Here is a 72,089-nt window from a genome sequence, read left to right on the forward strand (position 1 = left end):
CAAATGTGTACACTCATGAACCATCACCATGATCAAGACAGAACATTTCCATCAGCCCTGAATGTTCCCTTGTGCCCTTTTATAGTCAACCCTCCCCCCATTCCTGGCCTAGGCAAGCAGCAATCTGCTTTCTGTCACTCTAGATTAGTTTCAGTTTTCTAGAATTTCATATAAACAAGATGGTACAGTATGTAAATTTTTGTATCTGGCTTCTATCACTCACCATATTGTTTTTGAAATTCATCAATGCTGTTGGGTGTTACTTTTATTGTGAGTCAAATTTCACTGTGTGGCTACATATTTTGTTTATATATTCACCTGTTGATAGACACTGGAGGTTGTTTTCCATTTTGGAGGTATTATGAAAAAAGCTGCTGTGAACATTCATGTGCAAATTTTGTGTAGATGTATGTTTTAATTTCTCTTAGTTGGCAATGATGTGAATGCCAAAGGCATTTAGCAGGGTCTCATATGCAACTGTGAACAAGATAGAAATATGTGAACCAAGTGCAAGAATTTTATATATAAATGATATGTATATATGATATGTAATAACACACACACACTATATATATATAATATCATAATAAAGTAACTTTGTTTGTGGCTGTACTCAGAGGGTGCTAATTAATGGATCAATGCCAACCTGATAAGAGGTTTCTGGTGATATGTTACAGCCTCTGTCCTCAGTATTCGTCTTAATTTAAAATTTTTAAAAATTAACAGATAAGATTGTATATATTTCTTGGGTACAACAGGATGTTTTAAAATATATGCACATTGTGGCAATGGCTAAGTCCAGCTAATTAACATGTGCATTACCTCACATAGTTGTCATTTTTGTGGTGAGAACACTTAAAACTACTCTCAGCATTTTTCAAGAATACAATACACTGTTATTAACTATAGTCATCATGATGTACGATACATCTCATGAACTTATTCTTCTTATTTAACTGAAATTTTTTAAAACAGTGAGGAAGGCTTTATTCAGGACTTTTTTTAAAATTTTTTAATTTTTAATTTTTGGGGGTACATAGTAGGTGTATGTATTTACTCGGTACATGAAATGTTTTGATACAGACATGCAATGTGTAATAATAACATCATGGAGAATGGGGTATCCATTCCCTCAAGCATTTATGCTTTGAGTTACAAACAATCCAATTACACTCTTCAAGTTATTTTAAAATGCACAATGAAGTTATTGACTGTAGTCACCCATTGTGCTATCGAATAGTAGGTCTTATTCTTACTGTTTTTTGTACCCATTAATCATCCCACCTCCCCTCAGCCCACCCAGTACCCTTCCCAGCCACTGGTAACTGTCCTTCTACTTTCCATGTCCATGAGTTCAACTGATTTGATTTTTAGATCCCACAAATAAGTGAGAATATGCGATGTTTGTCTTTCTGTGCCTGGCTTATTTCACTTAACATAATGATCTCCATTAACTTAAATTTTGTAATTGTTGACCAACATCTCCCAAATCCTCTTCCCCATCACCTCCCCAGACCCTGGTAACCACTTTTCTACTTTCTGCTTCTGGGAGTTTCACTTTTTAGATTCCACATATGAGTGAGATTATGCGGTATTTGTCTTTCTGTGACTGGCTTATTTCATTTAACATACGGTCCTCCAGGTTCATCCATGTTGTTGAGAATGACAGGATTTCCTTCTTTTAAAAGGCTGAATGGTATTTCATTTTGTATATATACACTACATTTTCTTTATCCATTCATTCGTTGATGAATCCTTATTTGATTCCATATCTTGGCTATTGTGAATAGTGCTGCAATAAACACGGGAGTGCAGGCATTTCTTTGAAATACTGATTTCATTTCCTTGGCATTCATTTCCTTCAATTCCTGAGGTAGGACTGCTGGATCTCCAGGCAGGTCAAAAGAACTGGATCCAGTAGTTCCAGTAGCTGGAACTACTGCTGGTAGTTCTATTTTTAATTTTTTGAGGAATCTCTATACTGTTTTCCACAAAGATTGTACTAATTTACATTCCCATCAATAGTGTGCAAGGGTTTCCTTTTCTCCACATCCCCATCAAATCTTGTGGTCTTTCGTCTTTTTGATAATTTTGTCTTTTGATTCCACAACAGGTGTGAGGTGACATCTCTCACTGTGGTTTTAATTTGCATTTCTCTGATGATTAATGACATTGAGCATTTTTTATGTAACTGTTGGTTATTTGTATGTTTTCTTTTGAAAAATGTCTGTTCAGATCCTTTGCCCATTTTTTAATTGTGTTATTTGTTTTCTTGCTATTGAGTTGTTTGAGCTCCTTATATATCTTGGATATTAACCACGTATCAGATGTATGGCTGGCAAATGTTTTCTCCCATTCTGTAGGTTGTCTCTTCATTCTGTTGATAATTTCCTTTGCACAGAAGCTTGTTAGTTTGATGTAATCCCATTTGTCTATTTTTACTTTTGTTGTTTGTACTTTTGGGGTCATATCCAAAAAATCATTGCCAAGACCAATATAGAGCTTTTCCTCAACTTCTAATAGTTTTATAGTTACAGGTTTTACATATAAGACTTTAATCTATTCTGAGTTGATTTTTGTATATGGTGTGAGACAAGGGTCCAATTTTATTCTCCTGCATATGGATATCCAGTTTTCCCAAAGCCATTTATTGAAGAGACTGTCCTTTCCCCATCGTGTGTTCTTGGCATCTTTGTTGAAATTCACCTGGCTTTTTAGTGTTCTTGTATTTCATATGCTTATCATGTCAGTAGGACCAAGATAATAAAATTTGTATATTCTGTGAAGCTGGAAGTGTTAGCTAATCATTAGCAGATTCAGGATCCAGAAAAAGTTTAAATGATTAATGCTTTTAACTACTAAAATTAAATTCAACAAGGATAAATGGGAAGCATTGGGTGTAAGTATGAAGAAACAACTGACCAAGTTCAGGATGAAGGAAATATGACTTAGAACCATATGTGTAAAAAACTTGATATTTTTTCAGTGAGTAATAGCTTCAATGTTAGTTGACAGTCATACCACCAAAGAAACCATGCTTATTTGGGACTGCATTAATAAATGTTATATATATATATGAAAAAAGTAATATTTCTTCTCTACCCAGTTTTTGTTGAAGTGTATGTAGAGTACTGAGTGGAATTCTAAAACAACATAAACTGAACTACCTACAAATAAAAGAGGCCAAGATGGTGGTTATTCAGGACTGTGTTATATGAAGACAGGTTGAAAGAACTGAAGATATTTTTTTTGGTATAAAGAACTTATGGTGTTGGGGGGGTATGGTTATAACTGTCTTCAGAAATATGAAGAACTATCCCACATAAAAGAAATTAGACTTATTGTAGACTCTGAGGGCTAGAATCATGGTTTGAGAGAAGCTACCAGAAGACAGAAGAGATAACACTCCAACTACTAGAGTGGTCTAAAGGTAAATATGTTTTCCTCAGGAGACACTGAATTTTTGGTTATTAGAGGTGTGCAAATATGGATCCACTGACCTGGAACGTTACCTCACCAGTATAATGAGTGTAATGATACCAGTATACGTAGACTGAGGATAATGTGGGTGAACATACCTCTATTAAAGTAGTTGTACCATTTCACTAGGCTTATTGATTGACATGTCTATCTTAATTAGCTAAAGAATGCCTTAAAATCAAGGACTACATCAATTCATCTTTTTTTTCTGTAACATCAACCATGGTATCTGGCTCATGAAGGCATTTTTCATAAATGTTTTTGAATGACTAGAGATAACAGATATAAGAGTACTTTAGAAATAAATACAGCACAACCCTAATACAATATACTATTAATTGTTAATATTAATAATTTCTTCCTAAACGGCCTGTCAATTCAGGTTGCCTATATTCATAATTATAACAAAAATTTATACATGCCATATGGTTTTACTGGTGAGTTCTTTCTTTCTAGTAAGAAACATATAATTTTCATGCCATATGAACTGTTCAAGAACAGAATAAAACTTCCCATTCACTTTTATCGTCAAACTTATTTTATGAAGTTAGCATTAAAGTGATACTAAAACCTGACAAAAAACTCAAAAACAAAAATTATGGTCTAATCTCAGTATGAATATAATGCAATAAAATAATATAGTATCAAATCAAATTTAATAGAATATTAAAAGAATAACTCACCAAGTGGCATCATCCCAGGGATATAAGAATAATATAATATTAGCAAATATATTAATATAATGTATCATATCAGGATGACAAATAAGAAAAACCACATGATTACTGTAATAGATGCTGAAAGGAAGTTGATAATTCAATAGCCATCTCTATAAACCTATAAATAGCCATCTTTATAAAACTATAAGTAGTTTTATAAAAGGAAAGAAAAACTGGCATAGTAATAATAACAGTATTAATCTCAAAATGGTAGTAAATAGACAATTAATTGTGATACACCAAAATAATTATTATTTAACATTGTTTTAGAAGTTCTGGAAAACCAAAACTCAAACAAAACTCCCAAACAACAAAAACAGAAGGGCTGGAATAGAAACAGATATGAAAGAAAGGAAGAAAAGAATCAACAAAAATTGTTAAAATTAATGAGATTTCAGAGTAGTGGCTGCGTAAAAAAAAGTACAAAAATAAGTAGATTTACTCTATAACAGAAATAACCAGATAGAACAGATTACGGATCAAAAGAACCAATTTGAAATAGGAACAAGAACATAAATACTAACATAATCTTAATAAGAAAAGTTTAGAGATCTGCGTGAGATGGAAAACAAGAGACCAATAAATTGAGAGACCATGATATGTTCATTCTTCCCTAATATTTAAATTTTATGTAATTACAATATATACATTGGAATTATTTTTTGTAACTTGATACAATGATTCTAAAGTTCATATGGAATAGTAAATAGATGAAAATAGATAAGAAAATATTGGGATAAAAAAGAATTAGGGTACTGTTACTTCGACAGATGTTAACAAAGCTGCAATAATTAAAACATTGTGATCCATTAGAAAAGGAGATATATAACAATGGAGACAATAACTCACTAAATAAAAATTGGGGCCGGGCGCGGTGGCTCACGCCTGTAATCCCAGCACTTTGGGAGGCCGAGACGGGTGGATCATGAGGTCAGGAGATCGAGACCATCCTGGCTAACAAGGTGAAACCCCGTCTCTACTAAAAATACAAAAAATTAGCCGGGCGCGGTGGCGGGCGCCTGTAGTCCCAGCTACTCGGGAGGCTGAGGCAGGAGAATGGCGTGAACCCGGGAAGCGGAGCTTGCAGTGAGCCGAGATTGCGCCACTGCAGTCCGCAGTCCGGCCTGGGCGACAGAGCGAGACTCCGTCTCAAAAAAAAAAAAAAAAAAAAAAAAAAAAAAAAATTGGCCAACAGGGACTGCAATTGGGGGAGTGAGGAAATCAGTTTCATGTCATACTTTACTGGATTAAAAAGAATGTAATGCAGAAATACAAATCATAAGACACTAGAAGAAAAGATAGGTGAATATTTACCTGGTCTCAGGGTAGGAAAATACTTTCAAAGCTCAAATGTAACAGAAATAATCTCAATGAGAGAAAAGTTAGATTTGACTTCATAAGGCATTTAAACTGTTGTGTGTCAAAAATTATGAGAAATGGAAAGGACAAATGGCAAGATGGGAATTTTTTCCACAAATATAATAAAGACCTGCCAGTAATTTTTAAATACAATAGCAAGAAATACCACAAGAACCAGTAAGTTGTGTGAATAGTTGTTTACAAATAGGAAAGATAAATGCTCAACAAATAGGTGAAAAAAAATTTACTCTCACTGGAAATCAAGATAATGAAAATGGAACTGACAAGTGCAATTTCTCTTATAGATTTAACAAGTTTCTAAAAGGATGAAAATACTCATTGCTAGCAGGGGTGTGGTGGATGACAGTATTGCATTCTCTTGGTATGAGTGTGAATTGGTACAGCCTTTCTGGAAAGCAAGATACATTAAAACCTTAAAATGTTATTGTCCTTTCCAAAAGGGATTCCTCTTCTGTAAAGAATCTAAGAAGCAGATAAAGAGTTAGATATAGAGCTATTGACTTCAACATCTGTTATAGGAGTAAAGAAAGGAAGCAATACAAATGTTCGATAACAAGGGAAGGGTTAAAGCGAATTTTGGTAATCCACATGTCAGGACCATTATCTAGCTTTTAAAATGGATTTATAAAGTTTTTTAATGACATGGGGAAATGCTTATAATGTTAAAAGCAAGATGCAAAATTGTACACACTCATATATATGCATGTACATATGCATGCACATATACACACAGTATTTTCTCAAACATCTTAAAAATATGTTGACAATTAGGCAAAAGGAGATGCCCACAGTGTCAATTCTGCATGGTGGAATTATGGAGAATGTGACTGTAATCTTTATACTTTTCCATATTTTCCAAAATCCTTATGAGTTTCTCTTATTACCAGAAAAAATAATTTCCAAATAAAAATTATTCTTAAAGTGACGACCCAAAAAAGCTGTCAAAAAGGAAAAGAGATAATCATAATGTATCAAGGTTTCTTCAGACCTTCTGATAGGTTCATTTTGAACATGTTGCATCTAAGATGCCAGTAGAAAGCTTGGAAGGACACCCAGTTGGCAAATGGACAGACTGGTCTAGAACTTAGAGGTACAATATGGGTTGTAAGTGCAGAGACATCAGCATATATATGTTAGCTAAAGTCACTAGTGCTACAACTTCAGCTAGTTTAGCCCCTCTGATTCCCAGTTTCCTCCTCAATAAAATAGGAATGATAATGGTACCTTGAGGGCTGTTGTAGGGATTAAATGAGCTAATATCGGTAAAACACTTGACCTAGTACATAAATGTTAGCTATTGTCATTGTTAATTTTATTACCGTTGATGAGAGTAACCCAGGGATAATGATTAAGTTGAGGAGAGAACAGGGGTTGTTGTAACATTCTATGCACATCAGCCCAACTTCCAGTCATTGGTGTGTGACTCTTTGCCTGAGGGCAGGCTAGATGTATCAGGTAATTAATGTAGCTCTATTCCACTTCCAGGAGCAGCCTTTGACCAATGACTAATGGATTGGTGGATAAATACTTCAGCTCTCTTGATCCACAAGCAAGATAATTCTGAGGCTTGTGTTCTGCAGTGGGACTATGCTCCAGTTGCCCACAGTGGTAACTGGCATGATATCACACCTTTTATTGGCTGCCTTCCCTTCCCAATCTTACTTCCCCATCCTCCTACTGGGATCATCTTTCCAGCAAATAATTTGCATGTAAATCTTTGTCCCAGGGCCTGCTTCTGGGAGAACCAAAATTAAGACAGCCAAGGATGAAACCTGTTCTGTAATAACATTCAAGGGATGGTTGGCAAAAGAGAAGCCCATGACGGAACTAGAGAAGGAATAGAGAGAGGTAGCAAAAAGCTGTGGTCTAAAAACCCAAAGTAAAGGACAGTTTCCTGAATGAGGTAGGAGGAAACAACATCAAATGCTATGGAGATGAGATGCAAAAAGAACTGGAAAGTGTCCATCTGAGTTGGCATCTATGAGGTGCTAGGTGACCTCTGCCAGCAGATTTTTGGTTTAGTGGTAGAAGATGCCAGATGGTAGTGGGTTGAGGAAGTGAATGGGAGGTAAAATCGTGGAGGCAGCAAATACTCATTTAGGAAGTCTGGCTGTGAAGGGAATGAGAGAGAGAAAAAGAGACAGAGAGAGGGAGAAAGGAAGAGAGAGATGGTGGGGGGAGAGGGAGAGAGGGAGAAAGAGAGAGAGAGAGAAGGGAGAAAGAGACTTGGCTAGTTTGATGATGAGAGAAAAATAACCAGTTGAAACGTGATTGAAAAACCATATCCTTCTTGGTATAATGCTTCAACCACTACCATATTCCAAGAGTTTCCCAATATTCTCATCTTCATCAACGCCCTTTTATTGAACACCTGCTGTCTGCGAAGCACTGCTAAAGTATTGAGAAAACAAAGTATAAGACACTTCCTGATCTCAAGGAGCTTATACTCTAGTAGGGGAGGTGAGGCATGAAAAGGTTATTAGAAATATAAGATGGGATATAATGATGATAAAATGAGAGGTACCATTAATGAGTACTTTAGTGATTACAAGATTTAAAAAATTTATGTAGCCATCATTTCACTGTGTATATGTGTATCAAAACATCATGTTGTATATCTTAAATATATACAATAAAAATAAATAAAATAAGTACTTTAGCAGTTCAAAGGCAGGATGGGACAGGTCGGGAAAGCTCATGGGTTCGGAGTGTAGGAGTACTGAGACATAGGTGCAGACTATGTCCAGCTCAAAGACTTAGAGAGATAGAGGGGAAGTCATGAGCCCAGATGATTTGGCAGACAAACTCACTTGGGGAGAAGGGTTCAAAGGGAGGAATTTAAGAGAGAGGTAGAAGTTGGTAGCAAACAGGTCTGGAAGGGGTTTGAATGCTGAACTAAATTTAAAAGCTTGGATTTCATTTAGCAGGCAAAAAGGAGCCATTTGGAGTTTGTGAACAGAGTGCAAAGCAGTATCTTGGAGAAAGTAATTTGAAAAGGGTGTGCAGCATGGTTTGGAAAAGAAGAAAACAAAGGCAGGAGGGCTAGCTGAAGAGGGAGGAGAATGAAGCATGGACTAGGCTAGGGGAGGATGAAAAGAAAGGACAGAGGAAGGGACTTTTTGATATTATGTATATTAAGTTTGTCTCATTTCATCTTTCAGATTATAACCTACTTGTGCTATGCCTTGGTCATAACTGGAGCCTGTATCACGCCTCAAAAAAGTTCTACTACGTAACTGTTACTGAATGATTAAGTGAATGAAGTAACAGATGAATACATGAATGCACATCAAATGAATGGGCATTACCAAAGATGAGCCACCAAGTGGATCTTGGAGGAAAAAGAACTTTTAATCAAAGGATTAAAAGTTTCTAAGTGTGGTTGATTAGGGAAGATCATAGCATTGTTGATTGAACTGCCTGGCACCTAATAAGTACTCAGTGAGTGTAATCTTACATATGTATGCTAGTGAAAAGAGACAAATCTGGAAGGCACCAAAAGCCCACTTCACCCTTTTGGTAGTTTAGCAGAGAGCTAGCCCAGCAGGTCTGTGTTAACTCAACAGGTGCCAGTTACTAAGTTCCAGAAGCTCTTTCTTTCTAACTGGGCCACTTCCTCAAACATCAACCTTTTATTGTTACATAGTTCCTAAGAATCCCTTATTCCCCATTTTCTACAAATATGTCGGGTATAATGGGAGATAACATCTCTCTCTTGGAACCCTGTGTGTCTAGCCCAGCCATGCCTGGCTTAAGTACACCTCTCTTTGAGAGTGACGGATTGTGTGCACTCTCTACTTCTCTCGTGTAAGTTTTCCCCTCCAGAAAACCTTATTATGTATTTTACATCATGTGGTCTTAGTGTGTGAGGGACTGAAATATTCAACATATATCATAGTTAACACAACACACTTACAGTTGAGAATTTAGAGGGGGGATGTTATGAGGGAAATTTTAATTTTAGATGTGATCCAGAGAGCTATCATCTGTAAAAATGAACATCAATTTGATAGATATTATAAAATGCTATCTAAATAATTTGTAGACACTTAAATCTTTTTAATAGAAATTCCACAAAACTTTTTTAATGGAAAATACTCATTAAACATGAACTTCAGATCAAATCAACTGATACCTCTTTATTGAGTGCAAGCTCGTGATTGGCACTGTTTCGTAGCTAATAAATGCAGAAGGAATGACAGAACTAAAAAGTATCAATTTACACATTCTAATGAAATAGTAGACCTAAAAAAACCCAAAAATCAGTAGATATTAAAATCATTAGGTCTGAGGTTACCAATATTGGCTGCTCATTGGAATCAGCTGGGGGTTTTAAAAAATGCTAATGCCCATATCTTACCCCAGTGATTCTGATTTAAGTGATAAATGTGGCCATGGTGCTGTGATTTTTTAAAATCTGCACAGGTGATTCTAATGTGTAGTCAAGGTTAGTGAAAGGTCAGTGAAGTCCATAATGGAGGAATTAAGCTAAATTCAATCTTAGAATCTTCACAAGTGGGCAATCAGAAATTACACATCTCACAAAGGGATGAAATTGGATGCTCCAGCATCACCTAGGAAGTCTTCTTTCCTAAAAAACATTGAACCTACATCTAATCAAGTGTCTAAGTATAGCCAGTAATTTATATGAAGTAGCCTGATAGAAATAATAAATAACATAATGCAATACACAAACCACTGTTGTATAGAAATTATACAGGAGATAAAGGAACGATTTATATGACACTGAAAGGAAGCAATCAGCCAAATCTCAAATGTGAGACAAGGCCAAAAAACCTGGTTTCTCCGTTAATGACATATTAAATAAATGAAAGGAAGGTGGGGGCTGTTAAAGAATAAAAGAGCCTTAAGAAACACAATAACCAAATGCAATGTGTAGGTCTTGTTGGATCCTATGCCAGATATCTTCTTTTTTCTCCTCTAGGTTTTCTCTCTACACTTCTCCCTAGTCTGAGAAGCTGACCAGTATGGACTGTGCCTTCAGGCTTTCTTGCCCTCTGGCTTTTGGTTGAATTTGGCCAATGGGAAGCCCCAGCAGGAAATCAGAAAGAGAGGCGAGAGAGGATTCTCTGAGTATTGATTCCCCTGGCTTCCTCCCTGTGTGATCACTTTGGCTGGCTGGATACCTCAATGGAAAGACACTGTTCTTCTGGAGGAGGCCTTCTCTGTAGACTCTTTCCTTCCAGTTTCAGCAACCTTGATCTGCTCCTTCTGACTCCTTCACATCTAGGGGTGGTAACAGCTCTGTTGTCACTAGCCAAGTGTCACTGCACTATTCTCTGTGATTCCCCCACATCCCACCCATGCTTTTGTAAATAGTCTCTTTATACATAAACGCTCCTCGAATTATTCTGAGAATACTGTTTCCTGCTGAGTCATCGGACCAAATTATTTCTCCTTTGAGACAATGGAGAAATTTTGAACATGAAGTAAACATTATAAGCTATTAAGGAGTTATTGTTGATTTTATCGGGTGCGATAATGGTGTAATTGTTATATAAAAATAATCCTTACCAGTTAGAGATACACACTTAAGTATTTATTGGAATGACATGTCTAGGAATTATTTAAAAAAAATAGTGCATTTAAGAGCTGGGTGCCAGGTGAGAAATAACAGAAAAGTAGGGGAATAGATTATCAAATATTACCAAGATTATCAAATATTATCAAGATTATAGAAACGTTGATAGTTAAAGCAGAGTGATGGGTATAGGAGGGTTCATTACACTATTTTCTCAATTGTGTGCAAGATGGAAAATTTCTATAATAAAATGTTAGAACAACCAATCTCTTATTTTTTTTTCTTAGATGAGATTTAGTTTGCAATTTTTCATGAGAGAGATAGGTACACAAGATCTGAATTTACCGCAAATAAAAATTTTAAGGGTGTGTTTAAAGTGTGGCAATGTATATATCTTTCTACATGCTATTCTTTCTTGCAGAGAAAAATTGATGAGGAAAGTGCATAAGTAAACTGGATGTAACTTTTTTCTCTTTAGATATTCAGGTGGTCACTCAATTAACTCAATCAATCTGCCTGTGGGCACCTGCTGAGGGAGGGTGGAGACAGTCTGGGGCGAGGAAGAGAGGGGCCATGAAAGGTTAAATGTGCTAGGCCTAGAGTTTCTGTCGTCTGCATCTTTTGCGCTATTCAGAGTCAGTCTGCACCCTCAATGAGTGAACTGTTATTGCTTAGAGCTTTCTTTTTGTATTTTTTTTTTTAGTTTTTGGTAATAAATCCTAATAATGGAGCAAATTATGCATGAAATTGTCCATTATTTATAATTACTTCAGGAGATTTAGTTGCTCCTGGGGCAGTTTAGGAAGCAAACATTACAATTCCTTCTGCAATAAATTTTGCCTAACCAAAGGAAGTATGGTACTGGATTGGTTCTGCTTCAGTAGCATTTTTGCTTCTCAAACACCATAGATAAGAGAATTTTGTAGATATTCGAGAAGAATGAAAGAATACAAATTGAAAGACATACATATCTTGCCACCAAAATAGTCTTCCTTTTATTTGAAGCAAGTAGCTTACAAAAATAAGGAAAATCTGTGTGCAAAGAATTCAACTGCGTGCTCAAAAATAAAATCAAAATAAAAGTCAAAGTGTAATGCCTGTTGGATTAATAAAGTTTCTTTGTTTTCTTATAATAATACAAGTTGGCAGAGCTCCACCTACATTAAAGTATTTCCTGGCATAACATTCTTCATTTTGGTTCCCCTTCCCCCACCCCACTTTGGTAAGCTTGTCTTACTGACATTTCTGTTAATTGATGGCTGCTAGACATAACCACAAGGCAGACAGATTAGGAAAGAAAAGTTGAAGATTGTTTATAAAACGGGAAAATCCTGCCTTTTAAGTTGTAGTATTAGCCCAGGAATCTCAATTCACCAAGATAAAAATTGAAGGTACTGCAGTTATGATACAAGTCGTAGTAAATGGTGACAATAGGATCAATATTGGGGAAAACAATTAAGTTGATTCAAGGGTATTGTAAAGCATTCTTACTCTCCTAGAATGAATCTAAAAGAAAGCCTATCTTTAAGTTATTCCTGTACTAAATATCATTTTCAAATGTTGACTAGAAAGTGAGACTTGGTAATATGGACTTTTGCATTTGGTGAAGTTAGTAGCATAAAAGTTAAGAGCAGAGACTTTGGAGTTAGCTTGCTTGGATTAAAAATGTGACTTCCATGACTCAATAACTATATTATTGTTGGTGAGTTACTAGAGCTCTCTGAAATGCTGACTAAACTTCTTCATCTGAAAAACAGGGATGATAATAGGGTTTCTGGGAGAATTCAACAAAATAAATAACTTAGACCATCATTTGACACATGATGTGTTAAAAATATAAACTATGAGGTGATGATGACATGACTTCTGATCCTCATGAAGGTACACAATACAAAAAGAGTTCGAACAAATTGTTTTAAAGAAATGCCTACTTAGTTGTTTGTTGTTCAGAGGTTAAAACTATTGTTTTGTTTGTGGAACAAGTTGAGAAATAGGTTAAGTAGCCAACAAACCAACAGAACAAAAGAGACCAATCAGAACTGTCAATATGTTAAAACTAACAACAGTTCTGAAGGCTGATCTCATGAGAAGATCTGTTTCTCTCTCTAAAAGAAAATGGTCGATAGCACTGATTTTGAAGTTTTTTGGCATCAAGACTTGTGGAATCTCATCTGTTCAGTTAGTCATTAATTGGGACCAGCAGCTAATTTGAAATTGAGGTTTAATACCAAACATGATGGACATTCAGGCTGAATCTGAATCAGGAATGAAGTCATCAATCACAGTGACTTTGAATGTCCTGCTGTCATTATTAAACTCGAAAGAGGATTAACATTGAGTCAAATTACACTAAGATATAAATGTCAACACCAAATGCATCCTGATTCACATTAATTTTCCAGCTCTACATTCACTCTGCCTTTCCACATTGGGACCAAGCCATGATTCATAGGCAGCCCACTGATGAGTCATCTTCTGCTTATGTTTGGATGGGTCAGAATGCCCTGAGTGGGTTGATGAGGAGGAGGCAGAGAGGCCAAGGCTGTGACATAGCACAAGCCCAGGGGCTAGGATCTAAGTCCCAGGACCCAGGAGAGGGACCTGCCACACAATGTCTCTGGTTCTCAGAGGACTGAACTTCCAATGGACTCAACTCTCCCTGAATGAGGCTTCCATGATGACTACAGAATGTATCAGAGTCCTTGGGCAGAGAAAAATACAACTTCAGACCTAGAGGAATAGTCTTCTCCTCCCTAGATGGTCCTGGTTCTTGATATTGCAGACAGAGAATTACAGAACAAAGAGCACCCAAGACACCATAGCTGAAAGTCCCAACTAGGTGATAAACCCCACCTGGTGCTAAAAACCATCCAAACAAGCACTCAAACTAATATACAGGTCCTCTGATAATGATTCCAGTTGTTGCCTCAGATCCCAGCTTGAAATTCCACCTTTCATCTTCCTTTCCCCTTGATCTCCTCATTATCATACTCTAGTCCATCCTACCTCTGCCCAGTGGCCCTGTTCTCTACAGTGATCTCCCTTTCTGCCTATTTTAATGGTGAACACCCCCAAGTTCTACTGCTAGCTCATCATCTGACTCTATACCAGGCCAACCTCTCTCTAACATCTATTCATATTGAGAGGCTCTTGGCTGATGAGAATTTGCCATTCCTCCTTGGGTCATACACCTAGGTTAAACCAGTCACCTTCATAGAAAATTGAGACAAGAGGAACATCCTGAACCTCTACTGAATCAGGCAAGAGAGAGTGCTTGCTATACTGGATTCAGGATTCAAATAAAGATCAAGATATTACAATACCTGGCTTTAAGAAACTGAACTCTGAAAAGAGAAAGTTTTTACAGCCTCTAGTTTGAATGGTCTTTGCAGTCATGGTTCAAGTTTTTCAGTTTCTAAAGGCCATGTACAAATGTCTGGGACTTTCGGGACTTCTTCATATTCCATCCCCTGTACCAGCACCCAGTAGAGCATCCAGCCCACAACAGGTAGTTGGTAAATTATTTTTTTGATGCAACATAAATAATCTATCCTTGAGAAAATAGTTGTATAATATCTTTTCCGTTATAGAAACTAGACCAGCCATGAATTATATGTATTTACAGATCACTGGCCCAGAAAAGCTCAGGTCAATAACTTGTTGCAGTATTATGAGAGTTAACTACTGCTGCATCACAAACCACCTCAAATGTTGGTGGTTTAAAACAGCAATGACTTATTATTGCTCACAAGTCTATGGTTGGCTGGGATGGGCTGATCTAGGCTGGGCTCTGCTGGGGAGGCTCAGCTTCATGGGTTGCACCCCAGGCATGTTCCTAGAAGATGGCAGAGCCACAGGATGGCAAGAAGAAGCAGGCAAACTTCACACTGGCACCCTGACACTTTTGACCACATTCGTTTGACCAAAGGAAGTGACACAACTTAGCTCAAAGACAAGGAGTGGCAAAATACACTCTGCCTTTATGGAGGAAACTCCAAAGTCACATAACAAAGGGTGTAATACAGGGAGGGGTGAAAAATTCAAGCTGATCATGCACTTTATCACAAATACAATTTCTGAGAATGTGGGCAATTTGATTATAGAGGAGGGCTTTGTTGATGTTAAAATAATGAGCTCTGGATGACATTGGTTGCAAGGTACTCACTTCCTCCAAATGCTTACTCATTTGGTTCTTACTACTTCTAGGAGGGTCACAGTGGTTGAAACTAAAATTAGCTGTGTTCAAGTAAATGTGACTCATAAGAGAGCAATGAGGAAGCTGGTTTCATATGGCATTCCCTCCCTTCCCACCCTCACACACTAGGTAATACAAAAGAAAGTAGCTTACTTGTCCAGAGATGGGTTTATCTTGAAATCCCTAACTTCATGCAAGTTCCAACCAGTAAATTAACTGCAGTGGCTTTTCTATAGATAATTTGTTTAATCAGAAACCCAGGATAATAAAAATCTTTGAAGTATTTTTAATGATCTTTTCCTAGTTGAACTAAGTCAGTGTCCCTCATGGTCACCCAAATTAACAATACAAGTTTATGTTTCTTGGTATTGAATCTACAATTCTGATATACAAGAATCTTTACTGAAGCACGCAACAAAATGCAGAGAAAGCTCTCTCCACAGAGTTTTTGTGGTTGGTATTTTCAATTTCATAAGAAGATAAAATGTGAAGCAAACTCTAATTAAAGTATCTTCAGAAACATATTGTTTTGGCTTTGGCAATTATATAGCTACCTTGCTTCTGATGGCAATTAGAATTTTATATATACCAAAAAAAAAAAAAAACAATTTTCTCCCAGTGCTCTAATTTGAAAGCTCTGTGCTCCATGTGAAACAAGCAAAAGGTGGTCTATGTTGATTAATTAGGGGTTAGGATATTCAGAAATACTACAAAGAAAATTATCAGGGTGACTTTTCTGTAAGAAGCAAGTTTATAAACCTCTTGCCTAATTTGTACACACAACAGAAAAAGCACTTTAGCTCCACTGTACCCGTGTTCTTCCCTTGAGAAGGATGCTTCTGCAATAGCACGCAAATTTCAGGTAATAGTAAAAGATCATCAGAATCATCCTTTAGCAGAAAAACAAGCCAAAATACCCACCCACTCAGTTTCTCCCAGAGCGCTTTACTTCAGGAAGATAAACATGACTGCAATAAGAAATTGATGCAATAAAGAACGTACTTATGTTACATTTACAGCCATATCCAGGGAGACAGCTAATGGCACTCTAAAAATGGTCATTTTGTCAGAGCTTTAGTGTCGATTATTGATTACACACAGGAAACAGTGGCTTCAAATACCCAGTGACAGCACAAACAGCACCTGGTTAGGTCCTGTGCACGAACATGGTACACAGATGACATTTGGTACACAGATATACTTGGTTTATTTGATTAAAACTCCTGGTATCAGCAGGGAGAATTGTAACTAATCAGCTCTTTATTTTTTTAGTTCAATATCTAAAAATCGATTTCCATGAGTGTATCCATAAGGGATGAAGAAAACACTGATCAAAATTCACAAGAGGTCTTATACAGCCTGGTGGAGATACAGAAAGAATGCTGGGCTGAGTCAGAGCACAGCTGGTAACAATAGCTAGCATTTAATTAATACATCTCATGGTGCCTGGTACTGTGCCAGGTGTTCTGTGAGCATTAATCTATTTCATCCTTTGAACAGCCCTATAATGTGGATGCTGTTGTCATCCCCATCTTGCAGATGGGGCTGAGAGAGATGTTTAGAAATTGGTTCAGTCTCACAGCTAGCAGATGGCAATACCAGCATCCACCTTCAGACCCAACCCTTCTCCATTGCACCGCAGGGTCAAAATGTGCTGGACTCGAGTTTCCCTGTTTTGCTAACTTGAAGTGCATCCTCGAACAAATCCCTTTCCTTCTGTGGGCCTCTGTATTTTCATACAAAATTGAAGTAGTTGGACTAAATCAGTGGTTTGCAACCTTGGCTGAAAACTAAGATCACTTGGAGTGCTTTTATAAGGCAATTTGCTGAGTATTTACTCTATGCCAAGCATCTCATTCGATTCTCTCAATAGTACTGAGATCTCTTTGAGGAAATGAAGAACACCTGATCTCATGGAGGAAAAATTGAGGTTCGAGAAGTTTGGTAACTTGCCTAGCTTATATAGTTCATAGTCTTCAATTCAGACACACAGGCCAGTTACACAGTTCAGGTCTCCGGCATTTCTGAGAGCCATTCCTGGGCTTTGGGTCCTGGGATGAATTATTCTCATCCTTTAGTGACTTGAGACTGCTCTCCCTGTCTCCAGGCTCATCCCTTTCTAATCTGTCGTTCCCATTGTTTCCTCAACGCTTCTCCTAAACTTGCATCTTACTCCCACCCTGAAATCTGACATTGTGTCTTCAGGGCTTTCTGGATGTTTTGACCTCCTTGATGCAGTGCACGAGACACTTCATGATCTGGTTAGTTCTCCAGTCTCATTTTCTGCCAGTGCCTCCCCCACCACTCCTCCCCCGGCTGCACTTTGTTCAGGCAAAGTGTGTCATATAGTTTCTTACATCTGTGTCTTCACATATGTGGCCGTTTCTTCCCAGAATGCCCCCCCGCAACACCCCATTTAATTCTTGCTCCTCCTAAGCTCAGCTGAAACACCTACTCTTTCTTCAAACTGCTCTAGCCACGATGGGGACTCTCAGGCCCTCTTTGTTTCCCCAGTACCCAGGGCCCTTCTTTAAGATAGTCGGTTTGAAGCGCCACTTTCTTCTGAAGCATTTTCTAACCCTCTGATTTATAACTGACGGTTTTCTCTGAAGTGAACTGGAGAAGAGGGGATGGACTGGAGAGGGAGCAGGATGGGGCGATTTTCTCAGGGTTCACTCCACCTCTGCGTCCCTCCCTCTGGTCCGAGTTCTATTATCTCACCCCTAGAGTATTACAATAATTGCATCCTGACTGCTCCCTTCCCTTCTACCCAACAGACTCTTCCCGACACGCAGGGCACAGTGATCCTTTTATATATAAGGCAGATCATGTGACTCCTCTCCTCAAAACCCTGTGATTCACGTCTCAGGCCGAGTCAAAATCCAGGTGCTAACAAGGGCCTATAAGGCTCCCCATCAGTGCTTCTTAAACTTTCACGTGCATATGAATCACCTGGGGATCTGATTAAAACTCAGACTATGATCCAGTAGCTCTGGGGCAGGGCTGGAGAGTCTGCATTTCTAAGCAGCCAGCAGGTGAGGCTGAAGCTGCTGATCCTAGGACTCCACTCTGAGTAGTAACCTCTCCGTGATCTGGTTTCCCGTTATCTCTCTGATCTCCTTTCTATTCTTCTCCTTGCTCTCTCTACTTCAGCCCCACTGACTTCCCTGCTGCTGTTCAAAGAACACACCAGAAATGTTCCCTTGCCTTAGGGCCTGTACAACAGCTATTCCTTTTGCATGGAATGCCCTTACTCCGGATAGCCACTTGGCTAACTCTGTTGCTTTCTTCACATCTTTCCTCAAATCTCACCTTTCCAATGAGGTCCACCCTGAACACCTAATTTAATATTGCGATCTTCCCCCTGCTGTCCCCAACCCTTCGTCCTGCACTCCTGAAATTCTTTAGCTCCTGTTTTTTTTTTAATACCTCTAATCACCTTTTCACATATTATATAAACTTATATTCATTCTATTGTTATCTGGCTCCTCCTTAATTCCAGAAAGCCTGTTCCTCACGAAGCCCCTGTTTGTGTGTTATGTCCATTGTTGTTTCCCAAGAGTCTAGAACAGTTGCCAACAAATACCATTTGAATTTTGAATTTGAATGCAGTGGGTGAGTGAGAAGAAGAAATGAAGATAATGTGGTGCAACTCAGTGTTTCTATACCACTGAGTACATTTTCCCCGAGTGCATTTTGCGTGGTGCTTGGCATATTGATGTGAGGCATTGCTTTGTACATTCCAAAGGCTTTTTCTTGGTCAAGATGCAGCAAAGCGCCTCATGCTCGAGACATTTCATGTTTTCCTTACTTTATTTCCAGATGACTCAAATTAAAATGTTATTTTCTTCATTCAAACTTGCCATTATCTTCAGAGATAAATTTCAGGAAAGAAATAAATAGTATTTGTAATTACTGCCTTGTATCTTACCTATGACTCAGCTGGGTAAGTGCCTCTTCCGTACTTCATTGTCTTCAAATTTAGTAAAGCAATTAGCTATGTCTTTTATGATGGCAGAAGTTGATTCCCTTTTAATTCTATCAGTCATTTTATCCTCCTTCCCCCTTCATTTTTCTCAATCCTCCTACATTACGAAGCTTTAACTAGGCATTGTTTAACTGACATTATAGTCAGTATTTTTTATATAACTAAGAAGATTATATCATGGGATAATGACACAAACTAACTTCATTGATTTAGCTCTTGAATTGATCTCGGGTACCGTGCACACAGATCAATAAGTTGCCTTGACTTTTTTTGAATTGGATCTGATAATTATCCATCCTCCAAAAAAAAATCTCTTAAATATTACATTGAACCATAGGAAATTCCTATTTTTATGAGTCAAAATGGTTGAACATTGGCAATTTTCTATGATTCAACCTAAATATAATCAGGAGGCTTTCTACCCACCTCCCTTCAGAGAACAACCAATTCCTCAAAAAAGAAGCAAGCCTTGTAGGTTGCAGAACAAAAAGCTTGCTAGAAAATAGGGCACTTAGGCTTGATGAAGGGAGATCACTCTTGCTGTTCACATGAAGTCTCCATCCTGATAGCTGGGCTCTTTGAGCAAGCTCTGGGCTGGGAAGACTGGCTGACACACTGGATAGGTAAGGCCGTGGGGGCCTTCTGGTGACCATTCACACTGGATGGAAATACTCCCATTCTCTTAAGCCCCCTCAGAGAAATCCATGCATACATCCTTTCCCTGAACCTTGTCACCAATCTTCCAATTTTGTTTCCTTCAGACCACGTTTCCCACTTAGATCTTTAACTGCTGCTAAGGAATTTTTTTTTTTTTCTAAAAGCTTTTTATTTTATTTTATTTTTTTGACAGGGTCTCACTCTGTTGCCCAGGCTGGTGTTCAGTGGTGTGATCAGGGCTTACTGCAGCCTCAACTTCCTGGGCTCAAGTGACCCTCCTGCTTCAGCCCTCCAAGCAGCTGGGACCACAGGTGTGTGCCACCATGCCTGGCTAGCTTTTTTTGAATTTTAGTAGAAATGAGGCCTCACTATGTTGCTCACGCTGGTCTTGAACTTTTGAGCTCAAGTGATCCTCCTGCCTGGGTTTCCCGAAGTGCTGAGATTACTGGCATGAGTCACCACGCCCAGCCTGCCAAGGAATTTGTGTAGATGCTGACGTTGGGCAATCTCTTTTTCCAGACAAAGCAGATAAAGAGATGTGCTGCTTGACATTCTATTATGAGAGGATTTCCCTTCTTCACCATCCTTTTGGGCCAGGCTTGAGTGAGGCTATGTTCTGGTTCTCTACCACTGTGTAACAAACCACCCCCAAACACAGTGGTGTAAAACAACTATTTCATTATGCTAATGGATTCAGTGGGTCAGGAATTCAGGTGGGGGACAGAAGAGATGGTACCACGATGTCGGAGGCCTCAACTGAAACACTCAAAGCCTGGGTTTTGGCTCCATGGCCGGGGTCTGGAATCATTTGGGGGCATCTTCACTTACATGTCTGGTGGTTGCTGCTGGCTATCAGTGGGGCCTCGTCTGGGCTATTAGCTAGAATGTCAACACATAGTCTTTCTGTGCACCTGGGTTTCCTCACAGCATGGTGGCTGGGTTTTAAGAACAAGCAACTTAAGAGAATCAGGTGGAAGCATACCACCTTAATGACCTAGCCTCAGAAGTCACAGAGCATCATTTCTGCCATGGTAACAAGTCTGCCTATATTCAAGGGAAGGAAATATAGGTCCCCGCCTCTCGATGGGAGGAGTGTCAAAGGCATGCCAGGAAAGGAATATGTGCGATAGGCATTATTGTTGCAGCTTATGAATGTTAGCTGTTATTAGGCAGTTCCAGCCCATCTTGTTGAATGCAAATTAATTTTCACTTATTAAGCTTTTTAATAAGTACCATGGGGTGGTTTTTGCAACCTTTTATGTGCTATTAAGCAGTTTTGCTCATTTTTCAGAATTGAGGCAATGTTTGTCCTCTTATTTTTAAAATTTCTAATTCATTGAGGACATGTGTGTAGAGGTATCAGCTATTGGCTGGAAAAGTGGCCTTCCATGGAAGAAAACTGAGGTTTATTTTTCAGTGAATTCAAACTACAACTAGCTATATTGATTACTGATAGCCCAAAGCCCATGACAATCATAATATGAGTATTAATATTTAGATCCAGTTTTTCTGCCTGTCTTAATATCTGGAAAGAGATTTCTGTGTCCTGTCCAGCAGCAAGGCAGGCATCAGCTCAAGCTGTCTTCAGGCCGACAATGTAAGGCATCCTAAGCTTGTCCTTGCATTCACATTGTGGTTGCACGTGCTTTGTATTATAGCTTCAGTCCTGACGGCAAACACTGTATGAATGCTGGCCAAGTAATGCCAAATATGGCTAAGAGAATTTTAAATGTAAAATAAATGTTTATGCAAAGATAATAAAAACATGTTAACTAAATTAAATGAACAATGATGGTTGAAAATTTATTTTTAAAAGGACAAAAAGGAAAATGAGAAGGTAGGCAAAATTACTTTTATAAATGTGTTTAAAATTGTATGCAATTATCCTAGGTTGCAAAGAAATTATAAAAACATGGATTGGATATTGTAAATATTAATTCTTATGCTAATTTGCTTTAGACAATTCATTTAGAGCTAAAGACAAATGTAACAAGGCATTTGAAAACCAACATAGCAGGAATAAGTGGATAAGAATGAACTATAAATAAAAATGTAGTGTGTGTGTGAGGACTCAAACTTCTGGAGATAAAATTGATAAATATGTTTTAAAACACTTAAAGGATTGAAACTCACCCCATGCTGTAATCTCTGTAAAGAAAGACACCATGTTTGTCTCATTCAACATTCGATTTCCATTCTATTAATAGTTCTTTAATTATTTAATGGTATATCAAATTACCAGCCAAACTTGGAATATTCAGCTTAATTTTTACTCAATTTGTTGCTTTAACTAATTGTGTTCAACCCAAACATTTTCAACCAACTTATTTTCTGTTAATCTGAAGCCATGCTAGGCAAAGCACTATTATAAATAAAACAAACTGTGAGATACAATTCCTGGCTTCATTTTTTTGGGTAATTTATTTGAGGACAAAATGTGTAAGAAATTTCTTAAGATTTAAATAATAGGTCAACACAACAGAAGATCAGTTGCAAGGCTTTGTGTGAATAATTACTGAATTGACTGTAAATTTCCATTTCTTATAATGTGGTGTATTAGGTAATGTTAACCACTCTGTAAAAAATGAAGACCTAATGGATAAAACATGATGAATACCTTTTTAAAAATACAAACTGAGATAACGAGAAACTAAGGGAATTTCCTCCAAGAATGAAAAATGAAGGGGAAAACTGAAAAAGCAGAACTATAAGGGTGGAGTTAAAGCTCTTGTTGCTCAGGATTGGGGGGTGGGGGGTGGTGGGTTTGGCTGGTCTCTGTGACTAAGGGCGTTAGGTTTCAATTACCAAATGGGGACAAGCACCTGTACTTCAGGCAAGAACAAAGCCAGAAAGTTATGACTGCATACAGTCACTATGAAAAGGTGGAACAGAAGCAAAATCTATCCACTGCCAGGGAGATAACCCCTCTGTTCTCCAGGGCTTCAACCTGAAAAGTTGAGACCTTGGTTCTGCTCTCAGTCGAATTTGTGGTTCAAATATATACTCCTTTTATTGTCCAGTAAAATACAACCTGTGAGATGAACATAAAACGTGGTCCCCTTCCAGTGATTCCCCCGGTAGAAGTAAATTGCAGTCTTGTCTAGAAAGCCACATCCTCAACTCAGACCACAAGGGATTCATGTAGATAAAGCCCTACTAAAGATGAGTTCACCATTTTTTTAAAAAGCACGAGGATACATGCCACCACAAGTGAGAGGCAGCCAACACAACCAGCCCCTGGATGAGACCCTCATATCCTTTAGATGATGAGATTAAATATGTACTGTGAAATATGACTGAACATATTTTAAAAAGGAAAATGTGATAAAATATCAAGGTACTACCAAAAAAAGACCAGGCAGGCTTGAAAAAGAATCAATTGATTTGCCTTGAAATGAAAAAATGTAGTCATTTAAATACAAACTCAGTGGACAGATTAAACCACAGATCAGACAGAGCCAAAAAGTGAATTACTGAAATGGAAGATAGAGCTGAAGAATTTACCCAGAATGCAACACATTCTAGGAGTGTGGGAGCAATCACTTCAGATTGGCACAATTGGAGAAAGCATTGTGAAGGAGATGAAATCTTAGCAGAATTTTAAAAGATGTGTAAAATCGGGTAAAAGAAAGCATTTCAGAGGAGTAGCATGACATGGCATGAGCCAAATTTCAAAGGCTAAATTCAAGGCTTGTTTAGGTCACAGTGAGTTGACCACTTTGGCTGAAATGGAGAGTTTGTATAGCGAAGTAGAGAGATTAAGCCTGATTAAGAAGGTTAAGGCCTAAGCCTAAAGCCACATGAAATGTTGTAATAATCACATAAAATTACTTTGTTTAAAAATAAAGCAGACATACAATGTCTACTATGCTGACATTGTAGTCTTTTTCACACACACCACTCCAGCTTGGCTGGCCTTGCTCTACCAAGTATGTGCTGTGTATGCCTACTTACAATGAAGGGGTCATACCCCCTATTACTCTCTACACAGAGGTACATTTCAAAAGCTTTCAGGTTAAAGTTGATTAAAAAGAGAAACAAAGTTTGTGGAACCTGTAGTTCTGCCAAGTTGGGAATGATGCTAAAAGCAGTTTATAACTTTTAGTTGTTGAAAAAGCCTATATATTATCTTCTCTTAAACTAATTTCCAAAGGTGTAGGTTTGGTTATCTCTAATTCCTTTCAAAAGGGGGGTGGTAAAATGAATCCCAGCACTGGAAATTTAATAAGCCCTCAGAGGAGAAAACAGATTTCAGATTCCCCAGCAAGAGATTAACTCAATTCCAGGTGAATTATCTCGTTCACCTTCTTCATGTGGCTTCCACCTATATATATATATATATATATATATATATATATATATATATATATATATATAAAATGCAACACCCAACCCTCCAACAGGGAGAAGGACAGCCTTACCTTAGGTGATAAAGGTGTCAATGAAAATTTACTCACACAATTTCTGAGCAAACAGATTTGCATAAAGCTGCCCATATGCAGCATTAGCAGGATGAAATAAAATATCAGGAAATAATGTAACAATATTGCAGCTAAATTAAGTAGGTAGATATATAGATAAATCAATAATAGAAAGTAGGTAGGTGGAAACAAAGGAACACAGCAAAAATAAATAAATAATTAAATAGCAGAAGCCCCTCCAAATCTGGAAGAATAAGGAGATTCTTTATATGTACTACAAGTTATAAAAGACTCCACTAAGAATTCAAGAATACAAGTAGTAAATGACATGTGAGAGGTAAAGGGAGATTGTAGAGATAAAGGCCTACCTTTACATTAAAAAATTAATTAGGGATAGCAAGAAGCAGAATATTTAGAGCTGAAAATAGGCATGGAGAATATTTAAGCTATCTCAGTATGTGCAGAGGGGACAAAATAAATAGAAGACAAGATAATAGAAATAGAAGACAGAAAATATAATGCAGTACTAGGCAATTGTGTTCCTGAATGCAGAAGAATAGAATGCAGGAAATATTCTCTGAAATGAAGGTAAAAGGACATATTAAGATCAAAGTGGGGTATCATTTGTATCAGGGAAAGAAAGATACAGAACAACTGACATTCAATACTGAAATTCAGGTTGAAAGAACAAATTTCAATTATGCAGGTAATTTAAAAAATCAGGAAAAGTTTCAGAAAAACTCTTGGTCTAAATTGCTTTTATTGTGACTGTGTCATGAGCCCACCCCTGGATCAGTTATTGTCACCATGGAAATGGGCTATTACTCTTATTGGCTAGGCTGTGTCACCTGGAGCCAGGGGTGTATTTAGCCTCACATAAATCAGTGAGAGTAGAAGAGGGATGAAAAAATGCCAGATCTTGTGACCAAAAAGAGGGAATGGATTCTGTGAAGACCAGAAGAGCATCTGTTTTATACACTATATTATTTCCCCAATTAAAGTGTAAATTTCTTGAGAATAAGAACTCTGTATTACACTTCTTTCTACCTTATGCAATGACTACCTCAGTTCCTTTTTATTATGTAGGTATAGGTATTAAATTAATAAATAAAAATATTTAATTTGACTTGACACAAATTCCTTTATTTGTGAAATGAGGAAGTTGGAATACTTGAACTCCAAGATCCCTCCTCATTTAAGAAAGTTCTATGAAAGATTTCCTAAGAACATATTATATATGGGGCCTCACATTAAGCATTTTTTGTGTACTCTTGCAGTAAAACATTTGAACATTTGTTTATAGCTATAGCTCATGATAGATGTTTTTAACTTCAGAAACTTCAAAAGTTTTACAAAGTCATATTAGATGAGTGTATTCTCATATGTCTTCTTCAAGTTGATGATTCACAATATAAACAGTTGTCCTTATTGTGCATAGGCCTTTTCCTAAAATGCATACTTTTGATTGAGTATGTTTACCTCTTACTGCTTTTAAGCCTCTAAACAAGAAATGAGAGTTTTATCTTCATCTACTCTCCTCCCACTTTTGTCTACTTCAAAATTCGGTATCTTGATTAATTACCATCTCCCATTTTGCTTAGCCGGAAACTCTACCAACTTCCTTCCTTATCTTCTTCCTATCTAATTGCCCACCAAATCCTATTAATTCTACCGTCAGATGTATTTTAGGTCTCTCTTCACTTTAAATTTCTGCTCCCATCCTTACTGCCATGGTTGAATTCCTGTAGTTACTTACTACATATTCCTTCTATTGTATTTGCCATACAAATACGCCATGGTAAGAGAACAAGCTTGGGCTAGGTTGCCTGGTTCAAAGTCTGGCTCCAGCACTTAACTCCGTGTGACTCTGGAGGGAGTTATATAACCTCTCTGAGCCTCAGCTTCCTCTGTAAAACAAGGCTAAAAACCTCACAGGAGTACTGAAAACATCAGATGAACTAAAATGTATAATGCACTTGAATCAATGTCTGGCACCTAGTAGTATTACGTAAATATTAACTTATTAATAATGGTTTTGCTTATAGCATATTTTTGCTGTAAATATTTAAGTGGTTGATTCCTCCAGTAGACCTTATTATGGGAAGGGCTACGTTATTATTAGTATTTAAAAAATAGTAGCATGAGTATTTTAATCGCTAGCTCTTTGTATAGTGTAGGGGCATTTAAAGATTTAATCCAATGAATTTCACTTGTCAGAATAGGACAGTTCTACATAACAACCACTAGATGGAAGCAAAACCTTTTATAAAATCATTTATCACCAGAAACTGCTGCAGTGTACGGAACATCTACCTCTTTTGTCTCTTTTATTTCTACAACCTAATTATCACCAAGAACAAAGTAACACCACCACCATCATCAATAACAACAGCTACAACAAAGGCAGCTCATGAAAAGGCCCCAAACTTTGTGTATTGAACCCAATTCAGAATTAAGGTTTTGGAATGTATTTGCTATACAATTTAGAAATTATTAGTCAAAAAATGCTGACAATATTGTCACTGAACCGAAAGCCAGCTGGCACCCAGCCACACTTACATAAGAAGAGTCTCTGAAGGCTTGTCGCAGGAAAGATGTAGACCTCCTGCTCTATGCTGTCTGACTGCCACATAACGACCAATTGTCCCTGTGAATGACACATCTCTCATTATTAATAAAGAATTGCTGCTTTCCTATATTGTTTGGGATGGGGTGATTTATAGGTAATTGATGATTTAATTACTGGGTTTATTGTCTTCTTTGGGAGTTTCCGTATCTCATCTTCAAATATGTATTTGTTATCTTTCATTTGCAATGAAGGGATTCATTTCTTTCTCCCTTGTTTACTTTCAGGTCCTCAGCCTTTTCTTTCTCCACATGCTTCTTATGGCTGACAATCTCATATCAGTGACACCTCCCATTACAGTACTGTCAGCAAGGATTCCCAGTGGGGAAGGGGCTATGCATAGTTGGATTACCCCAACCCCAGATTCTGTTGAGCTGTTAGCTTTCTCTAATTAGTCCTCTCTATCATCAGAAATGAATTGACACTCACTTTTTCTCGCACAGTGGGACTTGCTTTCTCTAACACCCATAGGCATTCGTGGGCTCTTTCACTTTTCTCCCCCCTTCCTTTCTCCACCCCCTCTCTATCTCCCATTCTATCTCACCTCCCTCTTACACTCTCTCCCTCTTAACATTCTACTTATTTTCCTTCTACCGTGCAATGCTATATTAACCATATAACAACAAGAGAACATCCATATAATATAAATTTGATCTCAAAAGTGAGAAGAGTTTTCTTGCATATAAAATATGAGATATCTTGGGAGAAAAAAAGTTTCTACTTAAAATCAATGCTTCACCATTGCCCAAAGCTGAATGAGCATCAGTTGAATGCACAGCAGCGCCGAAGTGCAATGACCTACTTAGGATCACTCTAAATTACTTGGATGAAAAATGATTTCAATTCAAATCTTTTTTCTTATCACAATTTCTTTCCAGGTGGAAAGATGTTTTACTTGCCCACTCATTGCTCTAACCAAATCTCCATCTGAGATTTAGACTTCTTTAAATGCAGTTTGGAACATTAGCAAATAGGAGTCAGGTTATTAAAACTAAATTGAATTTCTCAGACGTCCTCTTTTCTTTCCACAGAGCAGTCAAGTGAGAAAGCTCATCCAAGGAGCAGGAAGGCTGATTTTTGGTTACCCTCCTGTGATCACGGCTGCTCTGTTCACCTTAGTCACTAAACACATGCTGCCTTGGTAGGAAAACAAATGAGCTAAAGCCATCCCCAGCACACTGCTGGCCATCATCAAGACTTGAAGGAATTTCAAAGAAGCAAAATATGTGTCTGTATTCCCCTGGGGCAACGTGAATCCCGCTAAGTATTTTGCTTTCTGGATACACAAATGTAGCAAGAGGTTCTATTCTATACCTGTGTGCTTGCTGGCTGGCACAAAATGTATGCACAACTACAGACGTCTGGATTTGTTTTCACGAGCAGCTGATGGAGGATTCTCCAAGCACGTGGGTAAAACTGTGGCCGTGTGATCTGCCTTCTTGGTCTCACAGCTGGCCTCACGGCTGCTTTATATAATGTGGTTTGTTTGCTGATGGGCTCGTGTTTGATTGGTTCCAGAGTGGGAACAGCAAAACCTGTGCATAGTCCCCGTGAGTGCTAGACTCAGCCAGCTGATTTGATTTTGTATTTCTTGTGCACCAAGAGGTCAAACTGAGCATCACCAAGGAAATAAACGTGGGTGCTTGTGCACAGCGAGGTTAGGAATGATCTGGATGAATAATGGAGGCAGTTGAGGTGGCCTGAATTAGAGATGTCTGTGGGTGGGGGGGAGAGTGAAAAAGGAGAAGCAGGGAAGGGAATGATGAGGGGAAATTCTTTCAGCCACTAGCAGCTAAGCATAGATCAGTGGAATGCATTCCTTATCAAATGTGAGCAGGAACCAGGGAATGGAATATTGCCGAGTGGAATGCCTAATAAAGTAACTGGCTTTCTCTTGCTGCCCTTTCCATCTAAATACTTAAGTAAAGATATTCAGCAGATTGCAGGGCTTTTACAAGGAGGCACAAAAGTAGAAAGAAAAGATTCATCAATGGGGGATTTGCCACTGAAGGCATAGCTTATTGTACTGTATTAAAGAAAAAAACTCCACCCCATTTGTTTTTAGTCAAAACACTTTAAAATTATCTCAATTTGCTTTGGAATTCATTTTGTCTGTCTTCCCAAATTGAGGGAACTGCACACCGCTTTTGACTATTTTAGTAAGAGTTTAACGTGAATAGCCCAAATCCTTACACCGCTGCCCCTTCGGAGTTGCTTTAACTTCTATAAATACACCCAGCAACAAGGTATTTTGAGAGCTCCCTAAGTAACAATGCTTTGAATTTCTCTTGTGCAAATCTCCACGAGAACTAAAGCAACTCTCAGTGGGTCCTCCATAACCGCCAACTTATGACTATAAAGTTGAACATTAATGAGTCCTCTGTAGCTCTTTCCCCCCCAATAAAATATTCTTTTTGGTATGATAATTTTGTTTACTTCTCCCGAGAGCCAGTCGTTACCAAAATTTACCATCAGAGGGCGCACATTCACAGAAAATGCAGCAGTTCCCTGCTCTGGCGGATTGCTTCCCCTCCTATTTGCAGGATGGAAGAAACAGGTTTTAGTCGGAGGTATTTTCAGTTCAAATTCAAGTTCTAGAACTTTGATTTATTATTAGCCTGTTCTCTTACTTGGGTGGAAGGGAAGAGAGAAAAACAGGTCTGTCTGCAACCATTGTGTTCTACCCCCATTCAGGGACAGCCTCAGAAACTGCAAGGTTTCAAAGATAATCAAAACAAGTCTGATCGCTAATGGATCTGAGGGCATAGGCTCCAGCCTCTCTAAAATGACAAATCGCTTCACGTTACCCAAGAAACCACAAAAGATTCACACCCACCCCCTCCTCCCCCGAGCCCTGTCCTTCTGCAAGTGATTTGCAATCCCAGACAAGTATTATATAACGATGAAACAGAAGCCTGGAGCTTTGGTTTGTTATTTCTTTCGGAGAAAAGACATTAAAAAACTGTTATTATATCACTATCCTAAATGCCTGTGAGAAAAACATTTCAGAGAATTGTTAGAAACGCGGGGCAGTGGAACTGAAATTTGCATTAGTGCTAAAGATTGTGAGCATCTGTAATTGCCCAAGGGGGCAGTTTGAATGAAAAGACACACACCGGTGGGGTGAATGGAAAAAGCTACAGACCTGAAGTGGGGGAAGCTGGGGGCCTAATCCTGGCTGACTGCTAACTAGCTGGCTGAGCATCCTTGAGTTAGTTACTTAACGTCTTTGGGCCTGAGTTCTGCAAGCTGGCAATTAGATGATGTCAGAATGCCTTCCATTCTACTAAGTTATCTTCTCAAGGACAAATGTAGATAATGTTATTAATTTGACTTCTGTGGAGAATACAGCAGCACCCAATAATAAATTAACCATTTTGCAGGTTATTTTAATACTGCATTTCAAACAGCTCTGAAGTACTTTATAAGTCATATTTATGAAAATAGCCCATTACTTAGCAATAATTTCTCTAGTGTTTTGATGGGAAGAGCTGCAGAGCAGTTCTCTCTGGGCAATGCTAGACAGACACTGTGGTATATGGTAAAACAGACGAACAAACAAACAAACAACAGACAGGTTTGGACCCTGGATCCATTTTAATTTGCTATGTGACCTCAGACAAGTTACTTAACCATCTGGGCTTTTGATTCTTAGACTGCAAGAATCTTTTAGGGTTATAGTGAGAAATAATGAGCTAATTAGATGGCTGGGCACATACCAAGCCATCATTATATGAGAACACTTCACTACTATTAATATTTATCGTTACCACTAAAACATCCAACCTATAAAACTGCTCAAAGAGTTATTTAACCCCAGATAACTATGCAATATTTAGCTCTCTTAGTCATATGTTTACTAACGTAGGAACTTCAGTGTTGCAAAATCTCGAATGAAGAAATTGAAGGAGGATTTTTCAGAGATATGATCCTTGGAAAATGACCTCATCTGGGTCTCCAAAAATTGGAATTTGGGGACTTTTAGATCATCTAGTCTCTGCAGCCTAAACGAACAATGGGAGAAATTTGTTATGGGCAGGGTACAGATTTCCATAGTGTAGTGTGGTGCTCGCAGGTGGAAAGTGCTGGTGTGCAAAGGTGGGAGGAGGAGTGGGGGCTCCACCGTTCTGGTGGTAGCAGCCCCACAGTCATTCCCATGTCTCCTTCAAAGTTTGTGTCGCCCAGCTGGACACAGAAAAGACAGAATTATTGGAAAAATATGGTGAAAGCCAATACCAATACCAGTTAAACTGAGTCTAGAGGATGGTGTGCGAAGCAACTTAATTGAACATGTGAGCCCAGGGGTGGGTGGTTCTCTCCTTTTTTAGTTCTCGGGCCATATGCATTTGTAGCAGATGCTCTTGGTGCCCTGCCTGCAGCCCCCAGAACTCACTTTACTTGCTGCAGGATGCTTTGTGGGAATGTCTGTGACTCTCTGTCTGAGGTTTTTTTTCTAACTGGGGAATATGGTCCGTCCATACTCAGCTGTCCCCAAAGCAGCTCTCAACCAATGACCGGCATGGGAGTGGGTGGAGAAATAGCTCAGTTTCCTCCCATCCTGGTTAGGTTAACTCTGGGTTATGTTCTATGCTATCTTCCGGAGTTCCTCAAAGGATGCTCACCCTTTACTGGCTGCCTTCCCTTCTTGGGACCACTTCCCTTTTCTAGTGCTGTGGACAGAGTGCTGCCACCATAAATCCTTGTTTCTGGGTCTGCTTCTGGGAGCACCTGACATAAGATACCAGGATTAGCTTCTATTTCAAAATTTACAAGTGATTTTCTGCATACAGAACATGAGTTATGGTGCCAAGCCAATCTAGGGCTGCAACTAGGCACTGCCATTTACCAGCTTGGCAACCTGGGGTCAAGTTCTTTAACCTCTCCAATTTTCAGTTGACTTATCTAAAATATGAAGAGTGTAATGATACCTAGTCATCAGATTGATGCGATAATTGAATGTGATTCTGCGTGTCAAGTCCCTGGCACAGCATCTGCCTCATAGTAAGTCTTAGCTTTCAAGTAAACATTGGCAACCACTGACTACTATTGTTCTTAATTGCCCTTCTAAATGTATGTAGGAGAGCTCTTATATTGGCCATATAAAATGTCTTCTGAGGCTACCGTGGAAATCAGGAGAGAAAAACAATGATCTGTAGCCTTTTAATTCCCATGGGAGAACATTATTGCCTCAGGAACCTAAGCTTCATTTAAAAAAATGCTATATGAGCAGGAAGGAATGGAGACACAAAAACCTAATGCCTGTGAAAGTGATCTGCCCCAGCTGGGCTCTGAACATGATAGGTGTGCAAGTGGGAGCTCAAACAGTGAACAAAGCCAGCATCTGAGGCATTATTTTTAGAGGCTGGAGAAATGCTGGGGAAGAAGTAAGAGGGGAAATATGCAGCATTTATGTAACACATTTCCAAGTAGCTCTGAAAGGAAGTTTTATATTTAATGGAGTTGTTAACAATTGGGATTGAAAGCCTAAAATAGAAGTAAGAACACTTAGCCAACTTGGGAGCATTTCGTTGGATCTGCTGTAGAATATTAGGTTTGGAGAAGTTATGCAGGGATAGGTAATATACATGGAAATGAACATAGCCCTGTTATTAAGTTCATGTCTGATTTTTGTCTTAAGACTCTTACTAATGTTTTTTCTCCATTCTGTTGATTGAACCATATCTCTCTGCATAACACCAGCTTTCCTTGCCCATTAGCTTTTCTCTTTTCTTCCTCTGAATCAAATAGTGTTTTCGACTTCAGTGCTTTTGCTCATATTGCTTCCCTAGTTGGGCATGCCTTTATGGTTACCCTCCTCCCACAGAAGTTCAATCCTTCTTCAAATTTCTTTGACAGCTGGGGGCCCCAGAGATTCTTTGACTTCTGGGGCTAGAAAGAAATTAGGTCCCTGTCGTGAAGGACTTTGGATGCTGTTGTCTTCAGCCTATAGAAATTGAAGTCACTGGAATCTTTTGGGAGGATAGTCACATTACTCACTGTGTGTCTCTGGAAGATATGAATAACTCTGGCAGCCATGTGAATGACAGCTTTGGAGAGGAAGAAACTGGTACCAGGTTGCAAGGCTGTTGCGACGGCTCAGGTGCCAAGAGGTCAGGATATAAGCTAGACAAAGAGTAGAGCCAAAGGGGCAGAAGGGATGACTTTGAGCGACCTCTTAAGGGCTAATTTGGAAAGCCTGATGACGAATTGCATGTGGGAAATGGAAGGAAGACAGGAAAACAGTAGCTGTGGAGGACCTGAGGCTTCCACAGATTTGTGGAGGACAGCAATAGAGGGCAGGGAATTGGATGGGAGAAGTAAGAATTTGATTTGGACGTGTGCTGCTTGGCCATTCATTTGTAGCTATCCCAATGTGCAACTGGGGATGTGGGTCTGAATCCCCAGACGAGGACGGAGGAAATGATATGGATTTGGAAGTCTTCTCAAAACACTTGGGAATGCAATTATTGGGAAAGAGAGTGAGTAAGAAAAGAAGATGTCTTTGGCAAAAGCTACAGGAAAATCCAATATTTAAAAGGCTGATGATGGAAGAGGAAACAGCAAATAAGAATGAGAAGTGATCTGAGAGGTAGAAGGAGACTCAGCATGTGTAGCCTCACATGTTGAGTGGGGTTTCAAAAGCGAGAAGCTGCCGAACAGCATGAAAACTGCAAAACCATCAAGTGAGATGAAGACTGAGGGAAGCCTATTTGTTTTGATGTGTTGGTGACCAACAACAGTTGCTAGACCGAGAAAACTCTCTAAATCACAGGAGGTGGAAGAGACTATGAAATGGGAAAAGGGGAGAGAATGTGACCAAAAAGCTTCTCAGAGGATTTTGATAGTGAAGGACTCTTCACAGCTGAACCAAAGCTAGAAAAGGTGAACCAGGATTGTTTCTCTCTCTAGAGCCAGCTTTTTTGTTGACCTCTGCTAAGTGCTGATTTGGCCCTATTGTCTAAATCTATCAGGATCAAGAGAGAGGTTGGTGGGCAAAACAGGATCAAGAACCCCCAGGGCAAAGAATCCTGCCAGGCACTGTTGCAAGAAATTGTTTAAAAAGTAGAGCAAGAGTATACAAAAGTGTCTCCTACTTGTATGAACCAAATTTCCTTTTGTTCCTCATCACAGAAGAAAAAATATAACCATGACTTAAATGCTCAATTCTGTAAGCAGGAACATAATTTGCATAAATAGCCCAGGTGATGTCATTGGGAGAGTTGTACCTGAAGACTTAATGAGAAAATTTAGACAGATGTGATGGAAGTAGTAAAACTAATGTTAGCCTTTACAGTCACTCAATTCCAGGTATAGCATTTTCTTCTTTTATAAATATGAAGAGAATTTGATAGCTAAATTAAAAGGAACAGGCAGTCCAGGTATTGGGGTAGTGGTGAAGTACTTGACATTGTAAGAGCTAATGATGAGAGAAGTATGCACTTATTTGGATAAATTAAATTTTACGGAAAATATCGGTTTTCCAATTTAATTTGACCAACATTCTCGGAGTGCTTGTGATATCAAAGGCACCATGCTTTCAGCACTGGGTAGGGAGTGAGTGTGGGCTAAAGAAGAATGAGTATGTATGAGAGTAAAGTATGATCTCTTTACTAAAGTGGTTAGATTCCCTACCCTAGATGTCTAATTCCCAATCAAGTCAAATCTCATTTCTGAAAAATATTGAGATAAGCCAGAGTAAAAGCTTGTCTTAAAAAATGATTATCTAGACAATGATTGTCAATAGCTACCATCTTAAAAAAAGAGGCAACCAGACCTGAGATGCCTTCTACTGGAGGTACAAAATACCACCTATGAAGTTAACGTGTCAACATATCAAACCAGAATCTGATCAAGCCTCTAGATTTAACTACCAATTTATAGGGTACAGAGGAATGTGTTAAATGATACCATAGGGATACAATTAGCAGAATCAGACTATCAAAACTCTAAGGACAAACAATATGCTTTCCTCAACAAAATTGCTTTGAAAAGTGTGTCTCTGTATGTGTGTGTGTGTGTGTGTGTGTGTGTGTGTGTGAGAGAGAGAGAGAGAGAGAGAAGGAATTAGAGGCTAGAGATGATTGCAAAATCTTAAAAGACATATCAACTAATTGTAAACTGTGGGCCTTATGTTGATTCTAACTAAAGAGAGAGAGAGAGAGAGAGATAAGGAGAGAGAGAATTAGAAGCTAGAGATTGCAAGAATCTTAAAAGACATATCAACTAATTCAAAGTTTGGACCTTATTTTGATTCTAACTCAAACTGTAAAAATATCAGATTAAGAGGAATTTAAATACTGATTGGATATTTAATTATGTTAAAAGGAATAATTATTTTTAGTGGAAATAATGACATTATGGTTATTATTTAGAAAAAGACTCATTATTTAGAGTCACATGCTGAACTACTTAAGGATAAAACGATATAATGTTTGGGATTTATTTCAAAATAATCTAAAAGTGGGAGGGAAGTGGGTAGGGGTATACAAGAAGCACACTTGGCCATGAGTTGATAACTTTTTTGTTTTAACAAAGTGATGGGCACATTGGGGTCCTTCTTTCTATTTTTGTTTAAAATTTTCCATAATAAAAAAATGTTTAAACGTTGGTAAAAAATAGGTTTAGCATCATTCAAGATGGTGAAGTATTAAACTGAAATGTTTTTCCCCAATCAGTGTACTAGTTATAGAACTACTATGTGGCAGGTATGAGGCACTTTTGTTCACACGGAATAGGAAGAATGACAAATTTATCTATGTTTCCCATGGCTTGAATTGAGACATCACTGGCATCCTTTTATCTGTTTTTCCTTTCATCTTGAAAATGTTACTTCAGATGTTGATGTGAATTTTGGCATCGAGTGGGCTGAGCACAGTGTTACTCTGTGGCAAAACAAATTCAGAAACGGAGTATGAGGAAAAGAGGGGGATGCTGTCTGTGCCCTCATATTGCTCCAGGCTTCTTTCCCCTTAATTTTTTCTGGGAGACCATCAGATTCTTTAACTACCATAAGAAGGGAACATTCCAGTCAGTTAGTCTTAGGCTGAAGATGCTTATAAAATAGAATAATAATAAAATAGTAATGATCATTTATTAAGTGATTCCAACATGCTAGAATGTGCTAAGATATTTTACAGGCATATTCTAGTTTATTTCCCACAGCAACTCTATGAATTAAAAATTATTACAGTTATTCTTTCCATGTTGCAGATTTGAAGAAGGCAAGTGTCCTGTGCAGAGCCAGGTTTTAACCTGGATCTTTCTAACTCCAAAGCCTGTGCTATTTACTACAACACCAAATGCTTCTTAGCCTTTCTTTTCTATGTCTTGGGAGTTCTGATGAGGACAACCCAACAGACTTAGAGGGTCGCCATTGCTCTATTTTTTCCTTTACATTATTTGTAAGTTCTCCAAGTGCTATTTCAATAAAGAAACCCTGGCTCTTTGAACAGAAGTCCCCAGAATCTCTGTGTGGTGCTCAGCCGTTATATGAACATGGCTTGTATATTGGATGTGAATTTTCCAAACTTATCTTTGGTCCAGCATGAGGCTCACTGCTCAGCAGGAACCTCTTAGTTTGTGGTATGCTCCTGGGGTCCAGGCCTTGGAAATCTAGATGCATCTAACTGGCTACAGAATTGCCAAGGCACTGAGGACTTCCCTTCTGGAAAAGTGCCCCCCATCATCTGCATTTGAATCTGTGATGTGTTTTGCATACTTATATTTATATAATGAATCTAATATGTTATCATTAGAATTATACAGTCTAAAAATGTGACAGTAGGCGATGATAGGGTTTAGAATACAGGCTTTGGAATCAGACAGGTTTGGTTAAGACATATAACTTAATAGCTCTATGGCCTTGGACAAATTATTTAACTTCTCTGAGCTTTATTCTTTTTATCTGTAAAATAGAGATAATAACCTACAATATAATTGTTGTGAATATTAAAGGGCATTCTCTGGTGCCTAACACATAGTAAGAACTCCATAAATGGCTGCCCTTGTTGATTTCAATATCACTCTTTGCTGTTTGTGATTTCCTTGGCTTCTGGCCAATTACTCTAAGACAGAACTTCCTCTGTGCAAAGAGCCAGACACCCAGGTGTGAAGTATGGGGATGGAGGATAGGGTTCGGGGAAATGTAGGCGAGAAGGACAAAGACAAATTTAAGAGAAAGGTTAAGAAGAAAAAATATGGCTCAGTAACATTGGGGATTCTGATTTAGCCAGGGAGAGCAAATTCAGGATAAACCAAGAGAGTATCCTGCATGACCCCATAGGAGGTGAAGTTCCCTTACTGCCTCTCTCCATGATTGTTCCTGTAAAGTACTATTTGGGGAAGAACATTAAGACAACTTAAATCAATATTAATTTGGGATGTTCATACAGGCCTCTTGGCAGATTGGGTAAAATTAAAGGAAATAAATATAAATACTGATTTAGTAATTATAACTCGGGTCATGACTCCATAGCAATCATTTGATATTATGGTAAACAAATTTTTAGCTATTGCTTTATAGAGCAAAATATTAAAATGCTCCATTGAAGAGGTGGTGATTATAGTATCCATAGGATAAATATTTTAGAAGGTGTGCAAAGAGGTACTTTTAACTTGAGATAAAATTCCCAATGATCTCATCACATATGAAATCAAAACATGCTATATGTCAATAGCTCAGAAGGAATTGAAGATAATATCATCAAACATAACTTTAGTGACAATGAAGACACTAATACATAGCTATATAAACCTGTCGAAGATGAATAAATTATTTTCTGACCTATGAATTTGGAAAAGGGCAATATTTTAATACCACATTATTTTTACTTAATTTGTGATATGCACATATGTGAAATTTAAACAGTAAAATATTATAAGTAAACGTCTGACTACTTAATCTATGGCTCTAAAAGTTTATATATTGAAATTGTCTCCAGTTTTAGGGGGAAGGAATTTTCTGTTTGGGAAACTAAGGGGTTGCTCTAGGTTTGGGCATATGAAGTAAACAGATGTCTTGGTGTATATCTAGGGGAAAATAAAAGCAAACACATTATATTGGTTGAGATGGGGAGTTATTTAGGGCCTGAGTATTCCCAGAAGAAGAAAGACAGTAGAAGGTAAGGTCCGGAGCATGGATTGTGGAGCCAGCTGGCCTGGACTGAAATCCCTGCTTTGTTATCTACCAGCTCTATGATGTTGGATAAATTAATTCTTCTGTGTGCCTCAGTGCCTCAGTTTCCTCACCTGTAAAATTAGAATTTTAAAAATGCTTATCTGTTATGCTGTTATAAGAATTAAGCTAGTTAAGAGGTTTTTTTTTTTTTTTTTGAGATGGAGTCTCACTCTGTCACTCAGGCTGGAGTTCAAGGGCGTGATCTTGGCTCACTGCAGCCTCTGCCTTCTGGGTTCAAGTGATTCTCCCACTTTAGCCTCCTGAGTAGCTTGGATTATAGCCATCATGCCTGGCTAATTTTTGTATTTTTGTAGAGATGGGGTTTCACCATGTTGGCCAGGCTGGTCTCGAACTCGACCTCAAGTGATCCACCTGCCTTGCTTGGCCTCCCAAAGTGCTGGGATTACAGGCGTGAGCCACCATGCCCAGCCAGTTAAGAGTTTTAAAGAGTTTAGAACAGTGCTTGGCACATAGTGAGAACCTATACATTTGTTACATAGATAGATAGATAGATAGATAGATAGATAGATAGATAGATAGATAGACAGACAGGCAGACCCTATATCTTCCCTTGATATAGTGGCTTTACCCAGAAAGAGGTCTTGCCTCTGCTGCCTGGTCTCTCTCTTTTAAAAAGTTTTAAATTTTTGTGGGTACATAGTGGGTGTATATATTTATGAGGTATATAAGATATTTTGGTACAGGCATATAATGCATAATAATCACATCAGGGTAAATGGAGTATCCATCACCTCAAGCATTTATCATTTCTTTGTGTTACAAGCATTCCAATAATACTCTCTTTTTTTGGTGTTTTTTTTTTATTGTACTTTAAGTTCTAGGGTACATGTGCACAACGTGCAGGTTTGATACATAGGTATACATGTGCCATGTTGGTGTGCTGCACCCATCAACTCATCATTTACATTAGGTATTTCTCCTAATGCTATCCCTCCCCCAGCCCCCCAGCCCCCAACAGGTCCCCGTGTGTGATGTTCCCCGCCCTGTGTGGTGATTCCTCAAGGATCTAGAACTAGAATTACCATTTGACCCAGCAATCCCATTACTGGGTATATACCCAAAGGATTATAAATCATGCTACTATAAAGACACATGCACACGTATGTTTATTGTGGCACTATTCACAATAGCAAAGACTTGGAACCAACCCAAATGTCCATTAATGATAGACTGGATTAAGAAACTGTGGCACATATACACCATGGAATACTATGCAGCCATAAAAAGGATGAGTTCATGTCCTTTGCAGGGACATGGATGAAGCTGGAAACCATCATTCTGAGCAAACTATTACAAGGACAGAAAACCAAACACCACATGTTCTCACTCATAGGTGGGAATTGAACAATACTCTTTTAGTTGTTTAAAAATATGCAATGAGTTATTGTTGAACTGTTGTCACCCTGTTGTGCTGTCAAATACCAGATCTTATTCATTCTATCTAACTATATTGTTGTACCCTTTAATCATCCCCAATCACCCTCCCACCCCTCCCACCCTTCTCAGCCTCTGGAAACCATCCTTTTACTCTATTTCCATGAGTTCAGTTGTTTTAATTTTTAGCTCCCACAAATGAGTGTGAACATGTGAAGTTTGTCTTTCTGTGCCTGGCTTATTTCACTTAACATAATGTCCTCCAATTCCACCCATTTTGTTGCAAATGACAGGATGTCATTCTTTTTTATGGCTAAATAGTACTCCATTGTGTATTTGTACCACATTTTCTTTATTCATTTGTCTGTTGATGGATACTGAGGTTGCTTCCAAATCTTGGCTATTGTGAATAGTGCTGCAATAAACATGGGAATGCAGATATCTCTTCAATATACTAATTTCCTTTCTTTTGGATATATGCCCAGCAGTAGGATTGCTGGATCATATGGTAGTTCTATTTTTCGTTTTGAGGAAACTCCACTATGTTCTCCATAGTGGCTGTACTAATTTACGTTACCACCAACAGCGTACGAGGGTTCCCTTTTCTCTACATCCTCACCAGCATTTGTTATTGCCTGTTGATATGGTTAGGCTTTGTGTCCCCACACAAATCTTGTCTTGAATTGTAATCCCCCTAATCCCATGTGTCAAGGGAAAGACCAGGTACAGGTAATTGGATCATGGGGGCAGTTTCCCTATGCTGTTCTCGTGATAGTGGGTGAGTTCTCATGAGATCTGATGATTTTATAAGGGGCTCTTCCCACTTTACTTGGCATTTCTTCCTGCCACCCTGTGAAGAAAGTGCCTTGCTTCCCCTTTGCCTTCTGCTATGATTGTAAATTTCCTGAGGCCTCCCCACCATGCTGAACTGTGGGTCAATTAAACCTCTTTTGTTTATAAATTACTCAGTCTCAAATATTTTTTATAGCAGCATGAAAATGGACTAATCCAGTAAATTGGTACCAGGAGGGGGGTGCTGCTATAAATATACCCAAAAATGTGGAAGTGACTTTGGAAATGCATAACAGGCAGAGGTTGGAACAGTTTGGAGGGCTCAGAAGAAGACAAGAACATGCTGTAAAGTTTGGAACTTCCTAAAGACTTGTTAAATCGCTTTGACCAAAATGCTGATAGTGATATGGTCAATGAAATCTAGGTTGAGGTGGTCTCAGATGGAGATGAGGAACTTTTTGGGGACTGGAATAAAGGTGACTCTTGCTATGCTTTAGCAAAGAGACTGATGACATTTTGCCCCTACCCTAGAGATCTGTGGAATTTTGAAACTGAGAGAGATGATTTAAAGTATCTGGTGGAAGGAATTTCTAATCAGCAAGTGTTCAAGAGGTGACTTAGGTGCTCTTAAAAGCATTCAGTTTTATGTATTCACAAAGAGTTTGTTTGGAATTTGAACTTATGTTAAAGGGAAGCAGAGCATAAAAGTTTAGAAAATTTACAGCCTGACAATGCAATAAAAAGAAAAACCTATTTTCTGAGGAGAAATTTAAGCCAGCTGCAGAAATTTGCATAAGTTAATGAGGAGCCAAATGTTAATTGTCAAGACAATGGAGAAAATGTCCCCAGGTCATGTCAAATGTCTTCACAGCAGCCCCTCCCATTACAGGCCTGGAGGCCTAGGAGGAAAAAATGGTTCTGTGGGCCAGGCCCAGGGCCTTGCTGCTTTGTGCAGTCTCAGGAATTGGCGACCTGCATCCCAGCCATGGCTAAAAGGGGCCAACTTACAACTCAGGCTGTTGCTTCAGAGGGTGCCAGCCCCAAGTCTTGGTGGCTCACACCTGGTGTTGGGCCTGTGGGTACACAGAAGTCAAGAATTGAGGTTTGGGAACCTCCATCTAGATTTCAGAGGATGTATGGAAACACCTTGGCATCCAAGCAGAAATTGCTGCAGGAGTAGAGCCCTCATGGAGGACCTCTGCTAGGGCAGTGTGGAAGGGAAATATGGAGTGGGAGCCCCTATACAGAGTCCCCACTGGGGCACTGCCTAGTGGAGCTGTGAGAAGAGGGCCATCGTCCTCCAGACCCCAGAATGGCAGATCCACCAATAGTTTCTACCATGCACCTGGAAAAGCCGCAGACACTTAATGCAAGCCCGTGAAAGCAGCCACGGGGGCTGTATCTTGCAGAGCCACAGAGGGGAGCTGCCCAAGGCTGTGGGAGCCCACCTCTTGCATCAGTGTGGCCTGGATGTGAGACACAGAATCAAAGGAGATCATTTTGCATCTTTAATATTGAGTGCCCTATTGGATTTTGGAATTGCATGGGGCCTATAGCCTCTTCCTTTTGGCCAGTTTCTCTCATTTGGAATGGGTGTATTTACCCAATGGCTGTACTTCCATTGTATCTAGGAAATAACTAACTTGCTTTTGATTTTACAGGCTCATGGGCAGAAGGGACTTGCCTTGTCTCAGATGAGACTTTGGACTTGGACTTTTGGGTCAATGCTGGGATGAATTAAGACTTTGGGGGACTGTTGGGAAGGCATGATTGGTTTTGAAAGGTGAAAGGGACATAGATTTGGGAGGGACCAGGGTGGAATGATATGGTTAGGCTTTGTGTCCCCACCCAAATCTCATCTTGAATTGTAATCCCTATAATCCCCACATGTCAAGGGAGAAAACAGGTGGAGGTAATTGGATCATGAAGTTTCCCCCATGCTGTTCTCATGATAGTGAGTGAGTTCTCATAAGATCTGATGGTTTTATAAGGGTCTCTTTCCCCTTTACTTGACATTTCTCCTTTCTGCTGCCTTGGGAAGAAAGTGCCTTGTTTCCCCTTCACCTTTCACCAAAATTATAAGTTTCCTGAGGTCTCCCCTGCTATGCTGAATTGTGAGTCAATTAAACTTCTTTTCTTTATAAATTACTCAGTCTTGGATATTTCTTTATAGCAGTGTGAAAATGGACTAATACACCTGTCTTTTGGATATAAGCCATTTTAACAGGAGTGAGATGATATCTTATTGTAGTCTTACTTTGCATTTCTCTGATGATCAGTGATGGTGAACACCTTTTTACATGCCTATTTGCCATTTGTATGTCTTCATTTGAGAAATATCTATTCAGATCTTTGGCCCATTTTTAATGGATTATTAGATTTTTTCCTATTGAGTTGTTTGAGCTCTTATACATTCTGGTTATTAATCCCTTATGAGATGGGTAGTTTGCAAATATTTTCTCCCATTCTGTGGGTTGTCTCTTCACTTTGTTGATTGTTTCCTTTGCTGTGAAGAAGCTTTTTAAGTTGATGTGATCCCATTTGTCCATTTTTGCTTTGGTTGCCCATGCTTGTGGGGTATTACTCAAGAAATCTTTGCCCAGAACAATGTCCTGGAGATTTTCCCCAATTTTTTACTGTAGTAGTTTCATGGGCTGAGATTTTAGATTTAAGTCTTTAATCCATTTTGACTTTTGTATATGGTGAGAGATAGAAGCCTAGTTTCATTCTCCTACAAATGGATATCCAGTTTTCCCAGCATCATTTATTGAAGAGACTTTTTCCTCAGTTTATATTCTTGACATCTTTGTCAAAAATGAGTTTGCTGTGGATGTATACATTTGTTTCTGGGTTCTCTATTATTTTCCATTGGTCTATATGTCTGCTTATATGTCAGTACCATGCTGTTTTGCTAACTATAGTTCTGTATTATAATTTAAAATCAGGTAATGTGATTCCTCCAGTTTTGATCTCTTTGTTCAGAATGGCTTTGGCTACTCCAGGTCTTTTGTGGTTCATGAATATGAATTTTAGGATTATTTTTTCTATTTCTGTGAAGAATGTCATTGATATTTTGATAGAGATTGCATTGAATCTGTAGATTGCTTTGTGTAGTATGGACATTTTTGCAATATTGATTCTTCCAATTCATGAACATGGTATTTCTTTTCTTTTTGGTGTCCAATTTCTTTCATCAATGTTTTATATATTACTATAGAGAACGTTTAGTTCTTTGTTGAAGTTTATTTGTAGGTATCTTATTTTATTTGTGGCTAATGTAAATAGGATTACTTTTTTGATTTCTTTTTCAGATTGCTCACTGTTGGCACATAGAAATGCTGCTGATTTTTGTATGTTGATTTCACATCCTGTAACTTTACTGAATTTGTTTACAAATTCTGAGAGTTTTTTGGTGGAGTCTTCAGTTTTTTCCAAATATAAGATCATGTCATTTGCAAACAAGGATAATTTGACTTCTTCCTTTCCTATTTGGATGCCCATTATTTCTTTCTCTTGTCTGATTTCTCTAGCTAGGACTTCTAGTACTATGTTGAGTAACAGTTTTGAAAGTGGACATCCTGGCCTCATTCCAGGTATTAAAGGAAAGGCTTTCAGTTTTTTCCCATTCAGTATGATATTAGCTGTGGTTCTGTTGTATATGGCTTTTATTGCATTGAAGTATGTTCCTTCTATACTTAGTTTTTTGAGGGCGTATATCATGAAGGGATGTCGAATTTCTTCAAATGCTTTTTCAGCATCAGTTGAAATTATAATATGGTTTTGCCCTTCATTCTGTGGATATGATGTATCATATCAATTGCTTTGCATATGCTGAGCCATCCTTGCATTTCTGGGATAAATCTCACTTGGCCATGATGAATAATTTTTTTTAAACGTTTTGTGAAATTTAGTTTGCTTGTATTTGTTGAGGATTTTTGTATCAATGTTCATCAGGGATATTGGTCTGCATTTTTTTGATGTGTATTTGTCTGGTTTTGGTATCAGGGTAAGACCGGCCTTGTAGAATCAGTTTGGAAGTATTTTCTACTATTCCATTTTTCAGAAGACTTTGAGTAGGATTGGTATTAGTTTTTCTTCAAATGTTTGGTAGAATTCAGCAGTGAGGCCATTGGATCCTGGGTTTTTCTTTACTGTGAGACTTTGTATTATTATGGCTTTGATCTCATTACTTGTTATTGGTCTGTTCAAGTTTTGGATTTCTTCATGTTTAAATCCTGGAGCTGCTAGCTATGTTGCCTGGGGTTGGGGGAGGAATGGTGCAAGCACTCCCTTGGTTGCCCCAGCTGGTGTCTCACTGGGCTGTGTGCACCACAAGTCCACTGGCTCTGAGCCCAGCACAGCATCAGAACTTTCCCAGGAATTGCAGTCCGTGTGGCCTACATGGCCTTTGAAGTTTATTTAGGACCACAGAGCGCTTTAGTCCATAGTAGTGGGGCTAGCCAGAACTCGGTTTTGACAGCTAGGATGGACAAATCCCCTCTAGCATGGGCTGGTCTAAATGCCCCCTCTGTGGAAGCCTGCTGAATTCTGCCATGTGTTGCTTTCCACTGTGTCAGGAAAGCACTGAGTTCCAATGCAAACTCCCACAATTGCTGTGCTGTCCCTCCCCCAAGCAGACAGATTCTCTCTCTGCACCTTGTGGCCAGTTCTGTCGGGGGTAAGGGAGTAGTGATGTAGACAATTCAAGACTGTCTCTCCTACCCTCTTCAGGGCCTCTTTCCTTAATATGATGTTCAAACCAGGTATTATAATTGCTCACCGGATTTTTGGTTCTTATGAAGGTGCTTTCTTGTGTGGATAGTTGTTCAATTTGGTGTTCCTGTGGGGGTGTGGTGATCTCTGGAGGGTTCTATTTGGCCATCTCACTCTGCCTCCTCTCTCCTGTTTTATTTATTTGCTTTAGGAGACCCAAAGTGACTTCTTTTGCATTGGAAAAGATTGCACATGTGCATGTGGCTGGTTTGATGACTTGCTGGGGATAAGGTTGGGAACTGTGCTTCTGGTGTCATGCTTGAGCCTCCACAGTCCTCAGGTGTTCTTTTTGAAGGAAGAGATCTGGCAGTCACCCAGAGACCGGGCCCTGAATCCCTGCTGGCCTCTGCTCGAAGCCGTGCTGTCCTCCATCAATGTGTTGTCCTGTAGAACATACTGAATGCTGGCATGGATGTAAGGTGGCAGGAAGGCTCATATGTTGCTGATGGCAGGGTCAAATGGCACCACCACTTTGGAAATCAGTTTGGCAGTATCCGTGGAAGCTGAGCATATGCCTACTGGATGACCCAGCCGTCCTGCCCCTGGTATGTTCCTAACATAAATATGTCCACACATTCACCAAAAGTCATGAACACTACTCATCATATGTAGATGTCCCCAAATCCTGAAATGGATAGACGCATTTTGTAATATTTATGAAATGGAATACTACACAGCAATGAGACTGAACTACAACTCTGAATGATGATATGGATGAATCTCTTAAACATAATGTTGAGCCAAAAAAGCCAGACACAGAAAGAATACATACTGCATGATTCCCCTTATATAAAGTACAAAAACAGGCAAAACAGAATCTCTGAGACAAGTTAGGACAAGGGTCACTCTCAGAGGAGACTAGTGACTGGAAAGGGGCAAAAGGGGAGGCTTTTGGGATGCTGGTGATGTTCTTTTACTTAATCTGAGTGTTGGTTACCTGGGCGTGTTCAGTTTCTGAAAATTCACTGAGCTGTAAAGTTATGATGTGTGCACTTTTCTGTATGCGTATCAGACTTCAAAAAGGTTTTGAAAAGAGAACGCAGGTAACTTTTTCACATTCTGCAAACTGGGCATTGAACATACGGAGTTATTAATCCAGACTTTGTATTCTAATTTTGTAAGTGGTTGTTTTTATATGTTTATGTCTTGTTTCTCTGATTAAATTTTAAGCTCTTTGACGGGGATGACTGTGTCTTATTTTTCTTTGTATTCCCACAGTAGAGGAACAGTGTGCGTGCCCCTTAAATATTTGTTCATTTATCAGGAGGAAAAGTAGTCTTGCCTAGTTACTTCATGGAAGGGTATGGTTTTCATGCCCAATTGTAGCAGAATCTTTTAATAATTATGTTCCTTAATTTAAGACAGTCTTGGAATAGGCTGGCTATTTTGAGCTCTTAACCTTGTGTTTTAGACAATCTGATATGCCAAATGCTTTGACTAAATTCTCCTGAGGTAAAGTGCCAGCTTTGGAATATATTTTCTGAGAAGCCAACTTTGAGTGCTGGCAGAATGGAGTGGCTGACTGCCAGCCGGGGGCGGGAAAACTTGCTCTGAACTTTGGTTGACTACCTCATTAACTTTACTATGCCATGGATGAACTCTCTCCGGCTCTCCAGGGCCTGGGGAGAGAGAGGGAGTGAGGGAGTGAGGGAGTTAGGAGTGAGGGAGTGAGGGAGTTAGGAGGGAGGGAGGGAGGGAGGGAGAGAGAAAGAGAGGGAGAAGCTTATTTGAGGAGCAACTCCAGGGCTTAAGCCACAGTGGAAAATGGTGCTGGCTTAAGACACTGTTGGTGAAATGAGTCAGCATGTCAGCTTAGCCATAGGACAAAGTCTCCACAAGTGAGCTATAATTGGAGAGAAAATTTACATGAAACTGAAAGTAAGCACTCATCCTCCCCCTTAAAGTAAAAACAGGCCTCAGTGGAAAAATTTTATACCATAAATAATGCACATGGAGTTATACTTGTAAAACCATGGGACCTATAGGTAGGAATTTTTAAAAATCTAGTTTTCTCCTTTTCTTTTTCTTTTGAGACTTTGCTCTGAAAATAAAAATGGTTGATTGTTTTTAAAGTGACATGTGAAAGAACTTTTTAGACCCTAGGTTACTAAATGTTTGTGCTGAAGAAAAATGTAAACAAATACATATTTTTCTGCAACCTGTAATTCTTTTAACTGATTTCAATTTGAGATGCTATTGAAAGTCTAGTATTATACTTTTCCACTTGGAAACTCAGAGCTAACTCTGTCTGCTTTTGTAATCAGCTTGTAGGAGCAGCAGAAAAAACAGAAGAATGTTGTTTAAAGTGATTCTGCAGAATGCTGCACTGATTTCTTAGTTTTATGGACATCACTTTTGGTGCACGCTTACCTCACAATTTAGTATTTCTTTTTCTTGAAAACACACAGACACACAGACACACAGACACACAGACACACAGACACACACACACACACACACACACACACACATACACACCCCTTCAAGGCAGAATCAGTGTCAGCAAAAATTCAGTTGAAATTGAACTTCTATTTTCTGGGATCTAGGGAAATTCGTAGAGTGCCCCAATCTTGAACAAACTTCTAGGAGTCCAGAATATTCTAGAAGGCATTACAGAAGGCAGAAGTGACCTGCAAGTGTAGCAAGAGTTAACCTGCAAGTGTGTGCGCTAATTGACACTGCCTTCCTAGTCTTCCACACCCAGAAAGTGCTTGACAGTTACTAGGCCAAGGCCTCACTACTAACTGAAGGTAACTGCTCCTGCATTTAAGAAAAGGGGAACATCAGCTAATTTGGAAACACTTATGAACTCACACTGACTTATTCTTTTTAGGTATAGGAGAGATTTTAATTGATTCTTGAACATCTCTTTCCTGAAACTTTCAAAGCTTACCAGACTTGTGCCCTGATGTGTAGTTTTGGGTCCTATTATTATTCAGAGCCATATATATAAGGAGCTGTAATTTTGAAAACCATCTTTCAAGAGAGCCTACTGTCACCTCTATAGTCTCAAATGCTAATGAATGGGGCAGTTGCGTGTGCTGAGGAATAGTTATTTACAAAGCTTCATACAAATAAAGCTAAGATGTGACAAAGTCATCAATTTAAACAGCTTAGGATTCCGAATGTTCAACAATTACTAATGAACTTCTGGGATTGTGGATTTCATAGCAGGTGAAAAACTGAGATGAAAGACTAAATTTCAGTGTGAGAGTAGTGGCAGGTTTTCCTTTATCTTTAGGAACTTTTGAGATAGGGTGTAGGGACAGAGCATTTCTGTACTTATCAGCGTAAAGAACTTGAAGGAACAAGATGCCTGGTGCACCTGGCACAGAGGCCTGTATGGAACAATGGAGAGTCTTTACTGGTGTCATGCCTGTCTTCAACTCCCTACCTCACACCTTCAGAAGGAAGGTACTGATCCTGGGTTCCTTTGTGCTTTCTCTCTGTTTTGGTTTCCTACCATCCCTCCCTTCTAAACCTCCACTCTTCTTGCTCCTCAGTCCTTACCTGTTTTCAAACTTACCTACTTCTCCTGCATTATTCCAACAGAGTATTCAAGCATGCAGCAGCTTCAGAGTTATTTAGAGAGCTTTGCCATCTAGTTTCCTTGATTATGCAATCTGAAGTCACAGAAATGTCTCCAAAAATAACTATCTTCAAAGCTGGATGGGTTTCCCATGCTACTTTTAAGATTTAGATGAGATTGACACCCATTCCATGCCATAAGGATACCCAGAGTAAGTAATCTTCAAGATCCTAGGGGCTTCAGGATTGCTATGAACCAGTGAATGCTATGTATTTTTTAGTCTTCCTTTTCCTGAATGGGAATGTCTATTATGGTCATCCTGTCTCATTTCACCCATGTATGGCATTAATTCTGAGGTATGCTAATTAGGGCAGGGATCAACACATTTTTTTTTTTCTGTAAAGGGCCACATAGTAAGTATTTTAGGCTTTGTGGCCCAAATGGTCTCTGTCATAACCACTCAATCTGCCATTGTAGAATGAAAGCAATCATAGGCAACAAATAATGGGTAATGCCGTGTTTCAATAAAACTCTCTTTACAAAACTAGGTGAGATGCTGGATTTGTCCTGCAGGCTGTAGTTTGCTGACACCCACACATTATTTTTTCTTTCTGACACTGCTATTTTCAGGATTTCGTCACTTTAATCCTCCATATTACTTAGTTTTTATTTTATATATTTTTTCTTATCTTTTCCTGTTGTCTTATGGAAACATACTTCAATCTGATCTCTAGCTTGGTAATTTGGTCATTAGCTATGTCCATCCTGCTATATATCCTAGCTGTTAAGACTTTTATTGCTATGATTTTTTTTATAATTAACATTTTCACTTGGCTCTTTTTAAAGTCTTTTTACTGCTTCATCATTCAAATAACTTTCCTTATCTATTTGAGGATATTTAATATGCCATCTATTCCAGTGACTGCTCCATGTGGTATACATTGTTTAATTTGCTGTTTTTCTTTTGTAGCTGTTGTATGAATCAGGGATAAAATTATTTTGTCCAGCATGGCCATATTCCTTGGGTACCAGCTACTCTCTCTAGTGATGGATATTAGGAGTGGATGAAACCTAGACTCTAGTTGTTTATAGCCCTCATGATAATTTTAAGGAGAGAAGAGTGGATGAACTCAAGTATGGAATGGCTCAGAAACCACAGAACCATTTGTTACCACTCCACAAGGCAATACTTCTAATCCTTCTAAATCCTTTCTTTAAATATTTAAAGAAGGACACATTAGGAGGTGGTACTCTCCTTAAACTGCAGTCTACCAGCTCTGGGAACTTAAAGAGGAAGAAAGGAGGAGTGATTATCTGGGTAGCTCTCACCAATCCATACCTGTGTTGTTGTTGTTTTTTAAATCAAATTCTTACTGCAAGGATACTTTTGTGCTACTTTAAGAGAGGCCCATTGATATTGGCATTCTAGGCTGTTGTCACCTTTTCTGTGTGTGGGAGCTGATTATATTGGGAGAATGTGGAGAAAGGGTAAGAGGAGAACCTCAAGGGTCTCCCCCAGCATATCGAATCCCTACTGTTTGCCTGCCTGCTACGCCACACTTCCGCCCTTTCTAGATGTACAAATTCATGACTGCCTATGGCCTCCCAAGGCAGTCTGTGGAAATTTTTGTTAGTTCCTTGGTTCTATCCTTTCTTCTCACTTGTTAAATTCCTCCCTGGTTGACTTTGGTAGAGGGGAGCTGGCAGCTTGTGTTAGTTCTTCACCTTGCCAAGAATGAAAAACTTTCTGAAGCTACGCATAGTTTTATATTCACCTCAAGACCTGTCTTGGCCAACTAATCAATTAAAAAATGTGTGACAGCTACAAATAATTAAACAAATAAAACAAATTAAACAAATAAAACATAAGGGTACAGAAAGGTTGAAAATGAAAAAGATGAAAGGATATACCAAGTAGATATCAACCAACAGAATCTGGGACAGTAGTCTTAATATCTGATAAAATAGAAGGTGTTTGTATACAAACGAAAGTTATAATACACAATCAGAAGGAAAAAACAATTGTGAATGTGTATGTATCTAACAATATAACCTCAAAATGTATAAAGCAACTACTCACAGTGTCATAGGTAAAAACAAAATTTTCAACAATTATTTATTTGGGCATTTAAACAGACTTTTTAAAATTAATAAGTTAAGCAATAAAAAACAAATAGACATGGGAAGTCTGAATATACGAATGAATTATCTTCAGCCATTAGATATTAACTAAGTTCAACACATCCCTTTTGAACATATTTTCAAAAATTGATGATGTAATAGGCCACAAAGGAACTTTCAATAAATTCCAAAGTATCAGTATTAAACACCTATGTTCTCCTACTATAATGTAATAAAATTAGAACATAAAATAAAAGAATTGCTAAAAAATCTGGTGAGGCTGGGAACTGAATAGTATAATACTAAAAACCGTTTTGGTTAATAAGTAAAGCATTAAAATGAAATTCAAGAAAATTATAATGAAAACACTACTTGTCAAATTTTGTGGGACACAGAACAACGTCCTCAATTAGGGAGAAATTTATAGCTATTAATGCATTTATCAAGAAACAAGAAATGTTGAAATGAAATGAACTACACTTTCAAGTCAAGAAGTTTTAAAACTACAGGTAAAATAGAGACTAAAAATAATAAAATATAAAAATAATAAAAGAGCAAGATGAATGTATTAGTTAGGGTTCTCTAGAAGGACAGGACTAATAGGATAGATATATATATATGAAAGGGAATTTATTAAGTAGTATTGACTCACATGATCACAAAATAAAGTCCCACAATAGGCTGTCAGCAAGCTGAGGAACAAGGAAGCCAGTCTGAATCCCAAAACCTCAAAAGTAGGGAAGCTGACAGTCGCCTTTGGTCTGTGGCCGAAGGCCTGAGAGCCCCTGGCAAACCATTGAAAAGTTATTCAGCTTTTGGACTCTTGGTGTAAGTCCAAGAGTCCAAAAGCTGAAGAACTTGGAGTCTGATGTTCGAGGGCAGAAAGCATTCAGCATGGGAGAAAGATGAAGGCTGGAAGACTCAGTCAGTCTAGTCCTTCCATGTTCCTCTGCCTGCTTTTGTTCTAGCCACGCTAGCACCTGACTAGATGGTGCCCACCTAGACTGAGGGTGGGTCTGCCTCTCCTAGTCCACTGACTCAAATGTTAATCTCCTTTGGCAACATCCTCACAGACACACCCAAGAACAATACTTTCCATCCTTCAATCCAATCAAGTTGACACTCAATATTAACCATCACAATGAATAACATTAAGCAATTACATTTGAAAATCAGATGAGTATTTTCTGGAAAAAATATTTTAAATGCTAAAATCCACTTAAGAAGTTGGTGAAAAGTTTGTACCCTTTAACCAACATTCTCCCCTTCCCCCACACCCAGCCCCTGGCAAACATTGTTCTATTCTCTATTTCTATGAGTTTAACTTTTCCAGATTCCACATATGAGTAAGATTATGCAGTATTTCTCTGTGTATGACTTATTTCACTTAACATAATGTCCTCCAGGTTCATCCATGTTGTCACAAATGGGACAAAGTTTCAGTTGTGCAGGATGAATTAGTTCTGGAGCTCTAATATACAGCACAGTGACAATAGTTAATAATGCTGTGTTATATACTTGAAATTTGCTAAGAGAGGAGATCTCAAATGTTCTCACCAAAAATAAAAACAATTCCTATTTTCCCACAAGCTTGATGTGATCCACCTTTCTAATGCTTGCTAACCTTAGATAGGTGCAAAATGATATGCCTTGCTTTAGTTTGCATTTCTCTAATTACTAATGACTAAGAGTACATCCTCATATACTGGATATAGTCTTTTTTTTCCTCTTCTGTGAATTGTTATTTCTTTTCCTTTTGCCTATTTTTCTACTGTAGTAGTTTTTTCTTATTTATTTGCAGGAGTTTTATTTTCTCCCAGTCTATCAGCTGACTGTTTACTTTGTCCATATTTTCCCCATTGAACAGAAATCCTCAGTTTTTATATAATCAAATTCATCTTTTTGTTTTGGAGTTTAATTTAAGATGTCCCATAAATAAGTGGGGTGATGGATAGGTTAATTAACTTGATTGAGGGAATCATTTCACAATGTAAAGGTCTATCAAATCATCACATTGCACACATGAAATATATACAATGTTTATTTGTCAATCACACCTCAATAAAAACAGAAGGTGAAAAAGAGCAGGAAGCATTAAAACAATTTTATACAATTAAAAACTCCCTTATCCTTTCTAGGATCATATGTTTTTATGCATACTTTCTATCAAACTTTAAAGGAATAATTTGTATCTTAGATAAATTATACTGAAAGATAGAAAATAGTCCACTTCACATTATGAGGCTAAACTCTGGTTTCCAAAACTGGACATAGACAACTCAGGAAAAGAAAAATGATTCACAGGCCTATCTCACTTATGAATGTAGATGCCAAAATCCTAAAAGAGGAAAAGAATATATTCTCTCAGTTGATGCAGAAAATGTATTTCATAATGCAAAATCTTTTTATGTTGTAAGTCTTCACAAACTAGGAGTAAAAAGGGATTTTCCTTATTGTGGGAAAGGTTATATACCGAATTCTTGCAGCAAACATTGCATTTGATTGAGAAACCTTGGAGAAACTTTTAAGATCAGGAATGAGGGAAAGATACCTCCATCACAGCTACTGTTGAATACAGTGCTGGGACTCCAAGACAAAGTTATGAGAAAGAAAAACAAAATTAGATTATAAAAATTGGAACATTAAGTGATAAAACTATCATTATATGTAGATTGTATAAATATCTACCTAGAAAAACCAATAGGATCAAGAAATGAGTTTGCCAAACATAAGATCAACTTACAAAATCAATAGTATTAATTTCTCTACACTAGCAACAACTGCCTATAAATAATTTTTGTAAAAGAGATACCAGTTATAATAGTAAAACAAAACCTAAAAATGAAAATTAAAACAACAACAACAACAACAACAACAAGACAGCACAATAAACCAACAAACAAACCAAAACCCCTGTAAAGCTGGGGTTGATAAACTATGGCCAATCAGCCAAATTCTGCCAACCACTTGTTTTTGTAAGTAAGGTTTTATTGGAGCCCAGACACACCTGTTACACATTGTCTGTGGCAGCTTTCATGCAACAGTAAGTGAATTGAGTAGTTTTAACAGAAACTGTATGGCCCACAAAGCCTCAAATATTTGTTATCTGGTCCTTTACAGAAAAAGTGTGCTGATCCTGCTCTGAGGTACCTAGGAATCAACATAACCAAAAATATGCAACACCTCCATGAAAAAATCTTAAAGCTCTATCTCTATTTAAGAAAAGGAAAGAAAATCCAAATAGTTGTGGAGACATTCTTTCCTCTTAGAAAATATTTTATGTGTTTTCTATGGCTGTTTTCAGGCAACCATGGAAGAGTTTAGTAGTTTTAACAGAAACTCTATGGTTTCTGTATGATAGAAAATAATTGTTTAATGAGAACACATGGACACAGGGAGGGGAACATCACATACCGGGGCCTGTTCAGGGGGTGGGGGGCAAGGGGAGGGAGAGCATTAGGACAAATACCTAATGCATGTGGGGCTTAAAACCTAGATGATGGGTTGATAGGTGCAGCGAACCACCATGGCACATGTGTACCTATGTAACAAACCTGCACATTCTGCACATATATCCCGGAACTTAAAGAAAAAAAAAAAGAAAAGAATTGTTTATATTCACTAATTACGAAATGTAACAAAAATCTAGAGTGCATCTAGATTTTTGAGACACTCAATAACTTTACTTTAAAATTAATATGAAATAAAATTCTGCAAATAGCTATATCACCTTTGGAAAAGAAGAACAAAGAGGGGAGTTATCCACTGAGATATTAAGACTTACTGCAAAGCCATAGCAAGAAAAATATGTCGTGGTACTGGCACAAGAAGAAATAGACCCATGGAATGGAACAGAGAACTCAGAGAGAGCACTTGTATATGTGGGAATTTAATATGATAAAAATAACACCAGAAATCAATGGGAAAAGGATGGGCTGTTTAGCAGATGGTATTAAGAACACTAACTCACTAAATGAAGAAAAATAAAATGGGGACCCTACTTAATACCATGTTCAAAGTGGACTCCAGACGCATGAAAGATGTGAATGTGAAAGATAAAGCTATAAAGTTAATAGAAGATAACGCTGGAGATTTCTGTGTGGCTAAAAGGAATGGGACATCTTAAATTCAACTCCAAAACAAACAAAAAGATGAATTTGATTATATAAAAACTAAGGATTTCTGTTCAATGGGGAAAATATGGACAAAGTAAACAGTCAGTTGATAGACTGGGAGAAAATAAAACTCCTGCAAATAAATAAGAAAAAACTACTACAGTAGAAAAACAGGCAAAAGAAAAAGAAATAACAATTCACAGAAGAGGAAAAAAAAGACTATATCCAGTATATGAGGATACACTCTTAGTCATTAGTAATCAGAGAAATGCAAACTAAAGCCAGGCATATCATTTTGCACCTATCTAAGGTTAGCAAGCATTAGAAAGGTGGATCACATCAAGCTTGTGGGAAAATAGGAATTATTATACGTTGCTGAAGGGAATGTGGAGTGTAGACTTGTGACCATTCTAGTGAACAATCTGGCAACATTTAGCTAGATTGTAAATTAATAATCTGTATACATTGTATCTCAGCAATTCCATTTCTAGTTAGGTATCCCAGAGACATTCTCATAGAGGTCTGTGGGGTAATAGTGGAAGATGCCCATCACAACATTATTTGTACTAGTAGGCGGAGGGGGCATCCAGATGTGCAGCACCAGGGACTGAGTAAGTAAAATGTCAGGGGTGCAACTCATGGAATACTGTGCAGTGATTGTAAGTGTCTGACTAGTTGTACACAGTCACACAGATATCTTGAAAATATAGTGTTGAGTGGGAAAAAATTAAGGAGGGAATATGAATGAGCATGGACACTAAGACTAAAGGAATAAAAAAATCACAAGAGCTGGGCTTTGCATGGACCAATGATGACAGCATGCCATGAACACAGGAATATAATTAACTCAATCCTCCCCCACCAATGTCCTTAGCTGAATGCCTACTGACAACTTCTCTCAGCCCCACTGCCTCTGACTTTTTTCCTCTGCTGAGCTTCTATGGGAAAATTCTCCTTGAAAGGTCTGTGCTTTTGCTGGGATTGGAAAGGGTTATAATTTCCTAGGCTTCTCAGCTCTTTTGGGTATCACCGTCAGTCTGATCCAATTGAATTTATAGCTACCAGATATTTCTTTCTTTTTGGATCTATTGCTGACACCCATCGCTGACTCCCAACAGACTGTGGAATGATTATTTTGATATTTCTTCTTCAGTGGTTTTTGTAAGGAGAGGTAAATGTCTGTGTTCACTCACTCAATTATCTTGAATCAGAAGTCTGAAAGATTTATTATTTACTTTTTAATTTTGTGCTTCAACACTCCTAATCTAAATTTCAAACCCAGGGTTGTTGAAATAGCTTTCTTAAATACTTTAAGCCTCACTTCTGAGAAAATTGCTTTAAACTCAGAACTCCAACAAGTTTAGACAGATCGACTATTTGTGAGTTTTCACTATGCCCTCATGGTTAACATCCTAGGTGCAAATTTGGGAACCTAAGCTATCTTTAAAATGTTTCAGTACTTGAAGTGAAGTTAAATTCATAAATCAATAAAGAAAAAATGCACAGTAACTGTGATTTATTTATGCATAGATGCTAATTTTGACACATCTTATACTTTTTTTAATTTCAAGAATTTTCTGCATTTGATTATTTTAATCTTATTGCTACTGTGCTTGTAAATTTAGTTTTTATAAACTAACTTTTAAATTAAAATATAACATTTTAAAAGGTGCACAAATTATAAGTACACAGCTCAATGAATTTTTAGAGTAAACAGACACGTACAATCACCAACTAGGTCAAGAAATAGAACTTTACTAACACCCTAGAAGAATGGAATCAAGTAATACATGTTCTTTTGTGTCTGGTTTCTTTCATTCAACATTATGTTTGTGAGATTCATCCATGTCACTGTGTGTAGGTGTAGCTAATTAGTTTTCTCTTGCTATATAGAATTTCACTATAAGCAATGTGCTGTAATTTGTCTATCCTTATAACATTAATGAATATTTGGGTTATTTCTAGTGTTTTGTTATTAAAAAATGTGCCATTATAAATATTATTCTGTACTTTTAAAATTAATATTATTTTTAATTGGCAAATTATAACTGTACACATTTATGGAGTAATATATACAATGTAGAATGATTAAATCAAGTTAATTAACATATCCATTACTTCACTAACTTATTTTTTGTGGTGAGACTTTTCAAACATACTCTTTTAGCTACTGTGAAATATATGGCTCATTATTATTGTCTATAGTCACCCCACTGTGCCATAGATCTAAAACTTATTCCTCCTGTCTAACTTAAACTTTGTACCCTTTGAGCAACAATTCCCCATTCCCTCTCTACCCCAACCCCTCTCACCCCCAGCCTCTGATAACCACCATTCTACTTTGTACTTCTATGAGTTAGACTTTTAAAATATTCTTGACATGTCTTCTGGTGCACATATGTACTCACTTCTGTTGGTTATGTACCCAAGAGTGGAATTTATGGGTTATAGAGAATGCATATGTTCAGTTTTAGTAGATGTAGTTTCCCAAAGGGATTGTATCAATTTACAGTCTCACTAGCAGTGTATGAGCAGTTCAGTTTCTCCATATCCATGCCAATACTTGATATTGTTAGTCATTTTATTGAGTGTTTTGTTGTATCCCATTGTGGTTTTAATTTGCATTTTCTGTTGACTAATACAATTGAGTACACTTTTACATTTTTATGTTAATTATTTGACTATATACTTTTTTGAAATGAGTATTCAAGTCATTTGGTCCATATTTTCCATTATATTTTTTTCTCTTATGAATTTGTAGAAATCTCTTTCTTTTCTTCTCTCACTTTCTTTCTTGTTTTTTTTTTTTTTTGTCTTCTAAAAATATGCTTTGGGTATTAATCCTTTGCCATTTGTATGTGTTGAAAAATATTTTCTCCTGGTGTGTGGATTTCTTTTCACTCTTTTAATGACGTAGAAATTCTTAATTTTAATGTAGTTCATTGTATGGGTAGTGGTTTTTTTGGTTATGTTTAAGAAATTTTTTTCTATTCCAATGTCATGAAGATATTTTTCTATGTTACTTTCTGGAAGGTTTATTGTTTTATCTTTCACATTTAAAATTACAATCCATTTGAAATTGTCTTGTTTTGTGTGAGGTAAGAGTCAAGTTTTTCCCTCCCTCTCTCTCTCCATCCTTTTTTCCCTTCCTTTCCCCCTTCCCTTCTCCTTCCCCTTCCCTTCTCCTTCCCCTTCCCTTCTCCTTTCCTTCCCTTCTCCTTCTCCTTCCCTTCTCCTTTCCTTCCCTTCTCCTTCTCCTTCCCTTGTCCTTCTCCTTCCCTTCCCTTTCCCTTCCTTCCCCTCCTTTCCTCTTCCCCTTTCTTCCCTTCTCCTTCCCTTCTATTTCTCTTCCTTCCCCTTCCCTTCCTCTTCCCCTTTCTTCCCTTCCGTTTCCCTCCCTTCCTTCCCTCCCTCACTTTTCCTCCTTTTTTCCTTCCCTTCCCCTTCCTTTTTCTCTTCCCTTCCCTTTCTCTTTTCCTCTCCTCCCTCCCTCCCTCCCTTCCTTCCTTCCTTCCTTCCTTCCTTCCCTTTTCTTCCTTCTTCCTCCCCTTTCTTAATTTGGATATTCTGTTGACCTGGAATCATTTATAAGAATACTATTCCATCCCCATTTCTTTGCATGTAGCTTTGTCATAAATGAAGATGTGTGAGTCTATTATGCCCATTAGCTTTTTTTGTCCATACTTGTATATAGCAAACTGTCATAATTGCTGTAACTTTATGATACATCTTGACATTCATTAGCATATATTTTTCCATTTTGTTCTTCTTTAACATTGTCTTGTCTATTGTTAGCCCTTTGTATTTCTATATAATTTTATAATTTTCTTGTCAATTTCTACAATAAGTCCTATTGGAATTTTGGATTGGAATTGCATTGAACTATAGTTTAATTTGTTAGGAGATTGATATTTTTATAATATTGACTCTTTCAATCCTTGAATATAATTTATCTTCCACTTATTTAGCTCTCCCTTAATTTCCCTGGGAAAAATGTTGTAGTTTTCTATGTAGAAGGCTTGCACATCTATTATATTTATTTCTAGTCATTTGATGCTATTGTGAATCATATCTTTTAATATTTCATTTTCTTATTGCTTATTGTTGGAAATAATATTAGCTATTGTACATGAATCTTGTATCCAGTGACTTGCTAAATTCAGTTATTAAATCTAATATTTTCATTTATAGATGTTTTTGTTTTTTTTCTAGATACAGGGTCATCTTCTCTTCAATTAAGTACAGTTTTGTCACTTCCTTTACAATTCTAATTTTATTTTTTCTTGCCTTCTTGCACTGGCTAAGATTTCTAGTACAAAGCTGAATTGAAACAGTAACAGCAAGAAACTTTATCTTGTTCCTAATCCTATGGGAAACTTTCAATATTTATTAAGAATGATATGTTTGGCAAGCTTTTGGTAGTTACATTAATAGGATTAATCAAGGTCTCTTATATTTCTTGTTTGCTCAGTTTTGTTTTGTCTTTTAATCATGTGGAAAGTTTGCATTTTTTCAAATGCTTTTTTAGTGTGCATCATTTGAGATGATTGTATGATTTTTTTTTCCTTTTTCTGCTAATGTGGTAAATTATATGGACTGATTTTTTAATATTAATACAACTTTGCATTCCTGGAATAAATACAACATTTCATCATATACAATCCTTTGTACATGCTGCTTGATTTATTTTGTTATAATTTTATTTAGAATTGTTGCATTTATCTATAGAAGATAGATTAAACTACCATTTTTCCCTTAAAGAAAGTCCTCATCAGGTGCTATGGTTTGAATGTGTGTTTCCCTCCAAATTCATACGTTGGAACCTAATACCCAATGTGCCTTTTGGGAAGTAATTAAATCATGTGTGCTCCACCCTCATGAATGGGATTAATACTCTTATAAAAGGGCTTGAAAGAGCAAGTTTGGTCCTTTTATTTCCACCATGTGAGGTTGAAGTAGGAGCCATTTTAGAAGGAGAGAACATCCTCTATCAGTCACTACATTTGCTGATGGCTTTCTTGGACTTCCCAGCTTCCAGAACCATGAAATAAATTTCTGTGCTTTACAAATTACCTAGTTAGTCTCAGGTATTTTGTTATAGCAGCACAAATGGATTAAGACAGAGATTGGTACTGAAAAGCTGGGTGTTGCTATAACAAATACCTAAAATGTGGAAGCAACTTCGGAACTGGATAATAGGTAAAGGCTGGAAGTGTTTGGAGGTGCATACTGGAAAAATCTTGATTTCTGTGAATGGAGCATTAAGGGTGATTCTGGTGAAGACTCAGAAGAAGAGAGCTGTAGGGAGAGCCAGAGCCTAAATCCTCTTAGAGATTATCTATGTAGTTGTGAACAGATTGTTGGTAGAAATATGGACAGTAAAGGCAATTCTGATAAGGTCTCAGATAGGAATAAGGAACAACGTACCATTGTTAGGTAATATAAACAGGAGGAAAGACCATCCTTGTTAGAAAATGGCAAAGAACTTGGCTAATTGTGTCCATGTCCTAGTGTTTCATAAAAAGCAGAATTGAAGAGCAATAAATTAGGATATTTGGCAAAAGAAATCGCTAAGCAAAGTGTTAAGGGTGCAGCATTGCTTCTCTTGAAGGCTTATAGTAAAATGTGTGAAGAAAGAAATGAATTAAAGACAGAATTTATAACCAAAAGGGAAGCAGAACTTACTGAGTTGGAAAATTCTCAGCCTGGGCATGTTGTAAAGAAAGAAAAGGCATGTCTTGGAAAGAAAACGAGAGGTGTGGCCAAGGGAATGTTTGATAAGGAGATTGATATGGATAGAAGGAAGCCAGATGCTATTCATTAATACAATGGAAGAACAATCCAGAAAGCATTTAGAGATCTTTGAGGCTGCCACTTCCATTATAGGCCCAGAGTGTCAGGGCCTTAAAGATAGAAGGATTTAAAGGAAAGGGCCCTGAGCGCTGGAGGGGCCCAGGGCACTTGTGGGACCTTGGAGCTCACTGCCTAGGTTCACTTCAAGTTTCCGTTCCACACATTCTGGCACAGTGCTCCCCAGCTGCCCTAGTTGTGACTCAAGCTGGCCCAGGTGCATCTCAGGCTGCCCTTCCAGAAGCCAGAAGGGGTAATCCTTGGTGGCGTCGACAAGATGCTAACTCTGCAAGTGCACAGAGTGTAAGAGCCGTGGGACCATGGCTACCTCTACCTAGATTTCAAAGGTTGCCCTGCAGAGCTTCAGAAGCCCAGGGAGAGAACTGCTACATCAGATATCAAGGTTATGCTGGCCCCTTAAAAATATATGGGTATAAAGTTGTTATATTTTCTTATTACAATTTTAAAGATTGTGAGATCTGTAGTGACATCCCACTTTTAATTCCTTATATTGGGTATTCATGCTCTTTGTTTTCTTTATCAGCCTTGGTAGAGGTTTATGCATTATTTTTAGTATCTTAAATGACAAACTTTTTGTTTTTGATCATGATATTGAATAGGTGCCTGTAGCCTCTGTTTCTCCTGCTGTTTCTGTTTCTCTGACTGCCACTGCAGTATTGTCTCAGGGCTGGAGGGTGTGACAATAGAGAAAACAAGAAAAATGGGGAATTTCTTCTTTCTTGTATAGTGCTATGAATAGCTTCCTCTCATTAAGCCAGAATCTAAGGGATTCTCCTAGAGCTCATTCTGTCCATTCTTGGGTGCCTACTTCCTGGTTTCAGGTTGACTTGAGACCTCAGGAAGGGATAGCAGAGGGCAAAAAAGGGAGAACTCACTGCTGGTTCAGTGGTACTTTAAACTCTGATCTTTTTCCCCCATCCATCTCCCAAAATTTACTTTTCAGAGTCCTCAAATAGCTGCTGAATGCATTCTGTCCAGATTATATAGCTTCATTGAGAGAAAAAGACAGGATGGAGTGTGCTGACTTTATCTCACCCAGAACCAGAAGTGCATAAGTCTCTTTTCTGTAGTTTCCAGTTCCCTGTCAAAATTCGCAACTCGTGGTTTAATTTTTGAACATATTATTATGACCATTTTAAAGTCTGTGTCTGTTAACTCCCTTCAGTGGATTTCTTATGGGTCCTTTTGCTATTGTCTTTTTTGTAAAATCTTGAGTTTCAGTTACATTTTATCTTCTCAAATGCCTGATTATTTTTGATTGAGTGCCAGATATTTGCATTAAATTTTTACAGTTGTTTTGATGCAACTCTAGAAAGTAATGCAAACTTTCTAGAGAGAGGATTAATTTTTGCATTTGTTAGACAGCTAGGCATGGGGATAATCACTTTTATCTGGTCAGGAATTGAGTTGACTTAAAGCTGGGTTTTAATCCTTTTGAGGGCTGTTATATTTCTAGTTAATCCTTCCTCCTAGAGTGCACCCCTTTGTGGTCCTGACTGAGGTATTTACCAGGGCTTCTTTTCTTTGGCAGTCTGAAGTCAATTTTTTGTCCTCTTGTGCATTGTTATGGTTAGCTTTTCAGCCTCTCCACTGCTGCTTTCACTTTTTAAATTGGCAATTGCCTCAATGGTAAAAGTATTCCCAAGTGCCTGTCTCAAATCTCTTGGTTTCCATTTCCTTCTGGATCTCGACTCTGCAAATTTTCAATGCCTTAGTAGTTCTGTAATTCATTCAAACTAGGGTTTTTTATGTTCCCACCTCCTCACCCTGCAGCCTTTCTAATTGTTCTCAGCAGGATTATTGGTCTGAAACAACCTAGTCAGCTATTGTCCCAGAGGGAATTTTTAGAGGTAAAAATCTGATCATGTCACTTCTCTCCTCAGAAACCTTTAATATGTCCTAGTTTCTACCCTACTCCTACTTTGATGTTGCATTTTTTTTCTGAATGATACAATTTTATGCTTCTATGACTTTGCCTATAGTTTGTCCTCTACGTAGGGTTCTCATCTCTTCTCTGCCTCAAACATTAAGTATCTTTCTTCATAACCCATGTTATATTTTATCCCCTTTGTTAGACTCTCTTTTGTGTTTGGCCTGTGTATTACACACATGCTATTCTAGTCGTAACTCTCATACAGCCTTGTAGTTACTTGTCTACATGTCTGTCTTCCTCACTAGAATGTGAGCTCTTTTGTGGCTCAGACCATATATTACTCGTCTTTTTATTTCTGAGTGCCAAATGTAGTATTTATCGCCATAGACATTTCGAATAAATGTGTTTGGACTGAAATGGAGTGAGCTACAAAAACATGTTCAACTGTAAGCATGGTTTGGCTCTGAGGTTACCTCCCAGTCTGTCTTATCTCAAGGACTGGTGAAGGCCTTACCTAGGAATGACCAATTGAAATGTCTCAGGCTTCTTCCTTGTCTAGTTGGTTACCTTCTTTTATAGTACTGGTTAATTACTGTCCCTCACTATCTATTGTATCTAATGATATCACAGACTGGGCAACACTGAATAGCAGGTCTGATTTTAACTCTAACAACCTCTCAGCCTCTATCTGCACTATTCAAAATTTAAACTTTAATTGTAGAGCTCTACTTTTATTTCTTTGTTTCAAGCCAATTTGTTCTTATTAGATTTCCCAAGTTCTTCACAAATATTCTTAGGCCATCCTGGTTATAAGCACAAAATGGACGTCTTCCAGATTGAGTGTTACCTGAAAAAGTCTTTCCTACTGTGTAGATGTAATTTTCTCTGTCCTTATCCCCAGGATCTTGTTATTAAATGTGGCCTCCTGCACCCTTTCAGCCTACAACCATCTGGGTGATTTGCTATTCCATTGTTTCATGGCATGTAAGCAATGCTGCTCTTGAAAATCTTGGATGTTCATCAAGACACTAATAAATATTGATGTTAAAATGTGGTTTAATATTATTCTTTATTGATTCATTTATATTCTCCTAACCTTCAAAAATGGTTTGAGGGAGGCTGCATAATGTTACAAAACAATGATCACAAAATAAAAATAATTTTCAAAATCAGAAAAGAAGAAAAACTCCAGCAAGAACTCCTTGCTGTAAGAAGCTATAGATTTCGCATACCAAATTTAGCTCTGTGCCTCCTGGTGGCTAGGGAAAAAAGAGAGAGAGAGAAAAACTCAAAAGGCTTTATAACTTGCATTTTTGCTGTTGTTGTTGTTGTTAGAGCCACTTCAGTTTCTCCAGAGAAACTAACAATATCTTTCTGGGCAGAACTGAGAGAAATTTATCACTGGATTCCTTATGCTAAGGGGATTTTTGGTAACAGTAGAAAAATTTGTTTAAACATTTTATTAAAAATGATAGGATTTCTTCTTTTTTAGCCCTCCATGAAAACCAATATTTAGTGTTAAAATAGGCTGGAAACCATCATTCTCAGGAAACTATCGCAAGGACAAAAAACCAAACACCGCATGTTCTCACTCATAGGTGGGAATTAAACAATGAGAACGAGAACACATGGACACAGGAAGGGGAACATCACACACTGGGGCCTGTTGTGGGGTGGGGGGAGGGGGGAGGGATAGCATTAGGAGATATACCTAATGTAAATGACGAGTTAATGGGTACAGCACACCAACATGGCACATGTATACATATGTAACAAACCTGCACGTTGTGCACATGTACCCTAAAACTTAAAGTATAATAATAATAAAAAAAATTGTTCTATATAGATAGCTCTAGATTTGGAGGAAGGTAGGCCAAGCATGTATGTTTCCAATGATTTAGCATAACCCAAGGATGGAACTCAAAGAATTTTGAGAAAGGCCTGTTGACATCTTTCAGTCCATTAGTTTCTAATCCCAGCTAAATCAGCTGAGTTTTTTAAAAAAGTTACAAATGTTACAAATATCCATTGTTGGAAAAAGTGATATAAATATTTACATAGGTGATCAATTTCCTTCTATTGGCATGAAAGTGAATGATGTTAGATATGGTTTGGATTGCTATTGTGCTTTCTGTAGGGTTTGAATTAACATTAACAACAACCATCAGCACGAACAACTAGGCAGATGGCACTGTGACAGATGCTGAAGATGGGGAAGTGAACAGGACATTTGGAGCCTACAGTCCTGTAGTTAAATACAAGAACATATATGGATATTAAAAAGAATGTATAGGGTACTAGTTTCCTATTGACACTGTAACAAATTGCTACAAACTTGGTGACTTCAAACAACACAAATTTATCATCTTACAGTTCTGGAGGTCAGAAGACCAAAATAGTTCTCAGTAGGCTAAAGTCAAGGAGATAGCAGGGCTGCATTCCTTCTGGAGGCTCTAGGGATAAATCTATCTCCTTGCCTTTTCCAGCTTCCAGAGGCTTCCCACATGTTTTTTACTTGTGGCCCCTTACAGTATTGTATTGCTCTGACTTCTGCTTCTGTCATCATGTCTCCTTCTCTGATGGACTCTATTTCCTCCCTCTCATAGAAGAATCCTTACATGAGAGGATTCTTATATGGGCTTACCTGGATAATCCAAGATAATCCTTAATTGGTCACACATCTCAAAGTCACTTTTACCATTAAGGTAACACATTCACAGTTTCCAGGGATTAAGACATGAACTTTTATCTTGGGGGTGGGTATTATTCTGCCTACTATGTATTATAAGCATACAAAAGTGGGCATGGCCTTTATAAATGTAGGTCAGGTTATTTAAACTCTAATTTTCAAAATTTTCATCTCTAAAATGGGACAACAATGGCCCCTTAAAAAGATAGTTAAGAAGCTTAAATAAAGTGTGAACACTTTTGTCACTATAGTGGGCACACAGTAGGTACTCAGTAAATACTAGTTAAATGAGAATTTAAATCTAATACCTAATACCTGTATACTGCAGAAAGTTTGAATCCAACTTGTCAAACTCTTTGGACAGAGAAAAAGTTTTTATTCTTCTTTTAGGTTGGTGTACATTTTCAAGATAAAATAGAAAATGTGGCTCCAGATAATACTAGCTTTGTGTCCCTTATTTGAGAACTAATCATATGGTGAAACATCACATGCTTTGGCATTATCTTCCATAAAGCATAAGGGAGAAAACTTAAAAATAGAAAAATAGAAAATCTCAACAATTATTCTGCTAGAAACGACTTGTAACTATTTAGCACCTTATTTTTATTTCTGGAACACTTTCCATTTGAAGAGATCAGATTGCTTGGGACATGTTAGCTAATTCTTATGGTACCAGCTGTATCTGGTGCAATGAGGGGGTAGGTACTAGCAACGAAGAGAAAAGGGGGAAATGGGGCAGGTGTGACAAGCTAGGGTTTGTGTTTGGAAGCAGTTCTTGGCAAAGGTGAACATATTTTTAGGTAATCTTTTCTTTTTCCTGTGAAAGTCTGTAATACTCTAAAATTTGCTCCATTCTTACAGCCTAGAAATAGAACCCTGGAAATAGAATGACTGCACTTTGGTGGTTATTGTGGGCTGGAAAGTGAAAGCCAAGAGTGGTGGTTCTGAAACTTTTACTTTGTAATTTCTATCCATCATTCTCTCTGGCTCTTCTGAGGCCCAGTGGCACATAGCAACAATTTTCTGCTTCTTTCCACTTTTTTTCTGATGTCCCTCCCCCATGTCAAAATAGCTCTCTTTAGACTAATTTGGACCCACCACTGCCTACAGCAGTTCAGAGTTTTATTGTGCTGCTTTCCTCTCTCATGAGATCTCAGCAGATTTCAAACCTTGGTCAGAAGACAGTACTGGTGGATGATTCAGGTGGCAAAGGAGGCCCATTTCCTCCATTCTTATTGTCTACAAATTGCTACTTTTGCTACTTTAAATCATTCATTTAAAAAATATGTATTAAGAATCATCTCAATAAGCTATTAGTGCTAGATGCTAAAGATATAGCAGTGAACAGCAGTCTCTGCTGTCATGAACCTTGTAGTCTAGTGAAAGAGACAACTAATAAATAAGGAAACCAAATGTAAATGGGATACTTATGGTAGCCATAAATACAAAGAATGAAATAAAGTAATGAGATGGAATGAGATGAGCAAGTTTAGAAGAAGTGGAGTCTCGGTCTAGCAGAAGAACAGAAAGAAGGCTAGTGTGGCCAGATACATGTTCAGTTGGGGTAGAATTTTATGAGATGAGTTTAGGGAGATAGATAATTTTCAGTGATGCTAAGGAGTTTGGATTTGTTTAAAAAAAAGGGAAGTCATGAGAGAGTTTTAAACAGGACAATAACATCTGATTTATAGTTTAAAAATTACTCTGACATTCTGAGTGAAAAATAGTGTGGAAAAGAGAAAGAGTGGAAAAGGGAAATCTGCTAGGAGGTACTGATGGCGAGAGAGGATAATGCTGCAGGTCCGATGGAATCAGTGTTGATGGAGATAAATGGATACTTTTCAGATATTTTTGAGATAGAGTTGGAAGGACTTGCTGCTGGATTGGTTTTAGGGGTTGATGGAGAGAAAGAAAACTTGAGCAATACTAGGGTTTGGCTTGACCAACTAGGTGACTGACGGTGTCATCTACAGAGATGATAAAGACAGGTGGATAAATGGGTTTTGTGGAGGGAGGGAAGTATGAGTTTTGTTTCTGTCCACAGTAGTAATTTAGAGGATCTTTTAGCCAGCAGCCTACCAAGAAGAGATGTCATGTCAGCAGAAGATATAGTTTGGGAGTCATTAGACTGTCAATGGTATTTAAAACTATAGCACTGCATGAGCCCATCAGGGTAAGACAGAGAAGTCGATTCCTGAGCTTACAAACACTTAGAGATCAGTTGGAAAAGGAGGAACTAGCTAGGGAAAGTGTGATGTCACTGAAAACATGAGACGAAATTATCTTAAGAAAGAGTGATCATCTGTATTGAGCGCAGCTGACAGGACATTAAGTTTGAAGACAGAGAGGTGGCCACTGGATCTGTCAAGATGGAGGTTATTGGTAAACTCGGTAAGAGTGATTTCAGTGGTTTTGTCAGGAGAGAAGCCACATTCTGGAAGAGTGAATGGGAGAGGAAGAAATGAAAAAATCAAATATAAACACCATTTTTGGCCTTCCCACCCTTAATGCTGTTACTCTGTTGAAGTTTACTAGAATATCTTGGGATAATCCTTGGGGGTGGATGATTATAGAGAAGGAAGGGTTTATATTCCCAATTTGAGCAATATTTGTCATAAAATATGAATTATCCTTATCAATCATATTTCTATTAGGGGCTCTCATTACCTTATCTTTAGGGTGATGACTGAATCTTGTCTTTAACCCTCTGTCTTCTCCCTTTACTTTCCTAACTTTCCCCAGTCATCCCTTGAATAAAGTATTTTTGTCATATTCACTCTTCTGTGCTCTGTACTTCTTATAACTACTCTTGATTTCTTTTAACTATTCCATTTTCTTCTCCTTTCATAAACCTAAATGAAATTTTCTTTCTTGTGGTTGAGTTTCTGTTACCTTTTGTCTGATATTTTTCTTCTTAGGTTTTGTGCAGGGTTTCCTTTGCTAGGTAATTTTTCTATGCCCATTGTATTGCTCAAATAAGTCACATTTTCCCAAACAAGAACACAATGCTGGAGTAAGTAGCCATTTGTGGAACAGACTGTAGGTGGTTGCTAAAACTAGGGCGACTATTATGTTTGATTACTACCCTTTCAGTCAACTCTTGCCATCATGGTCAGTGATAAATTACACCTTAAGACTAGAACAGAACTGTAAGAGGAGAATAAGAGCTTTCTATGGCATGTAGAAGAAGTTCTGGTTTGAATGCTGCACTTGAGACCTCCTCATCTTTTCCTCCCAGGCACACTGCTAGATTACATTTCCAAGCCTCCTTTGCAGTTGTATGTAGTAGCCATGGTGTTGAGTTCAGGCCAGCGGATTAAAGGTGGAAGTGAAGTGAGCAACTTCCAGACTTGACCTATATAAATGAGAATGCTGTTCTGTGCTCTCTCTTTCCTTGTCTCCTCGCAAGTTTCAGAGCATCCCGCAGTACACCTCAAGACTTTGGAGCTAATAAGCCACAAGACAGAAGGAGTCTGGGTCTTTGAAGGCAACCACATACCCAGGAACATAGTCTTCAGAAGTCTCTTTGTTACAGTTGCTGGTGTTGCTGACCCTAACTGGTAGATATTCCTTGTGTGAGTTTTCTCTGTGCATTTGGTCATTCCTCCTCACTGTCCTGGAGTGCCCTCTTCTCACTTTATGAAATCTGACAGCTACTTTGCTGACCTGTTTTCTATTTTTTTCTGGTATAAAATATTTTCTGACTAACCCAGCCTGGGGCAGTCTCTTCCTTTAAATTTCTAAAGTGACTATTAGCTTTGTGGTCTACTGAGTGAATATTGAAAAGATCATAAGCTCTTAATATCTGAGTTATTTTGGGTAAGGTAGCTAACCTGTTTACTTTTCCTTAAAAAAAGACATAATAACAATCCATACTTCATAAAGTTGTTATGTGGTTTAGATGAGGAAATATATGTAGAGGGCTTAGAACAGTACCTGGCATGTAGGAAGTGCTCTATTATTAGACTTTGTCTCCTACTAGTTTACTTTTTTCTATATACTGTGCCCCTATGTCAAGCACTGGCCTAGTGGAATGGATATCACAGTGAATGATATGCTGCTGTTCTTATAGTTTCTTCATCTGTAACACTTATTAATACATAATGCAACTTGCCTTCAATGGCATTTATTGAGCATCTACTATGTGCCAAAGATTGGACAATATATTTTTGGGATATGAATATCTCCAAGGAGGTAAACTAATTTTAATATCGCTATAAATCAGCAGATTAAATTAATTAATACTATTTGAAGCAGTGTTTAGGAATATTTTGTTTTCTTCTTCAAAGCTGGATCCCTGGAGTTTAATAAAACTTCTTACCTCATAGGGCTATTTTGCAGGTCAAATGTTAGAATCTTTGGAAGTACTCTGCAAACTTAAAGTATAGAGCAAATGTTTATGAAGATGTCAATTTCCAACTCTTCACAGTTCTTTAAAAGAAGTTTTCACCTTTGTGTGATTTTTATCTTCCCTCTAAATTGAATATAAGCTTGTTGAGGGTGAGGTATGCATTATTAATCTCTGTAAATCCCTAGTATCTACCTCCGTGCTAAGGGCAAGCACTAAAAACACTTTTATGGTTCAAAATTTTGCACAATGTTTACCGTGAAAACCCTTGACCCCTTACCTTACCTGGGTTTCTGCAAAGTTGTACTTATGTACTGGGTGAGATTTGGCTGTGTTGGTTTCAGAGAAGAAACCTGTTTGAGGCATGTTGCTAAGTGGAAAATATACTTTAAAAACGTATATTTAGTTCCCTGAGCAAAACTATCTTGAGTTTTAAGCACCAATTTTCAATGAAGCTGACAGGCAAGAAATGATTATTGAGCTGTTGGTCTGCTCTGTGCATCTGTACACACAGTGTTGAATAAGCTGTTAATCCTTCCATCTTTACAGGATATTTTAGGAATGCTCATGGTGAGGTCATGCATATCCATTTCTGTAGTGTTCTCCCACTCTACCCACTCACCATGTGTTCTGGTGCTGTGATATTTTTGTCCACTCTCATAGTACTCTCTTCTTCTTACCTTACTTCCCTCCCCCAAACCCAGGAAAAAGAAAGTTGATTCTTCAAATTTTTCCCAAATTGAAAATGTGACTGAGATTAGGAAGAAGGGCATTGCTATTTTTTTCTTCCCCACTTCAGGTTGGTGTTGAAATGACTGAGTAAACAGTTTGATATTCTGTAAAAACAATTCTTCAATCGAAGAAAAAATTATATCAGTGAAAAAAACAATGTTTTTTTGGAAGAGATTTCCTTGTGTTTCTAACTTTCACTTGTAAATTCTGCTGTTACTGCCTTTCATGCAATTTCAGGTCAGCAGCATGACTTTCTAAAGGAAAATATGATTAAGTCATACTTTTTACAATGGTCCAAGGTGTGATTTTAATTAGGATATACTTGTATTGAATTTAAAGAAAATCTTTGTTGTTGGTCCAGCACCATGGACAGAGAAATGGCTTCTAGTCCTCCTAGGTTAGCTAGCAATTCACCTATATAGTTTAGGTCCTCAATTCATCTAAATTAAATACAAATTTAATTTGCATTAAATGATTTCATGTCATGTCTTAACCCAGGACTACCGCCTTTTAACCTTTACTAATCTTTTCTTGAATATTCTAGGTACCATTTTTTTTCCTTAGCTACAGGTAGTTTGAGATGGTCTAGACTCCAGTTCCATGAGCCAACTACTTTGCAAACTCTACTCTCTCACTTTTAAAAAATACTATTTTTTAGCTGGGCATGGTGTGCATGCCTGTAGTCCCAGCTACTTGGGTGGCTGTGGCAGGAGAATCACTTCAGCCCAGGAGTTCAAGTGATCCTGGTGAGCTATGATCCTGCTGCTGCACTCCAGTCTGGGTGACAGAGACCCTATCTCTAAAACTAAAATTCTATTTTGAAATAATTATAGATTTATAGAAAGTTACAAAAATGGTACAGAGAAGTCCTGTGTATCCTTTACCCAGTTTCCCCCAACATAGGGTTGCCAAATAAGATACAGAACACTTCGTTAAATCGGAAATTCGGACAAACAATGTATACTTTTTAGTAAAAGTATTTTTAGTATAAATATGTCCTATCCAATGTTTGGGACATACTTATACTAAAAAGTGATTTTTGTTGTTTATCTGAAGTTCAAATGGGGCTTTTTTGTCATTAGGATATATCTCAGTAGGGATGAAGAGTCAAATTATATATATATACACATATATATATATATATATATATATATATATATATATATATTTTTTTTTTTTTTTTTTTTTTTTTTTTTTTTTTTTTTGAGACGGAGTCTCACCACCCAGGCTGGAGTGCAGTGGCCCAATCTCGGCTCACTGCAAGCTCCGCCTCCCAGGTTAACGCCATTCTCCTGCCTCAGCCTCCCAAGTAGCTGGGATTACAGGCGCCCACCACCACACCCAGCTAATTTTTTTGTATTTTTAGTAGGGACGGGGTTTCACCGTGTTAGCCAGGATGGTCTCCATCTCCTGACCTTGTGATCTGCCCGCCTTGGCCTCCCAAAGTGCTGGGATTACAGGCGTGAGCCACCTCACCCAGTCAAATTATAGTGTTTTAAAGTCACTTGGAATAGTTCATCTCTGTCTGGTTATGACACCTGGATACATAGTTATGTTCCTTTGTGTCATTTTACTTTTGAATATTTTAGAAATTGTTTTTAAATTTAATTTTGTTTTATAGAATATTTACATGGTTCTAAAGTCAAACTTACATGAATATAATTTTA

The 72,089-nt window shown here is 37.9% G+C and overlaps 2 annotated features.

The window, feature by feature from the left end:
- Positions 12,916-14,115: an enhancer, noted in NCBI's record as "P300/CBP strongly-dependent group 1 enhancer chrX:20532054-20533253 (GRCh37/hg19 assembly coordinates)". NCBI's record gives its function as "activates an origin of replication core promoter dependent on BRD2, BRD4, P300/CBP, MED14 and CDK7 cofactors, with strong dependence on P300/CBP, by STARR-seq in HCT116 cells {active_cell/tissue: HCT116}" and the evidence as "EXISTENCE:reporter gene assay evidence [ECO:0000049][PMID:35650434]".
- Positions 15,333-15,482: a silencer, noted in NCBI's record as "silent region_20698". NCBI's record gives its function as "represses an Ori minimal core promoter by ATAC-STARR-seq in GM12878 lymphoblastoid cells {active_cell/tissue: GM12878}" and the evidence as "EXISTENCE:reporter gene assay evidence [ECO:0000049][PMID:35858748]".

The sequence above is a fragment of the Homo sapiens genome, chromosome X (genome assembly GCF_000001405.40).
Source record: "Homo sapiens chromosome X, GRCh38.p14 Primary Assembly".
NCBI lineage: Eukaryota > Metazoa > Chordata > Mammalia > Primates > Hominidae > Homo > Homo sapiens.